The sequence below is a fragment of the Alosa alosa genome, chromosome 23 (assembly GCF_017589495.1).
Source record: "Alosa alosa isolate M-15738 ecotype Scorff River chromosome 23, AALO_Geno_1.1, whole genome shotgun sequence".
NCBI classification, from domain to species: domain Eukaryota; kingdom Metazoa; phylum Chordata; class Actinopteri; order Clupeiformes; family Clupeidae; genus Alosa; species Alosa alosa.
In genome coordinates, this window is record NC_063211.1 from 28,553,520 (window position 1) to 28,620,541 (window position 67,022).

At 43.0% G+C, this 67,022-nt stretch overlaps 3 protein-coding genes across 4 annotated transcripts; 1 reads left to right on the forward strand and 2 right to left on the reverse strand.

Annotated features, from left to right (window-relative positions):
* Positions 1–2,259: 2,259 nt before the first annotated feature.
* On the forward strand, positions 2,260–18,324 carry marchf4l (membrane-associated ring finger (C3HC4) 4, like). Of its 2 annotated transcripts, XM_048235439.1 has the most exons (5): positions 2,260–2,911; positions 3,119–3,494; positions 10,923–11,078; positions 12,064–12,256; positions 16,856–18,322. In XM_048235439.1, the coding sequence occupies exons 2-5, from the start codon at positions 3,159–3,161 to the stop codon at positions 17,305–17,307; spliced, it is 1,137 nt and encodes a 378-aa protein (XP_048091396.1). In that variant the 5' UTR covers positions 2,260–2,911; positions 3,119–3,158; the 3' UTR covers positions 17,308–18,322. The 2 variants fall into 2 exon arrangements, with proteins under 2 accessions (XP_048091396.1, XP_048091395.1); XM_048235438.1 differs by having other exon boundaries at positions 2,260–3,494; positions 16,856–18,324.
* A 459-nt stretch (positions 18,325–18,783) lies between these two features.
* Positions 18,784–53,716, reverse strand: pcca (propionyl-CoA carboxylase subunit alpha). The gene is given in 25 exon segments (XM_048234280.1): positions 18,784–20,188; positions 20,291–20,368; positions 22,778–22,918; positions 27,883–27,936; positions 28,034–28,132; positions 29,354–29,371; positions 29,373–29,457; positions 32,067–32,280; positions 32,927–33,002; positions 33,113–33,181; positions 33,995–34,069; positions 34,871–35,014; positions 36,613–36,763; positions 37,273–37,367; positions 37,520–37,588; positions 37,591–37,624; positions 38,720–38,798; positions 38,936–38,972; positions 42,292–42,423; positions 45,652–45,705; positions 46,135–46,248; positions 47,628–47,696; positions 47,999–48,046; positions 52,647–52,724; positions 53,637–53,716. Coding segments are annotated over 25 exon segments (2,136 nt in total). The 5' UTR covers positions 53,691–53,716; the 3' UTR covers positions 18,784–20,119.
* Positions 53,717–54,741: 1,025 nt separating this feature from the next.
* On the reverse strand, positions 54,742–56,935 carry zic2b (zic family member 2 (odd-paired homolog, Drosophila) b). The gene is made up of 3 exons (XM_048234281.1): positions 55,776–56,935; positions 55,386–55,549; positions 54,742–55,259 (listed from the first exon to the last, which is right to left on the reverse strand). Exons 1-3 carry the CDS (start codon positions 56,683–56,685, stop codon positions 55,089–55,091), a joined length of 1,245 nt encoding a protein of 414 aa, XP_048090238.1. The 5' UTR covers positions 56,686–56,935; the 3' UTR covers positions 54,742–55,088.
* Positions 56,936–67,022: the final 10,087 nt, after the last annotated feature.

The window sequence follows — 67,022 nt, forward strand, 5'->3', positions numbered from 1 at the left end:
TTGTTGTAGGCCATGGGCATTCCTCACAGCATGGATAGACATTCACAAAACTCCCAATGAAATACACCAAACTCTAAATGCCTTATCTTTTTATGTTCATTAAGACTTCATTTTGATATCTCCATACTATAATACTACGGAGTCACTTTGGCAATTTCATGTTGGGCATATACAACAAAATTGTAGTGGCTTTATAAATGCATAAACTTGTTTCTCCACCACAAGTCTGTAAATCTGAGCATCAAAATGTTCCTATATTTAATTAGCTGAGGTGCTCAGAGCGTTCCTCTGCTGTTATTGAGACAAATGACTGAGGGGAGCCTTTATGGGCCTCTTAGGCATCTCATTAGCATTTAGGATGTAATGCAAACAAAATTTGGAGAATAGCTGTTTCATGCCTTAAGGGCTCCATCTCTTAAAACTAATATGGGCAATGGAAATATTCAAGAAGATTTCCATTGTCTTGGGTAAGACCAAGACCACTGTCAACACTTTCTCTGTGATAAGACACAGAGTACAATCAGCTGGTCCTGACAGACACTAATAATTCACTCTGATGTAGACGTTGTGTCTTGAAACATTGTTTGCACCATTAAAGTCTGTAAAAGTTATCTGTGTGCTCCAATCCTTCCCTGGGTTCAGTCATCTGAAGTGGCCCAGGGCCTGCTACTAATAATTACACGTAAGGCCTCCATAGCTGTGAACACATTATTTTGATACAACTTAGAACCAAAGAGCATAATGTTTTATCTTGTTGTGTCAGTATACAGGCCATCTTACCATAGCCCTGCTAGCATAGGAAGTGTGGTAAAAATATATTTGAAGAGGCTGTGGTTGCAAGACTTCACAATGTCCTACCCCTGGATGCTAGATTGGATCCAACATATTTTTAGAGAGCTAACTGCAACTTGCATGCAATTGGCTGTGGCCTCTGAAAACTTCCATCTTCTCACTACTATTTCTCACTTTGTCCATTCTGTTGAGAGAAAAAAGGGAAGAAAATGTGACAATGTGAGAGGAATCCCCAACTGGAAACTATTTTTAGTAGACAAAGCTATATGGGTTCAGTGAGTTCGCCTGGAAGGTGGGGCTAGTATGAACAATTTAGACCAGAGTGTATGGTCGTTGGCTTATGGCACTCACCATGAATTATTCAACACACATCATTTAAGTTCGAAAAGAGAGAAAGCAGAACAAATCCTGCACTCTTGCTGTGAACCATATTGATCGGTGAAGGACAACCATGCATGTTTTTCTTAATTTTATTTATTAATTCATGACTTTTTGATGCAGTGTGGGAAATTGTTGTTTAACATTTAAGGCCTTTCATTGCATATTAACAGCGTGTATTCAAATATTGCCAATTAGACCAGGCTACTACAAGCGAGACAAGAAAAAACGGAAGGATTTTCTGAGATCCATTGTATTGGCTGTGTGCTCGCTCCCATTCGTTTGCATCACTGTAATGTTGGCGGACGGGACCGCGCCTGGGAGCTGTCCCAGGCATCATGGTGCTGAAACCGCAGCAAGCGCAAACATCCTCTGGCTCAGTTACGGGAGCGAACCTCGCTATACTGTATGATTAAGGATCTTGTGCAACTTCAAGCAAGACAGTTGGTCATCGGAGAAGGGCGAGTGTTAGAAAAATTCTTCCGAACGACAGGAGAAAATGTCATGACAAAAAAGCACCGGAGAAAGCGAGAAAGGCAATGTTTTTGTCCGCCGCTTGTGGATATGATGTTTAAGGATTGTGTGCTATCTTTTCTCCCTCATAAGATGCCTGAAAAGCTTCCGGAATTGGGATACTCTATGAGTAAGAAACAACGACTTAGACCACGGAAACAGAGATAAACCACTGTTACGGCTAAAGAATCACGGCACACTTTGGTAGCCTACCTCACTTCACCGTGGTGCACGAGAGCTCCTTTCGCCAAACCTGGAGGGTCATTTTTGTAACCGATAAATTAGCTTCTGACGACTGGATTACAACATGTGCAGTTGTCTATCGAATATTTAGTGTAGGCAAGGCTGCTTGGGATTGAGCCTATTTTCTCTGATGGACACACACCTATAGGCTATTGGACTACAACCAAGTAGCCCGAAAGAGCCCAACAGCCTGTCATCACATAAAAATCGCGGAGCTATGGAGATCAAAGGGGTTTAGGAAACCCCAAATAAAATCTCAGAAGACTATGATCATAGGCTATGTGAGGCAGTGTGTAGGCTAAGGCTAGACGCTGTCTTTTGACACTGGCAGATGTTCTTAATTTCATTGGCTACTCACACGACAGTAGGCTAGGCTAGCCTACTAGTACCGGGAAAGCATCTATTTGCTCGAAATTGCACTGATTTCGGGATATCAAGCGGGACTGTTGAATGTCCATCTGTAGGCTAAATGAGCTATATGTGGGGAATGGGCGGTAGGCTATTACACGAGCCTATAGGCGACCTGTTTGACTATAACCGCGTGTAGTTTTGTCAGAGCCAAAGCAGCCCTGGCAGTCATCAGGCTGTAGAATGAACAGTTCGTCGTGAACGTGACAGTAGCCTATAGGCCTGAAGTGTTTTATTTTAGTCAAATGAAGAAGGAAATCTCGCAGAAAGATTAGGAAATAGTTATCTGCCACGCTGTATGATTTTGTTCTTTGTTATTATCTTGTTATTATCAAATATCGATCCAGCAACCTGAAGGGTCTGACAACCAACGTGGGATTAAAATGTCATAGCCTACAAGGCTTGTTAAACCTGTTGTCTGCATCTGTCCTCTTCCGAACGTGGAACCCACGTCGAATACAAACAAGTAGCCTAACGACAAATAGCCTACATTTGATTGAACTCAAATTTTACTGAGGGTAAAGTTCAGTTGACAGAGATTGCATTCTTCCACGCAAACATTATCTTCACAGAAACCGTAAGTTTGCCATCCTTGTAAGGTTAACCTATACAGATCTAACTTACTCAATTTTCATCATAATTAAGGCGGGCACATGTTGTTGGCTATCAGTGTCATTTTATGGTGCTGGGGATTGTTGAGCCGCAGACCGATGCTGTGCCGCCAGGGCATGCAGAAAGGCCGCTGTTGCGTCTTGTTCAGTGACCTGAAGGTTTTCCTGCTCAGGCCACCGACACCATCGGAACCACCGCCAGCGCTCCCACTCATGAGTACACTAAACACGGAGAGCCATGTGACGGCCGGCACCGTGGAGAGGAACAACTCTTCAGCGGGGGCCACTGAGAGCACCAATGGTTGTTTACATAACCCAGCGGGTTGGACAGAGCCCCCGTCGTCAGGGGAAAATGTAGGGACCAAGGAGGAAATGGGAGGGGAGGAGTGGGAAAGCACAACGATGGAGCTGCCAGGGACTCTGGATTGCGGCAGCTCCTCTGAGGACAATTCCAAAGAGAAGTATGACGAGCGGACATCCCTGAACAGCTGCACAGACAGTGGTGTAAGGTCTCCCTTGTGCCGGATCTGTTTTCAGGGCCCTGAGCAGGTAAATACAGTAAAATAATCTCTGACTGCCTAGCAGCTTTCATGTACTTTACCCTGTTTTCCAATATTGGTAAGTTACTGTCATACCTTGTTTTTAGATGCAATGAGACCTAGAGTAGGCCAGTATTTCACTCTCCTGGGGTTATGCTCAGTATCACTGTAAAGACAGAACACTGACAGTTATCAACCCTGATGGTGACATGATTGTCTGTGTCAGTGAGTGATTTAAGGTGTCCAGTTATTGCCTGAGGAAAAATTGCTCCAGCACATTACGTAAAGGTCACCAATCAAAGCGCCTGCACTTCCATGATGAAAGCCACGAATACTGATAAGGAGGACTCATCCATGCATGGGGGCTATACGCTCTACAAGTGGGAAGGGGGATGCAATCTTGAATTTACATCTTTTGCTCTCTCACAAATCCACTCCAACCACTTGTTTGCCTCAGAAACCCTCCCACCTCCCATGCTGTCACACTCCTGAGTGTGTTCAGACTCCTAGATACTTTAGAGGCTAGTCTCTTGGAGACTTACTTGCTGTGGCATCACTCAGCTGTCACTCTCGAGTAGCACAGAAGTAAAAGGCCAGTTATAGTGTGCTGGGTAATTATGTTTCATCATGGCAGGGGAAAGCCAGTTTCTCTCCTCTACGCTTCATCGATCAGTCAGATGGCCCAGGATCCTCGGCCTTGCGAGCGTGATGGATGGCCCAGTGTCTGTGATGGGAGTGGAACTGAAAACAGATGGCTCTTGTGTGAAGAATCCTCTCTTGGCTCCTGAACTATGCTTCCCCACCCACCCAGCACACACACACACACACACACACACACACACACACACACACACACACAAGCACACACTCATGCAGACTCTGCTTCTGGCCCTATGAACCAGGTTGAGATGACTGACTCAACAGCATCCCTCAAAGCCAAGAGGAGAAGGCTTGTCTTCTCTCAAGCTCTTTGATGAATGTGGTCTGTTCAAAAGGAAAGATGGAGGAGTCTGGTGTATGTATGATAGAGTGTGTGTGTTCATGGATGAGAGAGAAAGTGGGAGAGTGTGTGGGAGAGGTTGTTTGTGTAAGAGCTCAACTCCAGTGATTACTCCTGTGGACACAGTCCACGGAGGAGCAATTACATGCTTGAGGACAAAATAATATTTCCTCTTTTTTACCCTCCTTAGTTTGTCTCGCTTACTTGCTGTCCCCTCTGGCCAATATGCTAAAACATGCCCCACGTGTCTGAAGGACTCTTCTGTGAAGGAGAGAAAATAAAACACAAAAACCAGGCAGTGAATATCCCCCTTCCTTCCTCTCCTATGATGAAGTAAACCACAACAGCAGATCGGCAGAGAAAATTACTGACGGTGGCATGCCGCGTGTTCCATTCTGTGTAAATAAGGTAGCGGGCTTCTTTGTGAGTCAGATGAGTCTGTTTAAAGGTCATGGTGTAATAAGCTGGCTGCACATAAAACAGGGCAGGCACGCAGCACACAGTAGAGCAGCAGAGCGTCAGCGGGAGAGGTTAGCCGTGTGCAGGGCAGTCAGGGCAGGGGGTGAATTGACACGGGAGAATGTGGTGTATTGTGGGATTGAGTTGCCAGGAGGCACAGAAAATGTAGCCTAAGCTTTCAAAGAGAAAAAGAAAAACACACACAAATGTGCACACAAGCACTCTACTTTGGACCTAGGCTAGTTTAGCATCCTTGGAGTCCCCTGTATAATTATTTTCTTTCTCTCTCTCTCGCTTTCACACACACACACACACACACACACACAATAATCACACATTGTTACTGTATTATGAGTAGTACTACATTTCAAGGAAGAAAACTGAAAAAAGGTTTAAATCAGTGGTAATTCGAGGTTTCAGTGTTTTTGCAGTTAAAGTTGTAATATACGAAAATTTGATGCATAGCCTAATATTAAATATGAGGTTCCTTATTAGTGCACACAACACGAATGCATATGTGTGCACATAGTTCTCCTCTTTTCTTTCCTTCATTCTCTTTCTCTCTCTCTCCCTCACTCCCTCTCTCTCTCCCTCCCTCCCTCACTCCCTCTCTTTCTCTTTCCTAAGCTGATAGTAAGGAGTAGAGGGCCGTCAGCCAGCGGTTCTGTTGATGGCTTAGCCTCGGCCTTATTGGAGCGTGAACGGCCTCTTCTCGCACTCAGAATGTCCCATTCGTCATGGATTGCCACTCCGCCTTGTGACTCCAGGTCACTCCAGAGAGATCCACGCCACTTAGTCACTCAACACATGCCAAATCTATAATTTAATATTCCAGATGGGCAGCGGTGAAGGGCTAGATGCTAGGGGGGAGATTGGTCAGTTTGTCTTCTGGCTGTGAGAAATCATTGAGGTGAACCATGAGCTGGGAGATCTTACACACACACTTACGTAAACACACGCAAATCCTCACACACACACCACAAATGCATGTAAGTATACGCACATGCACACACACACACACAAACATGCATATTTACCAATATACACACTCACACAGGCCTGATTTACCCCTTCTGGTGTTATGCCTAGATTGAAACAGAGAGAAAATCTTTGCCTTGTGGGGCCGTGAGTCTTTGAAGCTCCACCAGAAAAGAGTGTTCATCAGGAAGTGTGTGTGCGGCCTCAGCCCAGCAGGGTGTAATCACACACAAAAGCAGCTCTTTTAGGAGGGGAGCGGCTCATCTGCTGAAAAAAATTCACTTGGATTGTCTATCTAAAACAGGACTCTGTTTCAGCTCCCAGCTTGTAAGAGCCTAGGGTTCAAGGCTGGCATAGACTCTATGATGTAGTGGGATCAACCTACATTGTGTTTGAAGCAAATCTGTGTTCAGTAGTCCTCCAGTGTCACCCACAAACCACGCTGTGTCAGCAAGAGCTTTGGCTTGTTGAAATCTAGCAATTCCAGCAGTAAATTAGGTGTCAGATGAAGATGATAGGGATTAGACTAGCTTTTGGGAAAAAGGTGTGGATAATTCTCTGACAGTTTTTGTTTGGACATATGAGAAGACATAGCGCCCCTCTGTCAATCAGGATTTGTTTCATTCATAAGCATTGAGGTATTTGGCAGATCCTTTTTTCCAAAGCGATATACAACATTAGAATAACAAATTTGTAACGGTAGTTAACGTAACAAGAACATTAACTCTTGGAATTTGGAATTTGGTCTCTGCATTTATCCCACCTGTGAATTAGTGAACACACAGAGCACACAGTGAACACACAGTGAGGTGAAGCACACACTAACCCGGAGCAGTGAGCTGCCTTGCTACAGTGGCTCTTGGGGAGTAGTGAGGGGTTAGGTGCCTTGCTCAAGGGCACTTCAGCCTTGGATGTGGGCATGGGAGAGCAGTGCTCAACCACGTCCCCCACCCCCATTTTTCCTGGGTCAGGGATCGATCCAGCAACCCTTCGGTTACAAACCCCGAACCCCTAACCAGTAGGCCACTGCTGTAAATAGCCTACTATGTCCTGAAATCCCAAGGGAGAAGAAAAGAAAAGCAACATCAGCCAAAGGAAGAAGAGTCTTCCTACTCATTCAGTCTTTACCATCTCTCTCTCTCTCTCTCTCTCTCTCTCTCTCTTCCATCTTTCTCATATGCTAATAACAGAAAATTGGAATTGGCTTCATCTGGGCTCAAGGCTGTTTACTGGCATTACACTTTTTTCAAGCTGATTTCCTAAGGAGCCTTCCTTTCTCTCTCTCTCTCTCTCTTTCTCTATCACACACCCTCATAGCCTGGGAGGAGAAATAGACTTCTCCGCATAGTCTGTCTGCCTCTTCACCACCTCCATGTCTTGAACTGTCTGTCCACTAGCCACTTTTTACCACTGTCTTCTGCCTCACTGTTTGCGTGCTATATTAGCACATATGCACAACCCCTCCCTCCATGCCACAGCCGAACTGCGACCACACTTATACCTTCCTTAATATAGTTATATATATATACAAGGATACAAGGAAGTTTATTGTCACATGCATATAGTTACTGGAAGTAAGAAATGCAGTGAAATTATGTCTGGTGTCAGCCTATTTGTGCAAAGTGGGGTAAAAAAGTGCAGTAAAGAGAGGTTTAGTAGATTAAGTGGCAAGGACTGCATAAGAAAGGTGGGGAGGATTGGGATTAGGGGGGGGGGCACCAACAAGGAGCACCCAAGAGCAACAGGGGCAAGGAAAAACAAAAAAGGCTAGGCAATCAATATATATGTATATAGATATATAGACTTTATTCTTTGTTCAGGATCCACACATACTGTAGGGCTAGGCTACTGTTATGTTGTTGACTGCCGTACTATTGAGGACTATTATGAGTTCTGTCCATCATTTGGTGGTAGGTAAAATTACTGCAATAAAATTATGCTTATTAAATGCTTTCCCCAAATCAATTTTCACAATTTTTATCAAGAGTAATATAATCGGGTTATCGTGATGATGTTGGTATCGGGGTACAACAAACCAATAAATATCGGTTATCGTTATCGGCCCTAAAATTCCATATCGGTGCATCTCTAGTTGTGTTTTTTTTATATTATATACTTTTAATTACTTTCTTCTGTTAGTGAATGTGTGTGTGTGTTGTCTGTATGCTACTGTGACCTTGAATTTCCCCTGGGGATCAATAAAGTATCTATCTATCTATCTATCTACCTATCTATCTATCTGTCTATGTCTATTTATCTATCTATCTATCTCATCTTCTCTCTTTTCTGTCTGTCTGTCTATATCTGTCTGCCTGCCTGTCTTTCTTTCTCTCCCCTCCCTCCTGCTGTCTCTGTGGTCTTTGGCTAAACCAAACCGCTTCACAGCAATTCATTGTGTTGTAATGTTACATGGTAACTGGTTTTGCTCTAGGCACTGATGGCCTAATGTCTCTAACAGCAGTGGAGCCATCTCCCTCCAGTGCTTTCACTTGGCCCCCCGCTCTGATGGATTGACCAGGACGTCTTTTACAAAAAGACCACGCAGGTCTAAATAATGCCATGCCACACCCCTGTGTCTGTGAGACAAAACAAAGCTCCAGTTATCTGTACTTAACCCTGTGGTGAACACTCTCATCCTCTTAAGGTCCCAAGCCCTGTATAATTCCCAAAACCGTCTGAGCAGTAGACGTGAAGTGGTCGCTATCTGGGCTGGCTGCGGTGAGCGCAGCGATAGGCTAGTCGGTGGCCACCGTTCTCCTCAGATTCTCTCGGAAGCAGCTGTAATCCGTATGGAACAACGCATGCTTCCTGGGCGATTACGGTCCTAATCCTGTTAAACAAACCCTGAGCTTTTCCTGCAGAGCTGCCGCAGTCTGACAAACTCTCCCTCTCCGGATCACTCTCACTCACATCTTTCCCTTTTATTAGGGTTCCCATCTCTCTTGTCCAGTTTGGTCCTGTGTGTGTGTATGTGTATATGGGTGTGTACTCCGTTGCCATACAGGGTGATACTAGAGTAAATCCATATCAGATGTCAACACAATATCAGATGTGAGATGATGTCATCTGAGGGAATCATCTCACAGAGCCCATACCACTCAAAGTAGAGGTGAAAAGAGGTCGCTGGTATCTTGATCTGGCAAGCCTCCTTCATTCTCAGTAATGGAAATAATGCAATTAGAGTTGACTCCAGTCATCATCAGGCATGCTACTATTTAAGTCACAAATGGAATAATGGTGGCGAGTGGGAGGAACAGAGACAGGAACTGACCAATGAATATAAAAAGCAGAATCAATATGATTGACTCATCTTCACAACTTGTAGTTATGAAACTAGAGGCCAGAAGAGAGGTGGCACTAACAAAGATGTGCACATCCGACAAAAGGTCCTTCATGATTGAAACAATGAAACTGCTCTGGCTGTCATGAATAGTTGCTGGATCTGAAAATTCAATCAACTCGGGATATTATTTTTCTGAATGGAAAAAATGGGGGTTGTGTGTTTGAATGTAGAGTGGATTTGCACTGCCTCAAGGTTTGAGTTCTCTCATCGACATGATGAACAGTGATGAGACCACAGTAGCTAGCCAGGAGCTGAATGGTGTAAAACAAAGCACAGCATTAAAGTAATCAGCTGCTCATATTATGACGTAATTGCCACTGCTTTTAGTCTTGTGTTACCAATATATATGAGATGTATGAGATGTTTACATCTTTACATATTTGCACACACTCCTGTTCTCAGCTCGGATAGGGGCAACAGCTCATGTGTTCTGTAACACCTTTAACACCCAAAATGTTGTTTTTGTAGCTGACAGTCAAACAGAAAGTGACAGTCTTAGAGATAGGCTGTGTCTTTGGCGTATGGACACAGCCTTCTATGAAAAACCAATCAAGTACCAGCCTTCAAATATTTGGCTACATATAGGCTCGTGATTGAGATATTTTGGTAGTATAGGCTACCAGCCTCTGCAGGACTACCTAAGAAAAGGGCCCAGCTAGAAAACCTTTGCTCCATCTTTAAGTAGTAGCCTTGCTGTGCATGGCGCAAACGCTATTGAAGTGTGAGAGAGTGTACAGACGCAGGAAGTGGCCGTGGAGCTCTAATGTAGCGAGTTGAGCCTGCAGACTGTATTCTTTGGAGTCATCTGCTGTGTGAGTGTGACTGTCTGCCTCTCTGTCTGCATTCTCATGTGTGTGTTTACACATGCACGTATATGTGTGTTTAAGCACTTCAAACCAGATTAATTTAAAGGAACCATGAACTTCTCTGCCAGCATCTACTTTGCTGGGTGTCATGTTGTTTCTGGAACGTAAAATCATCATGTAAATTCAACATCTATTTTAGACAGGCATGTGTTCACATCTCCAATACATTTAGTCATTTAGCACATGATACTTTTATCCCAAAAGTGAGAGGCGACTGTGTGTGCTGTATGAGTTGCTGTGTGTGTGTGTGTGTTTGAGATCACATCCTCAGCCACACAAGCAGCCTTCCTCTAGATGAAGCATTCTGGTGAGCTGTGGCTCCAGGAGGCTGAGGGTGTCTGCTCTCAGGCTGTTGTAGCAGATTACTTGCAGTAGGGTGAGCACTCACACACTCCCAGCCCTGGGTGAGATGGGCTGGCACCCCGACCAGATGCTCTCCTATAATCACCGCTTATCGGGGGCAGTGTGTGTGCGTGTGTGTGCGTGCGTGTGTGGTTCCCTCCCTTTGGTTCAACCGTTCTTTTGGTGTTCAGGCTTTCAAAAGTGTCTAGACTAGGAATTAGATTCAGAATGGCACCACACAGAAGTGTTGTCTGGTTTGGTCGTATTGCTTCGGTAGCTCCACTGCTACAACTTTAATGACAGAGGAAACGGGACTTCCGACAGCAAATCATTCTGCCCTAATCTGGTTGTGTGTGTGTGTGTGTATGTGTGTGTCTGTAAGCCTGTGTCTGCTTGTTGCATGTGTGTGTAATGATCTGAGCTGATGTGTGTGCATGGTGTGTCCTTTAGGGGGAGCTGCTGAGCCCATGCCGCTGCAGTGGTTCAGTCCAGTGCACCCACGAGCCGTGCCTCATCAAGTGGATCAGCGAGAGGGGCTCCTGGAGCTGCGAGCTCTGCTCCTACAAGTACCAGGTCATCGGCATCAGCACCAAGAACCCACTGCAGGTGTGTGTGTGTGTGTGTGTCAGGGTGTATGTGAGTGAATAAAGTCATCAAAATCAGCAATTAAAAAGAAACCCTGTGTATGTGTGTGCGTACAAGGTCACTATCAGCAACAGAACCCTCTGGTGTGTGTGTGTGTGTGTGTCAGTGTGTCTCTGTGTGTGTACAAGGTTATCACGATCAGCATTTAGAGCCAAATGAAGTGTGTGTGCAAGAGAGAGAGAGAGTGTGTGTGTTTATCACTGTCAGCACAAAGTTACGAGGCTACCTCACTCTTTGTTGTGTGTGTGTGTGTGTTGTGTTTGAGAGAGAGAGAGAGAGATACAGTTGATATGCAGTGTGTGTGTGTCTGTGTGCCTTCGTCTTAAGGTTACAATCCCCACAATGAGCTGTCCACATGCCTATTCTATGTGTAGTGTCTGTAAGTGTGCCAGAGTGAGTGGGTCATCAGTGTGAGTAAAGCAAAGAGCCCAATACATGTCTGTGTTTCTGTGTGTAACAGGGCATTGCCTTCAGCACAAGGGCCTACTTGTCATACTGGGCGGCATCTTTTATCTCTATCTGAATAAGAATGGATTTTTCATGGTTCTTCATGTTTTAAATGTAATCTGTGTGTTGTATTGTGCAAATATTCTATTTGTTGAGGATGTCTTTGTTGTCTGTGTGTGTAGTTTGGTACAGGTATTTGTCTGTGAAAGGCTGTCAGACTGTGGGAGAGGGTGCTGATGAACAAAAGTAATCTTTGTGTGTGTGTGTGTGTGTGTGTGTGTGTGTGTGTGCATGGAGGAGGTAGATGAATGTATGTTCTTGTGTGTAAATGTATGTTCTTGTTTGTCTGTGCACATGTTTGTGTGCATATTTCCTTTTCCTTGTGACAAGCCTTGAAAGTATATATGTAATGTATCATGTATGCATATGAGTACGTATGCATTTGTATGTGTTACATGTTTTTGTGTATGTGTGTGTGTGTGTGTGTGTGCATGATCAGTGGCAGACCATCTCTCTGACGGTGATTGAGAAGGTGCAGATTGCGGCGGCTGTGCTGGGCACGCTCTTCCTGATGGCCAGCATCTCCTGGCTGGTGTGGTCCTCCCTCAGTCCCTCGGCCAAGTGGCAGCGGCAGGACCTGCTCTTCCAGATCTGCTACGCCATGTACGGCTTCATGGACCTGGTGTGCATCGGTGAGGCTCACTACTAGTAGACATTAGTGTGTATGTGTGTGTGTGTGTGTGTGTGTGTGTGTGTGTGTTGTACTTCATGGGCCTGTTGTTCATTGAGCATTTGTATGCATGTCTGATCTGTGCAATGCAATTTATTTTTCCTTCAGGGGCTGAATAACAGAAGGTAGCTCAAAGGAATAGAGAGGTCTAACTTTATACTGGTGTGTGTGTGTGTGTGTGTGTGTGTGTGAGTGTGGTTTTGTGACTGTACATGTGCATATGTGTGTGTGGTAGAGAGATGGGCGATAGAGATTGAGAAGAGAGGAATGGCTTTAAGGGTAATTGTTTCCCTCATAAGTGTATCTCATCTCTTATCAATTTTCTCTGATGAGGAGGCTACATTGTTAGCAGGCGGAGGGAAATCAAAAAGGCCAGATTCATGTCCTCATTCTCATGGTATTATCTTATATTATTATATTATATTATATTATATTATTATTATACTCCCCTCCATGCTCGTGCCAGTGTGTGTGTGTATGTGTGTGTGTGTGTGTGTGTGTGTGTGTGTGTGTGTGTGTGTGTGTGTGTGTGTGTGAGTTCTCAGACGAAAGACCAGAGTGACCTAATCATGACTGCTTGAGGTGCTTAAGCCTGATAATCCAGCTAATATCTTTTTATGACACACACACACACACACTTTAATAGATACATACATATTTGTAATCCCACTTACTTCTCTCTCCCTCTCACTCTCTCTCTCACTAACACACACACACACACACACACCTTTGCACACACAACCCTTGCCTTATCGTGTATCCATAATGGAGAGGGTGAATGAGAAGCTCTCCCAGAAGATAGGGAAGAGGAAAAAGCAGCCCCAAATTAAATGATAAAACTAAGTCTCAAATGGGGGGAGGACAGAGATACACAGATGCATATTTCTGTGACAAAAGCTTACTGCTGAGAAGATGAGAGAGAACAAGAGAGAGAGAGAGAGAGAGAGAGAGAACAGAAGGCTAGGAGGAAAGTGGAAGCATGCAGAATGATAAGTCTCATTGAAAGCGGGTCTTGAACTCTTAATGTCATTGCTTGCAATGAAAGGCAAATACACTTGCAATTACAAATACACAAATACTTGCATTTTGAAGCAAAAACATTTATAGCATAGACACTAACTGGTAAAATCATAGTTGTGAGTTTGAATAGAGGGTTTTGCTGGGTGTTAGATGAATAACTGTGCTCATAAAGCCTGCGATTTCCTGGGCTTTTCACTTTGTTATTATTTGTTGCTGCAGTTGCTCAGTCTTGCTCCACAGGAAAGTCATTTGTCTGAACAAATAGGATTGGCAGAGCAATCCCTCCAGCCGAACTGCCTTAACAGTTTATTGCTTGGGACCACGGGAGGAAATGTATGCCTGTGTGTGTATGAAACTGAGTGCTTGTGTCCATGAGTGTGTGCATGTGTGTGTGTGTGTGTGTGTGTGTGTGTGTGAATGAGAGAGAGATAGAGAGAAAGAGAAAGAAAGAGGGAGACGGAGAGACTCACTGAGAGGATGACTGAGTGTATATGGAAATGTGTGTGTATGTCTGCACATATACGTGGTATAGATGTGTGTGTGTGTGTGAATGGCTCTGTTGGTGCATGCACACAGAGAAAAATCAATGGGTGGGTCCTTCAGAGTCTCTGGGTGATGCATCACTCTGTCTGCTTTAGCATTTAGATGGAGTGGATGAATGAACCTCCCCTCAGAGAATAGACAGGAAGGGAGAGAGAGCGTGAGAGAGAGAGAGAGAGAGAGAGAGAGAGAGAAATGAAAGAAATGGTGGAAGGGAGGGAGGGATGAGTGGAAAGTGCTCTTAGAGAGCAAGAGATTGAGGGAAATGAGGAGAGAAGAGGAAGAACATGGATGGGAAACGGAGAGGGTTGTGATTAGTGTTCAAAGCATCATGCACAGCTTGTTATTTATTTACTTTTCTGAAGAGCACTATATAGATACACACAGGAGGTCGGTGATGGCAATACTTGGATTTCCCGCCCTACACCACAAAGACAGACCGGACATGTCCCATTTACCACATTTGGCCACTGTGTATGTGCACTTGTGCACTTAGCTAAGTATGTAGGTGTGTCTTATTCCTCTTATGAGACCCAGCCCAGATCGCTTGCTGTGTGTAGACCATCTTCCCACTCCACTCCACACCCTGCATACTGCTAGTTATATAATCCATATAATCAGTTGCACTTAGCCAAGTGTGGAGGAAAAGTGTTTCTTATTCGTCTTGCTCAGAGCTGTCGCATTATATTCAGTTATGCAATAGATACCTTCATCTAGTGCAAAGGAGAAGGTAGTGACACATTGTAGCAAATTAGCCTGGCTAGTGCCACCACTTCTCAATGAGACGTGGTCTGGGAACCAAACGTTCATTTTCTCATATTTGAAAAAAATGCCCAGATCCGTTTATTGGGTGCCACGGATGTCTATCAAATGTGTCTGTACATAGCTCATCATCGTCTTGCTTTCCCACCTGTTCTGTGATTGGTTCCCTATCTCAGGCGAAAATTTGCTCCATGGTCTCCAGGCTGCCTTAGCAGCGTGAATCAAATCGCGCGCAAGGCAGCATGGGAACACCCAGGCTAGTAGCAAATTAGATTGCGGGAAGATTATAGTTATGTTCACATCAAAGGATGTGTGTTCATAGAGCCCATCAATCAGCTGTAGCCTAGTGTAAAAGCTGTCTTGTAAGCCAAGAGCTCGCTAGGCTAAGCAAGGTTCCCATAAGGATTCTCTGTCCAAAGGCAATTTTGTGCCTCAACTGAATATACCATAGCATAGACCATAGAATAAACCACTCACACAACCACTGTGGTTTGCATATCAGTCAGCAGGCCCCTCCATTTCAAAGCAGGCAGCCCAGTTTAGCTAAAGCGTGGGCCAGATACAATGTAGACAGTCAAAAGTTTAGCTTGTGAAAACTGGGCCATGCTTGTCTGGTTCATGTTAGACAGATATTATCATTTAATAGCAGAAACTCCATGCAGTCTGATTCATGCATTCAGGTTTAGGAGGGAAACTTCAGGTGCAGGAGGGAAACTGGCCCAGCTCCTTGTGGAATCGGAATCAGACACTGGGCATCCAGTAGCATACATGCATCTGTTGAATTTCTTCATTTCATGCAAGTGAAATGATCATCTCTATGTTCCTGGGAAGGACCCCATAACTGACTTTTAAGCAGGGACATGAGTTTTCTTTTCACCTCTCCTCTGACAGATGTAGCTGTTGAGGGTGTGATAAATAAGCCATTATAATTAGGCTAGAAGACAGTAATAGCCAGTCCCAGAGACCAGGAGGGAGAAAAAGAAAGAGGGAGATAAAATATGGATTATGAATCTATTCAGGTAAGCTGCTGAGACAGCGGGTTTGGGTCTGGGTCTGCACACGGCCCACACTCGTAATTGCGACCGAAATTAGCACTTCCCTTCCCAGCTGCCAGCAGGGACGCCTGGGGGGATAGAGGAGGAGAGGAGGAGAGGAAGAGAGAGAAGAGGGGATGAAAATCCCTAATTAGAATTTTGGGAGTAGGGTGCAGAAAAGGGGGGGAAAAACACTGGGCATGTCTCCAACATTCTAAAATCGGAGGCTGCTCAGGGAGGTTCGTTGCTTCCAGTCGGATCAGTGTGGAGAGATGAGGAGAGAGAGAGAATAAAAAGAGTTAATGTGACAAAAAAATATCTTAGCCTCATAGAAATGCTGAGCATTCCTCCACCGAGTTGCCTTCAGAATGATTTCTCCCCCCCCAAAGAAAATGGTTTGAAAGTGGTCTGAAAGTGGCTTACTGTAGATTTCTGTCGATCCATGTCTTACACCCACCCAGACACCCGCCCCCCACACACATACACACACACTTAAGCAGTGACCAGGTTTTGTCGTGTTTACCAGACGATGGGATGGGGCCTGAGCACGGTTCACAGACTCACACTATTCATCTGGTTGGCTCAGTTCACACCCAGCATGCCGTGGGACTGATTTACATGCTGCAACTCAACAAGTTCACACAGGATGCACTCACTTCACACGACTCCCGTGATTCAGTTCATGCTGTGCTCGCTGGTGCACTCATCTTCGCCTGCAAACCTCTCTTCCCTCGTTAGAGGAATTTAATTTCTCTTGTTGGCAGCCGACACAGATCTAACCACCAAAAATAGAGCAAAGGCTCATCTCAACTGGCTCAACAGATTGGAGAATGGAGGAAAGCATGTAGTTGGAACACACTCTCACAGATACACACACAGACACCATGCATAACATTCTGTGCCTCAAGAGAATACAGTTATAAACACAAGTCCCCACTTACTCATGAGCTGAGAATGTGTCAAGGACCTACCCAGAGCAAACTGTGTTTCAGCATAGTTTGCATGTGTGTGTATCCAAGAGTGTATTTGCAGACTGACTAGTTCACAAATCTGATTTATTTAAACCTGAAAGTTGCTTTCAGTGCTTGTTGATTCCTGATTTTCCTTACCTCCAGGCCTGGACTTTGAAGAGATGCGAGTGTGGATGAGACTCTGTGCATGTGGGTGTGTGTGTTTAATTAGCTCATTTCTCTCTCTGTTCTCAGCTCTGATAGTCCATGAGGGACCGTCTGTGTTCCGTATTTTTAACCGCTGGCAGGCGGTCAACCAACAGTGGAAGGTACTCAACTATGACAAGATGAAGGACACGGACGAGCACCAGAAAGCAGGGGCCAGCCTGCGGACCTTATCCTTCCCTGGCCCCCGCGGTTCTGGGCCAGTTCCGCCCAATGGTCACCCCGGCTCGGCTGAGGGCTCCCCGTCCCTCTCCTCCCTTATGGCTGCCACGGAGACGCCCACAGCGGTGCCCCTGGACAGCAACGACGGGGGGTTGGCGGTTGAGCCCGAGGTGCAGGACTCGTCAGAGCCAAGCGGAGGCGGCACCAATCACTGTGCGTACAGCATCCTGCAGCGGCTCAGCCTACAGCTCCGGACGCCGCCGCCCCGAGAGCAACCAGGCAGCAACCGCGAGCTGGTCATGAGAGTGACCACAGTCTGAGGAGCGCAGCCGAGGCCTTAACCCAACATGCCACTTCTCCCCCACAGGGGACCCACCTCGCCCGTCTCAACTCCTCGTCTTTTATATGAAGGGATCAGTTTTACATGAATGCAGAAAAACAGAATAAAAAAAAATAAAAAACTTGACTGCCGTTTTCCCAGGTTTGAAAAATGCTTGGGACACCTTGGGTATCTTGGTTAGGTGTGTAGTTGGGGGAAAGGGGGTGATTGAGCCTGAAAAGGGTGTTTTTTGATTTTTTATAATAGGCCTGGAACTATTGGTGTGGTCAGGTGATGTGTGAGAAGGAATTTTGTACATTTCAGATGTGATGGGAGGTTGAATAGCACACATCTGTAGAGACACCTGAGATAGAAACCTCTCTGCGCTCATCCTGCCAGTGACTGCTGTTGCCACAGCGACTCCTGCAGGACAAAGATTCATGCTCGGTCTGTCCATCAGCAGCTCAAGCACAAAACTACAGGACAATCCAGGTACAACAAACACAGACACACCAACATGTCAGAGGTCCTGTCTTTATCTGTTAAACCCAGTACTGCTCAGGGTGCCAAGTGAAGGGTTCAAATGAGTTTCTGAAGCGACAAATTCATGCACACAATTTCAGGCATGTAGCCCTCCCAGCAACCTACTGAACTAATAACTAAACAGGCTCCCTGAAAAAAGAATCTATCTTTAATGGCACATGTATTGTTTGTTGTCTTTAATGGTTGATTTGTACTTGAATGAAAAAAAAAGTATATGTCCTTGTGTAGGCCAAAGACATTCTAGTGACCTTGATTGTTGCAGCTGGTTGTTGTGGGTTGTTGCAGGGGGATCATGAGTGGTGGCCTTTAGAATGTTTTTTTTTTCAGGCCAAGTTGCCATCAAAGTAACAAAATGTGATATCACACTCCTGTCGGGCCAAAAGCACAGAATCGGGACTCACATCTGGGACTTCTTTTGGTTTTCTTCTTCTTTTGTAATATACGTGTATAAATGTAAAAAAAAAAAAAAAAAATGCTACATTAAATTGGGTTCATGATACAACGGTGTAGCACTGAATTACCTGATCTGTTCTGAAATCCAGAAGTGATAGATGAAGACTCAAATGGTTGCATCACACCATCTTCTTGTCTGGTGGAAACTCTCCACAAGTTGGGCTGTAGGACTAGCTTCTGAGGTTACATTGCTTACCCCTCCCTTCATCCTAAACATCGACCAATGAAGGCCCAGTTCAGTAACAGCATTTTTTTTTTAACTTATTTTAACCTCAAACAATGTTGAATTTTGTGACCATACAATCCAGAAGAATTGCCAAAAAGCATATGATAATATGGTAGAATACATAAGTGTTAGATCAGTGCCTCCACATCCACTGGAGTCGAAAGTCACCGGACCGGCACAATAGTCCAGTGGTTGCTGAACTGAAAGAACGGACCCAAACTGACTAGGGAGATCCATGTCAAATCAACTACAAGATTAGAATCATATTTGTTTATTTTTTTCCCAAGTGGGAAAACATTCATTCCCCCAAAATAGTTTTTACAAAAACCTTTTTCAGAAAACAATTTACAAACGAATCAGACTCGAGGCATGTTGGAGCAAAAAATGCTGGGGAGCCAGGGGTCGGCAGGTTAAAGGTGAAGGGTCACACTTCTGGGCTTGACTGCCACAGCACTAGAGAAGCTACTGCCAGAGATCATGGCAATCCATCTTACATCAATGCGCTCTGTACACCAAACTCAATTAACCCATTCTAAATACATCTGAGAAATAGATGTCTACCATATACACACACACACACACACACACACACCCACCCACACAGACACGTGCACACGTGCTCACACAGACCCCTAAACAGGCTACTACAGATCCTAAACAAAAGGGTAATTCTTTTATCATACTTTGATTCCCCCTGGTATCATGTCCAACTTCACAGCCAGGGTACATCACATCTTGAGCTTTTGTTTAGGGCCGCTGTGTAGGTTTCCATTTTGGGGGAGGAATAAAAGAAGACCTCGTGCATTTCCTCACAACCTTCAGTAATCTCCTCCACTTGTGTTGCACACGCATAAAACAAACAACAGACTAGAAATATCAACATATTCTATTTCAAACATTCTAACTAGTCACTCCTGAAGGATCATGATTTTCTTCCTATAACTAGGGGGTGACAGAGAAAGGGTGAGGAGTTTACAGTCCAGAAACAGAGATGTTCTACTAGAACAAAACACATGGTGGGAGAGCGTAAGCTCCCCAAGACCTAGTAAGAACATTTTCTTTCCATAAGGCAGACAACAGGACACCCAGAGGTGAAGCTGATAGTTAGTGGAATGACAGTTATGTCATGTGATGTGACCAACCCATGTGCGTGTGGGCAGGAGTAATTCTGACATGTGTGGATGAATGAGATAGAGCTGCTTGTCCAAGAAGGTTGTGATAAACCTGGAAGGCACAAGTGTATACATGAAGGATGCATTTACATTTCTACCCCCTGTGAGCTAGGGGGTGGTAGACTGCAAGAGAACAACGAGAGAAGCACCAAGTGGCGATCCAGTAGAAGAGGTTTACATGTGGCCACATAGCTAAGGAGAACAAACGAGAAGGGAAACATAGATGACAGTCGTCCCTATTGGAGCACTGAGGAAGGGAATGTTAAGTGAATTCTATTGAGTGGATTCTGGGGTACTCCGTTAGTGTGTATGTGGGGTATCTGAGCTGTGGTGAGGCAGGTCCAGGGTCAAAGGGGGCAGGTTCTAGTGGCAGTCTGGGAGGGTGTGGGGTTGGGTGGGTAGATAAGGTCCGCTCCAGCTTACTCCAGTTCCACCAGAAGATCGCCTTCACCAACAGTCTCCCCAGCTTTACAGTGGACACTCTTCACCTGTTCAACACACACAGTCACCAAAAAGGTGAGGTGAACAAATCAGTGGACTGGTAGAGTGGCAAGTGCATTTCACTGGCAAGAGTGGTCATATGTACTGACCTTGGCTGTCTTTGCTGCAGTCATGCTGTTTTGCATCTTCATGGCTTCAATGACACAGATCTCCTGGCCTTCAGCCACCTGTATGACACACATTAATCCTGTTCAACACACAACTTAACACTTCTTTCAAATTCTGCATTATCAAGTTCTCTGCCTTTTTACCATTTCCCAAACCTAGTTCTAGAACCCCTCTTCCTCCCATCCTGGCCAACACAGTTATACCGCAAATTTGCTGCACATCTCCCTTACAGGTACCAGTAGATACAAGGATACAAGGATACAAGGAAGTTTATTGTCACATGCATATAGTTACTGGAAGTGAGAAATGCAGTGAAATTATGTCTGGTGTCATGGGGCATTTATGGGGGTAAAAGTGCTGTAGAAGAGGGGTTTAGTAAATTAAGTGGCAAGGGCTGCATAAGAAAGGTGGGAGAGGATTGGGATTAGGGGGGGCACCAACAAGGAGCACCCAAGAGCAACAGGGGCAAGGAAAAAACTCCCTTACCAAGGAAGAAACCTTGGGCAGATCCACAGCTCAAGGGGCTAACCCAACTGCCAGGGGTCTTGGTGTGTGTGTTGGGGGATGACAGGGGAGATGGGATAGTGTGCTGTGTATGTGGGGAGAGGGCAGTGTGCAATATGTGTGTTGGGGAAGCTTCCTCATGAGACAATGTGCTGCTGTGTATTGGGGGTGCAGTGTGCTGTAAGTATGGTGAAGGGACTTACTATTGCAAGCAGAGTACTGTATGTATGATGTATGTGAGTGATGACAGTGAAGATGTGTGTGTGGGCGGAAGGGGAGTGGAGCAGTGACTGTGTGTGTGTGTGTGTGTGTGTGTGTGTGTGTGTGTAGTGTGTATATGGGTCGGTGGGGGCAGTGTGCTGTAAGTATGTAGAGGATGTGTGTTGGAGAAGATCCTGAAGACAATGTGCTGTGTATGTGGGGGGGGGGGGCAGTGTGCAGCAAGTATGTAGAGGAGGCTTACTGTAGCAAGCAGTGTGCTGTATGTATGTGAGGTGATGACAGTGATGATGTAAGTGTGTGTGTTTTTTGTGTGTGTGTTGGGGATGAGGGGTGGGGGGGGATGGGGGCAGAAAGGCTAGGCAATCAAGGACATGGGTAGATAGATGGAGGAGAAATCAAAAATAATTTTAAAAAAAAGTAATATGGAGATGTGCAAAAGTTGGAGAAAGTCAGATGTGTGTGTGTGTGTGTGTGTGTGTGTGTGTGTGTGTGTGTGTGTGTGATGAAATAAGAAAATAAATAAAAGGTCTGTAGCATAGGGAGAGGGATGTAAAAGTGCTAAAAGTCTTGTAGGTGTGGGTGTGTGTGTGTGTGTGGGGGGGGGGGGGGGGTCATGAGTGCTGAGGAGTGAATGAGTGCAAAGTCAGTATAGTGTGAGTTCAGAGTTAGGAAATGTTTGAGAGTGCTGAGGAGTGAATGTGTGCAAAGTCAGTATAGTGTGAGTTCAGAGTTCGGATGGCCTGGGGATAAAAACTTCTCCTGAGTCTCTCAGTTCTGGCTTTGTGACTACATAGGCGTCTTCTTGATTTCAGCGGTAGGAATAATCCATTGTTAGGATGAGAAGAGTCCTTCAGAATCTTTTGGGCTCTTAGGAGATACCTCCGGCATTCACCGTACATAACCTCAGACGAGTCTGCTAGCTCCCATTCATCAGTGAGGGGTTCCATTAAACAAGCTGGCTTTATAAAAATATGTATGAGTATGAATGGATTAAGTCTGAGCCTGAGCAGAGTTATGGGCGCATCAATGGCCCTTCAGGAGATTAATGTGTGTTAATTAGGAGGAAGCCACTCCATATCCGCATGATATCCTGATCAAAAGGCGCTAAAAGCCTGACTTACTGGAAACACAGAGTGAGAGACAGAAAGAGAGATAGAATCTGAAGAAGAATGAGAGAGTGAGAGGCAAGCAGACATAAGCTGAGGAAGAAGGTGGAAAGAGAGAGAGAAGGAAGTGAGGCAAGCAGATTAAAAGCATAAGGGGGAGAGTGAGAAAGAGAGAGAGAGATGGACAGAGCATCCTGGAGAAGGACCAGAGCGCAGACGTGGCAGTGTTGGCTGGAGCCAGCCGTCTGGTGTATAATGCATGAGGCATTAGTGCTCTGGCCTGGGCCATGACATCACCCGCCATCAGCTGACAACCATGACACGTGTGTGTGTGTGTGTGTGTGTGTGTGTGTGTGTGTGTGTGTCAGCTTCACTCATCACATATCCCACACATCCCACCATACAGCAAGCACCTAATAGCACACATCATGTCATCATGCCTATTTGCTTTACGTCTCTAGTTTTATTTACATAGGCATTGACTGGGAGAACATGGATATGAATGTATTTAAAAAGTTGTTGTCTGAGTGGTGACACGCAAGTGGGTCAATCTGTCTGATATGGCTTGGTTAGTGAGTGTGTGTCTGTTATGGAGTGTCTGGTGTGTGTGTGTGTGTGTGTGTGTGTGTGTGTTACCGTGTCTCCAGGCTTGACGGACACTGCCACCACGGTCCCAGGCATGGGTGAGCGCAGGATGCTGCTGGTGTCTTCTGGAACCTTCTCAGGCATATGCTTGCTGAGTGTTGCTGCCAGCTTACTTAACACACGCAGCTTAAACTGCAGGGGTGAGAGGGGCAGGGTTCAGGGTTCAGTCAATAAAGTCAGCTTAAAACTGCAGTGGAGAGGGTGTACTGTCAACTGAGATGTGGAAGTCCAACATACACACACATACACATCTTGGCAGTTAACCCAAGACAGACAGACAGACGCCGCATTAACTTTTAAAGCTATGTTCATACACACATACCACCTTAGTTATCAGCATCACACAAGCACTCAAGCTCACCACCAGCTCATACAAACACACACACACAGTGTCTCACTCAATCCTCATCCTAATCACCTTAAGAACTTCTTAAGAAGAGCACAGCATTCTAGAAGACCCCGGAGATCCACCATGTCCATTAGACAGGGAGAGAGAGAGAGAGAGAGAGAGAGAGAGAGAGAGAGAGAGAGAGAGAGAGAGAGAGAGACTTCTCCCCTCACTATAAACCCACAGGCCTCTGCATAACCTAAGAAACTTCTCATGCTCACATACAATGCATCTTTATATTCATGTCTACTAAGGCTACACACCAGCAAACATTTCAGCTTCATCTTTACTAGACTCTGGATTAAGATTCTTTACACTCTGCTTTTTGTTCCACTATTTGCCTTTTTCTATGTGTATGTTTGTTTCATCTGTCTGCAATATGTGAAGTGTTGAGTAACACTATCCTAAGTAGTATGCCGAGACAGCAGCCTCTTCAATGGAGTTTAATGCACTAAGCCTTAGCAATGATGCACCCCTATTCTGCAATGTTATGTGGATCGGAAAACAAAGACGACCTTGGTTGACTATTTGGCAAGGGGTGCAGACTTGGTCTTTACCCCCAACGGACAGAAGAGGGCAGTAAAGGGCAGCATCTTAAATCTCCCAGAAAGCCAACTTCACCTGCACACTGTAACTGCAGCGGCTGGAGGAGATCTCTGAAATGGAAAAATCCAATCAAGTGCACAATATAGCAGCCGTAGCTTTGTGTTGATTCTTCTCCAGCCAGTTTAATGGCTTTATATTACTCAATTATCAGCAGCTAATGGCAAAATAAAGGAGGAAAAGGAGAAATGAGCAGAAACAAAAATCCTGTTTTTTTATGGACACAAACTTGAGATCTAGAGGGAGAAAAAAAAAATAAACAGAAATCAATCGTTCCTGCTCTAGGCCTTTTTGTTTTTGTTCCCTCTCCGCCTCATGTTAAGCCAGCGGGGGGTCCCTGTCCTTGACAAAGCCCTGTCCAGAATCGCCACCTTGAGAGATCACAGTGCCTCTCCCTACGGTGGCCTGTAGGGTAAATTTAGCACCAGGGGAAACAGGAAAAAGTCAGTAGGGACAAAAGAGTGAAGTGAGGCACAGACCGTTAATCATGGATGTGGGGCAGCCCAGCGGACGTTTGGGAAGGAAAAGGGCATTCTTTCTAAGAATCTCTCCCTGGAGTGCTGCCATCATCCTGGTTACATCAGGTCACACAACTAGGGCAGAGGGGTCACAACCTCCCAACAGGCCAGGTGTAGGGGACAACAAGGTCTCTCTCACACACACAGACACACACACAGACACACACACAGAGACTGTAAAGTCATTATGCCCTCACACACAGTTTAAAGTGCATGGCTTCTAACAAATCTGATGTTACTGCACATTTCTGTTCTACTACTTTATTTGTAGGCACCAATATTAAACAGGAACCTTGAACCCAAATACATTTTACAGTACATACTGAGACCATTGGGAGGACTGTTGAGAAAACCTACTCTTGGATCTTATGTTTGATCATTCAAGATTTTCCAGTGCAGTGTCAATGTTCTTACAGTGTGGGGTAAGAGGAAGCCAAATACATCCCACTTCAGTAACCTCACCACACACGCCAAGCAGAGGACTAGAGGAGCTCACACTGCAAACTACTCAGCTGGAAAAAACTGCAGCATTTGGTCTACTGCGTTGTGTGGACCGTTACGGTCACTTCCCCAAAGTTCCAATATTTCAGCCCTCTACCACCTTAATACCAGTGGTGGGTAGAGTAATGAAAATCTATACTCAAGTAAAAGTACAATTACTCCCTTCAAAAATGACTTGAGTAAAAGTAAAAAAAGTATTTTACTCAAGTAAAATGACTCTTTAAAAGGTACAAAGTGTCCTTTATGCCTGTTTGCTTTTCTCTTCCTCTGTAGGCTAATCATATAGGCAACCATATTTTTACAGCCAAATTCAAATATTTTATTTAATATTATTTGGCACACTAATGTAGGCTATCTTGTTATAGCCAGAATACGCATTAAGTGGCTACGGATTGAAAAGCAGTCACTTCCAATCCATTGCCAGCTGATTCTTCTGCTTTGCATTGCTAGAAGTCTGATTATAACTTCACCATACAGACAATGTAACCTAAAAACGATGGTTATATTATTGGTATTGCATTCTGAAGCCCTGTTTCTTTTCTCCCACGCCGTTGTGCACCGATGGGAGTGGTGCGCTTTTCTCCCTCAAGATACTTAGGTCTACTGCTCCGATAATAAACTTGTACTCATAACGAAAGGCAATTGAAAATGTAGCGGAGTAAAGAGTAGATTAATGTCTCAAAAATCTACTTGAGTAAGAGCAGAAGTACAGTTTTGAAAAAGGAATATGGAAAGTTGCCGTTCCTCAAAAGAAATACTTTTTTACTCATGTGCGTTACTTGTAACACGTTGCTACCCACCCCTACTTAATACTACCTACTAAACACTCTACATTGGGCCGCAGGACCCTGTGAGTGCATCTCTTGGACCCAGAGAGACGGAGTTTAACGTGCATGACTCCTGGCCTGTGCCTGTGCCTGTGCTGTGCGTCAGGAGAGGCCTTTCCAGAGGGGGCCAGAGGGGTGGTCCCAGAAGCGGTCAGCACCCTGCAGGGGCTTCAGCACAAACAGCAGGTCAACAGGACACAGATGGATGAGAGTGAGCACGCAAGCCTCTCCACTCCTGCCCTGATACCCCCCAAACACACATGCACGTACGCAAGCGTGCACACGCCACACACACACACACACACACACACACACACACACACACACACACACAGGTAAATGTGCGGAAAAGTCACCACACCAACACTTTGAAACCCTGAGAGCTGAGAGCGAGCCTACTGGGGATGAGTGGTGTGGGTGGGAGTGTGAGGCTCGGGAGGGGAGGTTTGTGAGACGGGGGGGGTCTTTGATCAGCATCCACCCTGCAGGGCTAGAGCGTGTCTCTCTGCTAAACACATCACTTCCTGTTTCCTGCTTCATGGTTATCCTGTGCTGTCTGTTTGTATAAAAGGAGGAGAGAAAAGAGTAGAGGGGCTGTACAGTATTTATGGGACAGTAGTGTTGCACGCTGCACCCATACTACAAAAGAATCGCCATACCCTGAAATTAACAATGTCACAATACCTCATTTTATTAGTATCGATATGGCTGTGTTATTTTGAAGAAACATGTGTGCACAAGGCATGCTTCTAGTGCCTCCCCTAGCCTGAGTGTCTTTTCTCCCCACACAAACATAGCTGTCGCGTCATAAACAGCAAGACATGGCTGCTGGTTTAAGTGATGCTGTGGCTGCACAGCAGCAACACATAACAATAGTCTAATATCAAGTTCAAGAGATTTGCTCACATACATCTCAAGTTTGTGTTACTGCTAATCTACCTAGGTTGTGGAATTTAGGTCATTTAGCCTTACTGTAGGGTTTAATATCAGCAATAGGCTATGCAATCTTGGCAAACTTTTACATCTGGAGAGAGGAGAAATGAACATTGCAACTGACACTCATCTCTTCTATGATCCCAGAAAGTATTCAAATGACTAAACATGGTGAAGCAGCTTTTAGCTGCTATGCGGCTCAGCTGTGGAACCAACTTTCGGATGACATTAAAAAGGCCCCAACTGTAGCCAGTTTTAAATCTAGACTTAAGACCAAACTGTTCTCAGACGCTTTCTGCTAACTGTGCCGAGTTACAAATTCTGAATCTGCCTCGATAATTATTCTACTTTGTCTTTTATTACTTTTTTTACTACTTTTGCCTTTGTTTTTGCTTACTAATTATTCTTTATTTTTAAATGATTTTACCTTTAGTGTTTTATGTTTTTCTTTTTTTTTTTTTTTTTACCTTTTAACTATTCTTTGACTATATTGCCCTTCTATGCTTTTATTTGTTATTATCGTTTGGTTTTGTTTATGTAAAGCACATTGAATGACCTCTGTGTATGAAATGTGCTATATAAATAAACTTGACTTGACTTGACTAAATATATTTAGCTACTAGTAATTATGCAGATTATAAAATACTAAACATTATTAACAGAATATATACACTTATATATGAATTCCAAAATATATTAAATGGAAACATATGACATAAGCCATCATTTTCCGTGTGTGTTTATGTGTGTGTGTGTGGGGAGGGTCAAGCAGAATCTAGGATGGCCACTGGTGTGAATGATCACACTATATTCAATATTACTGATGACAAGGTGGTGGGGGCCCCCAAATCAAATCAAAGTTTTAAAAAGTAGCTAAATCGCAATTCTTGACTTGGTATCGATATCGAAACAATAATTTTGGTATCGTGACAACACTATGGAACAGTAGAAAACGGCTGTCTTTACAGCAAGGTTGTTAACCTATGGCACATCATATACTGTGTGTGTGTGTGTGTGTGTGCGTGTGCGTGTGCGCGTGCGTGTGTTCAAACAGCTCTTAAACAGCGCAGCAAAAAGCATGTTAAGAAACAGGACACCGCCAAAGATACATGGACCACCGCCAAAGACAATACAGCATCCATCACACGGCATGGGGTACGTGGATCCACTCACACAAATACCCTACACACACACACACAAAAGGCATGGCAGCTGGAGGCTAGCTAGATTGTGAAACAGGTTTTCCTGTTGACATGTATGAGCAGTAGAGAAGTGGCTGCACATGAGCAGGAGCAGTGGTGAGGCCATGAGCAGCGGGAGACTCACCGTGGTGCCCAGATACTGCAGACTGATGTCCCCAGCAGCACTACGGGAGAGGCACTGAGGAGGAAGAGGAGGAGGAGGAGGAGACAGGAGTGAGCTAGTGGAGCAGATGGCCATTTTCAACTGGATTATGATCTAGTGCAGAACTGCATACCTGTAAGGTCCTGTGTGTGCCGTTCACTGTGACGTTCAGGAGAACTGAGGCGAGATTCCAGTCTCCACACACCTCTACTTTCTTACCATCCACCTCCACCTGCAAATAAAACACACACCAGCTCGGTTAGGACACGGTCATCCACAGTACTGCCCAGTGGAGGGGCGCTTTGGAGAAGTGCTAGTCAGAGAGAGAGAGAGAGAAAGAAAGAGAGACAAAGTGATTCAAAAATAATAAAAACACTTTGCGTCGAGGGACCACAGGTGTCCAAACACCTGGCAGAGACGACAGACAGACGTGCATACTGACAGAAAGAAATGAGCGCGAGAGGGAAAGGAATTGTGGAGGAAGGGGGGAGGGCTGAAACTTCAACTAAAAATGAAAAATTAAAGGGTCTTTGGGGTTATGATTATTTTGCCACACACATACACACAGACTTCAGCATTCTGTGGTCAAACAGACAGCAGTAGGATGTTGTGTGTGTGTGTGTGTGTGTGTGTGTGTGTTTAAAGGAACCATATGTAAGATTGTGGCCAAAACTGGTACTGCAATCACTTTCAAAGTACTGTAGAGCGGTGTATCCCCTCCCCCCTGACTCGAGGTTGCCAACTCGGATGGCGAAACACTACTGTCTTTGTGATTAGTAGATAGGGTGGAGGGTGGCGCATCAGGCCAAAACACAACATGACATGACAAAACACAACATCATCATCATCAGTTGAGGGCTGCAACTTCACTTTTTAAATGACAATATCCTGGCCGGACTACTGTTGTCAGTGATACTGTGATATAAGTATTTGAAATGAACATGATTTCTTAATGTCTAGTGACATTTCAGGGCCATTTTATGATTAATTGAAATACATTTCTTACATACGGTTCCTTTAAGTATAAGTATAAGTATATATACTCTTTCAATCCCGTGAGGGAAATTTGGTCTCTGCATTTATCCCAATCCGTGAATTAGTGAAACACACTCAGCACACAGTGAACACACAGTGAAGTGAAGCACACACTAATCCCAGGGCAGTGAGCTGCCTGCAACAACAGCGGTGCTCGGGGAGCAGTGAGGGGTTAGGTGCCTTGCTCAAGGGCACTTCAGCCGTTCCTACTGGTCGGGGTTCGAACCGGCAACCCGCCGGTTACAAGTCGGAACCACGGCTACCCCTTAAAATGTTTGTATGTATGTAAGCAATGTGAAGACAACTGCAATTTTAATTGGGGAGTACAGAACCACAGTTGTTAAATATGTGTGTGTGTGTGTGTGTGTGTGTGTGTGTGTGTGTGTGTGTGTGTGTGTGCGCGCGTGTGGACACTCACTGTGTAAGTGGACCCCGAAGCGAGACACACCGAGCATGTGCGGGGCCTTGTCCAACTCCACACAAAGCTCCCAGCTCCTCCGCTCCTGTTGGGTGTTGGACACCCTGAAACAACACACACACACAAAATTAGAAACATTCAGCTAACTTAGGACAACAGGACATCCATTCAAACAAGAAACCTTCTTGGATTAAGCCATTTATAAACACACATACACACACACATACAAATGAACAGATAAAACACACAGGTACCTCAGTGTCACATGATAGAACAATCAAACTACCATGTCATGGTGTTCAATTTGAAATAAACTCTAAAGTGACATCTGACTACGGTGACTAAAAAAAGCTACACGTTAAGTCAATTTTCCTGAACTCTTCTGATGGCATTATGAGCCAGAGTGTCAACAACATTACGTGTAGACAACAGAGATTCAGTTAGCCATTTAGTTCACATGATACCTCCTGGTAAATGGAGCCATTACATGATATTTTTGCCCCTAACACCTCACCCCAAAGCAGGTCTGAGAACTAGATGGGGGCAATTGTGTGAAAAGGGGAGGAATAGCGGAGTGTTTGGACAGATGGCGGATGATCTTGAGGCACTGAGTGAAAGCTACTGCACTGAGGATCTCTCACACAGGAGAATCCTCAGAGTCTCATCTCACACACACACACACACACACACACACACACACCACAAGGAGCTCATCCTCTGCTCACATAACACAAATTCAAGCAAGGCTTTTCAAAATGATAAGTCGGAGGAATGCAACTCACTAAAGAGGAAGCAATGGAAAGGGAGGCGGAGAACAAGAGCAAGTGACCAAAATACCGCCTGAGTAGGAACAGGACAAGGGGATGGGCAGACTCTCTGAAATCCCATTCAATCCTAAATTCTTCAGCCGTTCTCACAAAGGTCCAATCCAGGAGCATTAACAGCAGTGCGTGGCTTCCATTGAATGTTCAGATACTCTCATGTTTTACAAGGTCAAAATGAAATTCTAAAATGTTGTTATAGATGCAGGCACACTGATCCACTTGTCCAGTGGGTGTCAGTAAAGGATCAAAGCATCTGCCTCCTACTGACGACAGGCAAGAGGGAACACCACACAAGAATAAAGTGCAAAAAAACAGTAGGAGAAACGGACAAATGAGTCCAGTCACACAAACACACCCACAGCACAGCTGCCATAACAAACAAGGATGTTTACAGAGCAACTGAAAGAGAGACAGCCAATCCCTTAGTGCTGCTGTGGTAACTCAAAATGGTAGTCAGGCTTTGGGTACTGGATCTGGTTGCCAATGTGTTAATAAAAATGCCCCAATTACTTTTTGCCAACATGACGCTCCTGCAAACCTTTTGAAACTTTTGGACTGTTCTTGAGTTATGGTTATGGTTACGCTTTTGTCCAAAGCGACATACAAATACAAAACAATATAATACTTAAATCTAACAGGGAACAAAGTAAGATATTGGTCAAACTATAATAAGGAGAATAGCAATAATAAACAACAATGTCAATGCAATCAATAGCCTAATCAAATAAACAATGAAAATGGGGGGAAATAGCAATAATAAACAATAATGTCCATTCAATCAATAATAATATAATAACAAGGTAAGACTACAGTAAGGAGAACATCAATAATAAACAACAATGTCAAATTAATCAACAGCCTAATGAAAATAAAACAATACTATACTATACAAACCATAACGCATAAAAAGTGCTTAATGAACTAAGTGCATGTTGAACAGGTCTTTAGACCCCTCTTAAAAGACCCAAAACTATCACAGGAACGGAGAGCACTGGGCAACTCATTCCACCAACATGGAATCACTGAGGAAAAGAGTCTATAGTTTATAACTGGTCGATAGTTATAGCGTTTATAACTGGTCGACACAACAGATCAGAAGACAGCAGTGGGCGGTTGGGGATGTATATCTTGATCATTGAATCAAAATAACAAGGTGCAGATCCAGTCAGTGTCCTATAGGCCAAAGTGAGAGATTTAGATTTAATTTTGGCTACTATAGGGAGCCAGTGGAGATTAACTAGGAGAGGAGTTACACGTGTCCTCTTTGGCTGATTGAAGACCAGGCGTGCTACAGCATTCTGAATCAGCTGTAACGTTCACAGCAGGTAAGCCAGCTAATAGTGAATTACAATAGTCCAGCTTGGAGATAAGTATAAGTATAGGACATCCAGTATATATACTCTTTTGATCCTGTGAGGGAAATTCGGTCTCCGCATTTATCCCAATCTGTGAATTAGTGAAACACAGTGAACACACAGTGAGGTGAAGCACACACTAATCCCGACGCAGTGAGCTGCCTGCTACAACAGCGGCGCTCGGGGAGCAGTGAGGGGTTAGGTGCCTTGCTCAAGGGCACTTCAGCCGTTCCTACTGGTCGGGGTTCGAACCGGCAACCCTCCGGTTACAAGCCTGAACCATGACCATGGCCTGAAGTTGTGTGGAATCTTGTGTCAGATAAGGTCTGATCTTCCTAATGTCGCAAAGGGTGAACCGACATGCAATTGAAGCTACATGCTCAGATAAGTTAAGTCGGTCATCAATTACAACATCATGTGCTGATCTAGTTGGGGTCAGTGAAGATGAAGTTGACTGAGGATACCATTATTGAATATAATATGGCAAGTTGCAGAGGTATAAAAAATGTATTTGTAGCTGCATCCATGGCTCACCTGAGATGTCCTAGGAACTTCTGTGAGCGGATCTGCGCAGCCACGAAGAGCGCGGCGGCTGTGGCCAGGAGTTCTCGCCGCTCGGAGGCAGTCAGCAGGTGACCTTTGAACCCCTCAGGGTACACATCTGGCAGGAACGCGGTGCTGATGTCGCCGGAGATGAAGCGCGGGTGAACGATGATCTCCCGCAGGAGTGGAATGTTATGGGTCACACCTGGAAAAAAAAAAACAGACAGAATGCCAGAAAAAGAAAGATGAATGCAGTTAAAACAACAGAAGAGATGCAGAAAGTGTGATAAGAAAAAAAGATATGACAGCTCTAGCCATCCCAAGAAATGTCAAAATCCCCTATATTTGGGGTCTTAACCACAGGTGGTCTTCTTAAAAGAGGGCTAGTGCAATAGCGCATAGCAAAATATTCTTCTGTTATCTCAAAACGGAATACCTGAGAAATATATAGCTAGCTGCACATTGCGATGTAACATCAGCTTATGCCCATGCTTTTAACATAAAACATTCTACCACTGTATTTAAGACTGAATTGACTTCATATTCGCAACCTGCAGTATAACCGTTGACTTTCCAGAAAGTGGCTATTGCTTCGCTTACCACATCATAACTTCGCTACCTTCACGGCTGCTTCACATTCTTTTCAGGCTCTTGGGGAAAGTTCTACTGAAAGACGTGGTCAACAGTTCCTTTTGCTTCAGAATGACATGATTACTTACGTTTATAGTTTAGTGACAACTAAAGTAACAGAAACAAAAATGCAAAACGAGCTGGGAAGACCACTGCCCTTTATGATATGATTATTTTTTGTGTGAATGGATGTGCATTGTTGTGAGAATCCTTGAGCATACCTCTGATGACATAATTATCCAGAGCGTCCTCCATTTTCTTCAAGGCCTCTTCTCGTGTTTTTCCATAGGTCACAAGCTGAGGAGAGGATGGGAGACATTGAGGACATGTAGCCGCACATGTAACAAAATACCAAACTCTCCATTACCACATGGCTTTTAACAATGAAAACTGAGACACAAGCAAACCTTTGAGATCATGGGGTCATAGTAGATGCTGATGTCACTTCCTTCTTGGATGCCACTGTCAACACGAACCTGTACAGAAGATCAGGAGAACTCTGATTCAGAACTCTAAATTCTAAATACCATCCTGGAGGACACATCTTGGAGGGCGCATGAGTTCTGCAAACCATCCACCATTCATACTATTGGGCTGAAAGCTGAACATATTATGATTATGAAATGAGGGTTAGGTGCATATGATGTGTCAAGGTTGAACAACTACCCTGAATATGAACAGTTGTTCTCCAGCACCAGACCAGTACTGCAGATGAGCCTCTCAGTGTGCCATGTTTTTTTTCTAGTCTGTATGTTTCTAGATTTCTCCCTGGAGCTCTCTAATGCTGACACAAAAGCATTTTTATTTATTGAAAAAAAACAACTGCACACAAGTGCCGGATTAAAAGTATACCGCTTGCCAAACAATTACACAGGATTGCTATGTTATTACTATCGAATGCTCTCATTGTGTGTCGTTTGGACATATAAAGCTGGAGCTTTTGTGTATGTGTGTGTGTGTGTGTGTGTGTGTGTGGCTGATAGAGCTGCCTGTGGATTTAGTGGGAATCGAGTAAGTGACTGTACTTCCTCTACAGAACCACAATGTCGTCACCATCACTTATGGCTGTCAGAGACACACACACAGACAGACATATGTACAAACACAAACACACACACATACTCAATGACTTGAAGCTGTAGTGCACGTATATACAGATCCACTATCATACTATCATAATTTGGCCAATACTGACCAATGAGGGTGCACAGATTCTGATGCAACTGTGTGTGTGTGTGTGTGTGTGTGTGTGTGTGTGTGTGTAGGAAGAACACGAGAAGAAGACTCACATTGGGCAGGTTCACAGGCTCCTGATATTGAGAGAGTCGCCCAATAGAGGGCAGCCCAAATGACTTGTATGGGTCCTGTGGAGGGACAAAAGACAGGAAACATTAATCCACATATAAAAGCCCACAGGAAACAGAGGTCAGGGCAACCTTGCTGCCCCTGGCACTCACCTAATTACTCCCCCAGGTTAACGAGGGACCCCATCCCCTCTTTTCACCCCAATACCTCTATTCACCAACTCCTTCCTCTCTCCTCAACAGCTAGTAAAGACAAATGCCTTTATCTTCCCTGATATATTCAATAACATATGAATAGAGCTAAAATGTAGATGTCCAGTGACTGGACACTGACTGTTCACATGCACTTCAGTATCCTGGTTATGGTTGGGATTTTGAAGCATCATGGTTTTGTGTTTGTACATGTAAACATTATATCCTGATTTCAGAACCCCGGATAAGGTCTCTGGTTATGCTAGCTGGAGTTCTCCTAAAGAAACTGTTCCATGTATACAGTATATTCCCAATAAGATTGTAACCGGAGTAAGCCTCATAACCGGGATACTTAAGTCCGTGTCAACGCAGTCATCGAGTTCTGATGTAGTATGTGTTATGAGTGTATGGTGCTGTGTTAGGCACCATAGCAGCTTACTGGGTGTGCATAAACCATGTATTTAAGTGTGTGCAGTAACTCAATCAATAACTCTGCATTATCAACTCAAAATGGTTCAAATACTGCTGGGTACATCCTCACAGACAGCAAACAAACATGTTATGTTCTGTATGTTTACCCAGTGTATTTCATTCAGTGCATATATATATATATATATATATATATATATATATATATATATATATATATATATATATAGTGCTCAGTACCTCAGCATAGACTCTGCTCTCAATGGCCCAGCCGTTAATAGGGATGTCCTCCTGCTTGTGCTTCAGTGGGTAACCCTTAGCGACCCGGATCATCTGTTGTACCAGGTCCACACCCGTGATGCACTCTGTGATGGGGTGCTCAACCTAAGCAGGACGGGGAGAGAGACAGAACAACTTGGACCACCTCTTTCTGTCTAGTGCATGCATTGATAAGGACTCCCTCCTACCCCTAAGCCAGCTTGCAACAGTGTCTAATACAGGCATCTACAACTCATGGATGAAAATGTATACCACAATATATTTCTTTCTCCAGTATCCTCATGCATACTTTACTGACCAATGCAGGCTCGTCAACACCCTAAATAGCTAGATCATAAATGCTAACATGTAGTCAGTCTGCTCTGAAAGCTAGTGAGTCATTTTTACCCCTCAGTCTCAGCTGTCAATGTTCTCAACTAGTTTAGCTGTCCAATAAGCCAGGCTGCGTTTGAAGACCTGCCCAGCCTCTTGCTACCGACCTCCACTGTGTTTACCTCCATAAACAGCCCCCTGAGTAGTCTGCTCCTGTGGCAGGGTGGTTCCCGTGAGCGGAAGCCCCTGAAGCATGCTGTCTTTGGGCCTGGCTTGCTCCCTCTCCCTCCTGCTGCACTCTGGGAGGTCTGTCCTAATGAGCCCCAGTGCTGGGCTCCTTTCATCTCTGCAGTTGACTGGCTCTTCTAGCCCAGCTGTCTCCTCTATTTTACTTCTCTCTCTCTCATCCAGCCCACCTCTTTCTTTTCCTCCCTTCTTTCTTCTCATACTCTCGCTTATCCCTCTCTGTACCAGTGTCATCAAGGCTTTTTTAAGTGCTTGTTGAACGGCTGCCTCCGACTATGCCACAGCCTGTGTGTTGTCTGCCTGTCTCTCCTGCTTCATGTCTCTCTTGTCTGTTATGGCCTATGCAGATTACACGCCTTCTCGCTGTGGGTTGTCATAGTCTGTCAACACGGGAGTCATGGGAGATTCCCCCAAAATTCTGACATGCTAGACTTTTGGTCGTGGAGTCGTGGAACTTTGCAGACAATTAATCGCGAGTTGTTGAATGTCACATCACAAAACGTTTCCTCCCTCGGCGTCGTTCCTGACTTTTCATATTTGGGCACAACACTGGAAATTTGTCGGCTACGACAAAAACGGGGCAAATTCGGGCTGAAATCGTGACATCTGCATAGGGCATTAGGTGTGTCTGTTATTTCTGCAGGTCTCCAGTTATTTCTGTGCCCCATGTCTAGCACTTCTCCACTGTCCAATAAACTGTATGTCTGCTGCCACTGAAGTATTGACTATTCAGTTCAGATCTCACTGTCTCTTTTGTATGTCCATCCTGTTTTTCTATCCTATGAGCCAATAACCAGCATGAGCCTTTCCCATTTCAACTTATCACTGTAAGTGGCATAGCATATGCTACTCAACTCAACCAATAGGAGCACAAAGATTGGAACCACAGACGCATTGAGACAGACAATGATCATCTCTACCTTCAACAGATAACTGTTCTGAAGCAAATATTGTAAACTGCAATACTGTATTGGAAACTAAGGAGTGGCCTTTAACAAAGCTTGCCTTGATCATATGCTAAACCCTGTTATTACAACATCTCTCACCTGAAAGAGAAGCACACACTGTTCACTTTTTTGCTTTATTGCTCTGGAGATTTGGGATAAAAATAATATGTTCATTAGATGATCTAGAGTTTCACACACCTGCAGGCGAGTGTTCATCTCGAGGAAGTAGAAGTTCTTCTTTGAGTCCACGAGGAACTCCACAGTGCCAGCTGAGGAGTACTTGACCGCCTTGGCTAGAGCCACGGCCTGTTCCCCCATGGCCCGCCGCGTCTCAGGGTCCAGAAATGTGCTGTCAAATAGATTTTAAAAACGGTTTTAAAATCTGACTCAATGACATAGCATCTCTATGCTCTAGTATCTTTTTTAGGGTTAAAGACACAATGTTTGTAATGCTCCTGTACATGACATATGCTCCTGTACATTGTGAGGAGTAATTGTCTGAAGGACTGTTTTGGTCATCTTAGTACAGCAATCCTTCAGTTTCAAATCTAGCACCAATGGAAATGGAGAGCAGGAAGGACAAAGGAAAGAGGAACAGGAGCAGGAGGAAGGGTATATGAGGGGGAGCAGGAGGAAGGGTATATGAGAGGGGGGAGCAGGAGGAAGGGTATATGAGAGGGAGCAGGAGGAAGGGTATATGAGAGGGAGCAGGAGGAATGGTATATGAGGGGGAGCAGGAGGAAGGGTATATGAGAGGGAGCAGGAGGAAGGGTATATGAGAGGGGGAGCAGGAGGAAGGGTATATTGGGGGGAGAGCAGGAGAATGCGAGAGGCTAAACAGAGCGGAGGTGTTCAGACCTGGGCGCCTCCTCCACCACCTTCTGGTTCCTCCTCTGGATGGAGCACTCCCTCTCATTCAGCCATAGTGCATTCCCCTGCTTATCTGCTAGAACCTGCCAATCAGCAGCCAAACAAAGACACATTAAATCATTAAAACCAGTCAATCCTGACAGTATATACAGTATGTACAGTGGCCAAAAGCTTTGCACAGAGTGGACATTCCCACTGGCTGTGTGGTGACACTAGTGGGAGTCTGGCATCTCACCTGGATCTCAATATGTCTTGGGTTATCAATAAACTTCTCAATGAGGAGACGGTCGTCCCCAAAGCTCGACACGCAGCCTCCTGTGAGGAAAACCGAAAGCCTTCCCTGTGGGAGAGGAGATAAGATAGTGAGACAGAATGAAGACAAACAGGGTCAAAAACAGGACACGTATAAACAAAACTTAACATTCAACTGAACTGAGAAACATGACTAACAGTTTCAATGTCATTTTCATGACATTTCAATGTCTGGTGAAAATGTAAAGATCATCAATCATGAGGTCTCCAATTCCTCTTGAAATTCAGCTTATAATAGATAATCAGATTAACAACAAACACTGTAACCCTGACCTTTATCTCCAGACACTTTGAAGTGGCATGCATGTCAGATGAGAGCTCAAAGCCCAATCACACACACACAAAACTACAGTGCCATCACCGTTTGGCTAGGAGTGAGTATGAAGGCAAACCCCCTCCTTGGCAATTTCTCTTTCTGAATCTTCCCCTGGGCTCATTAGCCTTTGTGTGATAAATCCAATTAGTTGATAAACAAAAAGAGCATCTTGGCTGAGGAGATAAGGCTGATTATCAGCCTGCACTTTACCCACAATCCTCTCTGATCACAGGGTATCTGAGAAAGATACAGAGGAGAGGCAAGAACTCAGAAGAGAGGATAGAGTCAAGACCAAACGGGGCTTGTTAAGGTGATTGCTGAGGACACACAGGTTTGAAACACAAGCTGTTGTCTAAGCGGAGACTCTGTACTGGACAGATTACACAAAATCCCTTGTCCACACGTCTCAAGTACTGTACTCTTCTTCTTTACAACCTCTTTGGCTTTCTTCCCTCACTTCTCTCAACATCTTCATCCCCACCCCCTTTCCATGATCCTGTTTTGGCTCCACATTTCCATATGATTCTTCCCACCCCCTGCCCCTCTGTGATGCTGCAGAGTAAACACTTCCCACAGGGCTGGTCCTGCCATCAGACAGGACCACCCCAGATTAAACTCAGGGCAAATATTCACCCCCAATGCCCACCCAGTAGTGACCAGACCCACATCACCATATGGCATTTCAATTGCTTTCTAGTGCATGAAACTGATATAAATCTGATGGTGACTCTCGACTGTATGAACATATGCTGTAGAATATGTTTATTGACCAGGTACCCCCACACTGTCTCTATTTCACTGCCTCACCTAGTCTCATCATCATTCCAGGAGATCCTCATGCCTTTGCCTCCTCCTCCTGCTGAGGCTTTGATCATTACAGGATACCCTATGACAGAGAGAGGCCAAGTTAAAACACACACACACACACACAATCAAGGCCTAAACGAGGACACACAGAACTCCCTTATTTTACTGCTGGTAGATATGGAGGTATATCATAAGTGCAGCCAAAACAGCTCCTACCGATTTGATTAGCGATCTTCACAGCCTCCTCAGCATCCTACAGTGAGAACAGACAAGAGAAAGCAAACATGTCATCAACATCAGTGCCCTTCAAAAAACAGACAACAACGGACACTGAAGTCTTAGCCATACAATATATAGCAATGATACTGCTAATGGTTCTGCCAGTTGGCCAACAGGGGGCAGAGTTTGTACTGGTAGTCTGAGTTAAAATGGTCATTACTATGGACCAACAAATGACCATGGAGTGTTGCATTATTCACACACAAAATTGATCATTTCAAGACATAGGGTATTGATGGTGTAAGAAAACCAAGATCATACGGTTGTGCTCATAAGTTTAAAAACCCTGGTAGAATTCTGCATGACTATTATTTTATTCAGGGGTGGTGGTCCGGTGAACCATTTATTACACAATTGAGTGTGTCCTTTTTAAATAACAATGATAACTGAAATCACCTAAGTGGTCCTAATAGAAAGTTTACATAATGAAATTTGATGGCAAGTTGAATGCAGCATGTTATCAGAAAGTATTTGCACTCATCAGGCTGAAAGCTGCACATGTGACGCACTAGGACTTCCCAACATGACGATGACCAAAGCACAAGGCCAGGTTTACCCTTCAGTGGCTACAGCAGAAAAAAAGAGAAGGTTCTGGAGTGGCCATCACAGTCTCCGGATCTCAATAGCATTGAGACACAAAATCTCAAACCTGCAGTCAATGCAAAATAATTAACAAACCAATAATTAACAGGACCTAGAGGCTTTTCATCAAGAATGGGCATCTCCTTCTTCTGAGAAGGTACTCATCCACAAATATCACAAAAGGCGGCAAGCCATCATTGATACTAAAGGGGTCAATACATAGTATTAAGGGAATGTAAACTTTTGAATGGGGATCATCTCATTATTTTTCTATATTGCTATGTTTTCTTTAATAATTGCACTATTCTGTACACCTTATGGTTTCATTTGAATCCCATTTGGACTTTTGCCTGATCATTCCTGTTGTACATTTTAAAAATTCTGCTAGGATATGTAAACATATGAGCACAATTGTATACAGTGCTTTAGCAGTTGAAATGACACACTCCTTAATAGTTCTGTCATTAAAAATACATGAACATTTGAAGGTGCCAATCGCCACAACAAAAACATCTCTCCCCGTATTCACACATCAGTGGTGAGTTTGCTTTTGCAGCTGTGGGGTGTCAGGGCCGCCCCTCGCGAGTGTGAGAGATAACACCGCAGGGACGGGCTGAGATAGCGCTGGATGACGGGGTGTCACCTAAGCAAAAGTTCACGACTCCTAACATGTGTGTGAAGAGCATCGGTGTATGTGGTCATCATGTCATACCGTGCCACTCAGAAACCGAGCCACTCAGAAAACGTCACCCGCACCAGAGAGGGCTTATTTCATTGGTTAATTTGATCGGTATAAAAAAGCATGACAAATGGTACCAGCCATGTCGGACCTTACAGTTCTAGAGTGCTTCTCTCCATTATCTCCATCCTCTGCTCCAGTGATAACTTGGACCTCAATGGCACAAGAAGCCTTCCAATGGAAACATCCACCATGGAGAATGCAGATGCATTAACATATATATTCTACCCACTGACAACTGAAATGTCTAAATCACGTGCCAAATCTTAATTGTTCAGGGCTTACAAAAAATATGGCTAACACTTGTTGACAGACGCTCTTGGGGAGGTTCTTTCCAGACCTGTCTTGCATGTGTGTGTGACTTCAGTGATAACATCAGTGGCCTGAGATGGCTGGGGTCTCTAACAGTGTCCCCGCCAATGGCCACATGTGACCGCCTCCAGCATGGGAGAGCAGCAGGATATCAATGAACACCTCTGAGGAATTTCTCTACAATGGCTGATTAGGACCATTAAAAAATCCCAGTGTTGAGATAATGACTGGACCAGCAATGGCTGCCAGCACACAAGTACTAAATCCCAACTAATTCAGCCGAGTCATCCATTTCTCTTCAACAAATGCAAGACCTTAAGACTGACGAGAAGTGAAATATGTGGCACTCCAATGGATACAAGGGAAACAACACACTCACTCTAGAGTAATTTCGTTAACAAATTCATACGTAATTAAATTAATGTGCTTCCAGCTGAACCTTTAAGGTTAAAAGGGATCACATTTACAACTAAGCAACAAAAAAATTGAAGGCATATTGCTTTGATACTAATAAAAACCATAGCTGAAAGTTGACAAGTCCATCACCATGGTGACACTAAAAATTTACTCCATCACTCAAACACAGAAACACACACACACAACAGGGCTGTGGTTTGCTTTTGCAGCCCTGGGGTCTGTTTCACACCAGCGTGTGAGGTGTGAGATAACATCAGCAGGGCCCAAGATGAGGATGGCGATGGCGGCCTTCCCCCCCCCCATCTACTCCCCTCCCCAATAACTGGCCCTCTCAGATGCAAACGCAGCCCAACGGCCAGCCCTTTCAGAGTCTCCCTTTGTGCCACCTTCATTTTTACGAGGCCCATCAGCGCAGGAAGTGTTAAAACGGCCAAACGTGGGACAATTAAAGTCCACTGCAGCAGCAGGCGGAGAGGGCAGGGGGGAGAGGTGCTGACGCTGCGGCCCTGCAGCGCTTCTATCAGCTTGCTTTGGTTAGGACACAAGATCAGCACCAGCGTGTGGAAACAACTCACTTCCACTCTGGCTCTTTTTTCCCTCTCTCTCGCCCTCTCTCTTGCTCTCTGCTTTGATGCCTTGTACGCTAAATTCCTGAAATTAGGTTGTTTGGAATCATTGCAACATTGCAAGGCTGTTTGGAATCACGTTCATAACAGCATAACTGTTTAGGTGTGAGCAAGAATAGCATAAAATGGAAGCGCCACTTGGAGAGACAAAGACGAAAACAGACTGAAAGACAAAGACAACTTAACACAGTACAAGGGCATACACAGGCCCTTGTACCATCCAGTTGGTAAATAAGGTGAATGTTGAAACTTCATAGATTACCAATAAGAGATCTTCTATCTTTCCTGACTTGGCAATGCTTTTGCAGTTTATTCCTTACTGCGGAGTTTAAGCACTATTAGTATTATCACCATTTCATTCCTTATTCTCTGCTCACTGCCTCTGACCAACACATTTGGATTTCTTTGCTGATCACATGTGCATCTTCATGGTTCATTGATGATGTTAATAGTCTATGCTATCTAAACAATTCTATCCATCTTGTGGTGTTGAAATTACCACCAAAAGAGGATAAGAGAAGCAAAAACCCAATAAAGGGAATCAAATGCACTTCTTGTATAGATTATGTAATACATTGGATGTATGACATGCTTCTCCATATTAATTCTTTGGTCACCTTGACAACTCCATCAAATCCAGGGATGGTGTTGACTTTGGCTGCCTTGGCAATGAGCTTGCTCTCGATTTTGTCACCCATGGCCTGAATGGCGTGCGTGTCAGGTCCAATGAAGGTCACCCCCTCAGCTGCCTGCAGAGAAAGAACAGACCATGAGACATATCCACAAGCACACCCACCTCAGTTATTCACACATATTCATGGATAACTTTGCAATATATGCTTTTTTTTTTCCAACATTAATAGCTTGGTTACTGTTATATTATGCACTAGGTATTTCATCTTCATGAACAAACTATTTGAAATCATAAAATTGCCTTTCATTAATCAGAAATGACACAAAAAGCTTTACATCTATATAAGATTTCACGCCGATTCTAAATCAAACGAGCTGGGTTATGTATGGGGATTCCCTCCTATTGGAGTGAGTGGGCATGGGGCTAATTCTCCCATGAGATAACCACGGGCCAGTACCCCCTGTGGGTATTCACACCAGGGTACATAGATGGACACCCTCGGGCACAGCCTGCAGATACGCAGAGCCTCATTGACACCATCAGAAAGGACGGGAAAGAGTGATCCCTCTCTTTCTGTCCATCTCTTTGTAGGGCCCAAGCATCAGGTAGGACTTACTTCCTGGGCCCGAGGCCTTGCGCATTACTAGAGTGGGCCCCTTAATTACTATTGAAATTCAGCTGCAGGATTCCTCAGAAAGTTCCATTACAGTGAATGGAAACTCCAAATAATAGTACACAAAGCATCATGGATGTAGTGGATAATTAGGAGGAAACAGTAACCATGTTCAATAAATTGATATTCCTCTACTTGTTATGTGATTAAAACCTGGCCTGGGCTATTCTAAACATACCTTTCTCTATATAAGAGGACTACTAGAAGCACTTTATGTGTAGATGGACATGTCTTTTTTTAATGACAAAATATTTTATGATCAACTTAAGCACCTTAAAAGATGTGTGTTCAAACTACTGTCCAAACCAGAGAGTGTGAGCAAGTTAGTGTGTTCATGTCACTAGGTTAGATACACATTCCTGGGGTGACGCTCCATAAGGAGCTGTGAAATTTCTCAAATTAAATCCAATACAATTGTGTGAGTCTTTTCAGCCACACACCCACACTACTCTGATGTGTCTGTGTCTGAGTGTGTGTGTAAACAAGTCATCACCTTCAAATATAGAAGCGTGTGAGTGGCCCAAAAAGGCAAGACCGTTGTGTGGACGTGTCAATAGCTTGTGTGGCAAGCACATTTGTGTGGGTGAGTGTTTATGTCCTTGTCTGTGTGTGTGTGTGTGTGTCCAAATAATTACAACATTTTACAATAGAATGGCTGTAAGGAAGCACTATCCATACACTCCTCCTACACACACACACACACACACACACACACAAACACACACACACAAAACCATCTCCTCCAATTCAATTCCCATTCATCCTCCAGCTCTTTTAAGATGTTAAAAAGGCCATTTGGGGCTTAAGCCTCACAGATCTCTTTCTGAGGACCCTTCAACGAGCCCCTGAGCCATGCGGCTCGTTTGCGCTGCATAAAACTGTACTAACTGTCGAGGGGGGGGGGGAGAGGGGGAGGCAATTCACCTCTCATTCAAGTCACGGAGGAGGGGGCAGAGGGCTCCCCATTCAGCTGCTAATGTAATGACATCTTCATTCACACACACACACACACACACACACACACACACACACACACACACACACAGAAGGCAGAGGACGCCCCCTCAGCTGCCCAAGTACGTGTTTGGTGACGGGGGATGGCGTGGATGTAAGAATGCAAGATAGAGTCGTAAAATATAGAAAATAAAAAATGAGATATGGTTGTATAAGTCATCAAGTAGCTAATTAGCAAAAGCTATTATCTACCGTAATTTCCCAACTATTAACCACGGCTTAGACGGCTTAGACACATTGATTTTGCTCAATTTCTTCAGCTATGAAGTTAATACACGGGAGCAGTTAATATGGTATTAATATGCTTTTGTTTTTTTAACTTGCCTAAAACACTGTCCTGCAGTTTATACACAATGCGGCTAATACACAGGAAATGACTGTACACCAAATGCTGTGCCACACACAAGAGATTTGGACTCAATATTTATGCTGACGACAGTGACACAGGTGTCACAGAGGTACTTACAACTCTGACAAAAAGCAGATTAATATTTAAAGCTGGACACAACTGGTACCTAATGGCTAACTTTCTTGAACCTAGTGGGTGCCCTCTTGAGCTCTAAACTTAAAGCCTAACAGTGTTTCATTATGAAGTTCTACATGGTCCATTTTGTTGACAACCCTGTAACTAGGTTGCCACAGTTGTCATGGCAAGCTCATCAGACTGATTTATGTTAGTTCCTCCTGCACGGACATAAAAAAAAAAGTCCACCACACACGGCCGGCGATGCGACAGTCAAACACGAAGGCAGAATTGTGTTAATCACTTTACTACACACACTACTGGCGATCTACTACATGATCACCCATCGGTTCAGTGGAGACACACTGACGAGACAGCTGGTTTCTATTATGAAGTATCAAAATGGGCCTGAAAATAGAAAGGGGCTGATAAGAGCGGTGCGATGGCGACGCTTGCCCTGCGCTCCACTGGCTGAGTGTGTTTGCCCATTCACTTCAACAGGCTCTATTCCATGCTGCCGCTCGCCTGCCAGAAATCACCGCTGCATCGCCGGCCGTTTGTGTAGGCCTTTACCCACAGGTAAACAATAGGTTCCCTCTGCTGTAAAGTCAACTCCAAGCATCATTACAAGGGAATTGTCTATAGGTCACCTGTAGTGTGTGTTAGTACCTATGTGATGACTACTAAATGGCCTGTGATTTGGTGTGTAGGGCAGGGGACCAGGAAGACCACGGAGCACAAGAAAATATCTGGTCTTTAGATGTCTGAATGACAACAGCCTGTTTCATTGAAAAACATTGCTTAGTCACAGCAGACCACCATGGTCAAAAAAGCTGGACTTGGCTACTATATAATTTTATGGGAAAATCTGAGACAAGCTATGCCAGATGGATGTCCTGATATTTGCATGACTGGACGAGAACCACCGCTGTCCTTGCAAGACTGGATCTCATGTCCATGTGCTTGATCATACTGAAATGGAGAATATAGACATGACGACTTTCCACACTGCCTGCATCATGCTGCTCACAAACTGGTGTATTATGAACACAAGGAACACAAACACTGTTGTGTTTTTGCCCAATCATCCAGCATAGCTGTGTGCTTCTGATGTTGCAGCGTAATCCGTTTCAGTCTCAGACGTTAAAGTTCTCCTGAGCTGTTTGTGTATATCATTTAGTGCTGGAACTTACCAGCCTCCTGGCAAACTCTTTATTTTCAGACAGAAATCCATATCCTGGGTGAACCTTTAAAGAAAACAAACACAACACATAAACCCCTTGAATACATACACTATAGAAGCTCAAAACTCTCCCTCATCTATTAGTCATCAGCCCTTCTCCATCCTTCTCCTTCTCCTCCACACACAGGGCTGAGGACAAGCTAAATGCAGGCATTCCAGGTACACATTCCTCCTTCATCTTTCCTCCCTTATGTCTATGTACATCTTGCTCTAGATACATTATCGATGTCATGGTATAGAATAAGAGGTAAGTGAGCATAATTTGATAGTAATACTATCACACACCACAGGAACACTGAATTATAGGTTTAACAGAACCAAAAAGCCTATCACAACAGATTAGATTTTCATGTGGCCAACTCTTCAAATGTCTCCTTGGACCTGAGACACAAATGACTTCAAAACTGTGTCCCTCTGTCTCTCTGTGACTCACGGCCTGTGCTCCGGTCTGCCTGACAGCATCCATGATGGCGTCCATGTTGAGGTAACTTTGGTTGGTGGGGGCGGGACCAACACACACTGCCTCGTCAGCCATCTTTACGTGCACCTGGAGGAGTTTGGATAAGACAAACAATCAATCTATCAGATTTGGAAAATAATTACCTGACTTCATGTTCTTCAAACAAGAGCGCATGTCATTATAATTACACATACAAAACTTTCCTCACTGTTTTTCTCTGCCTCACAGACAGACTCTCACACTCACTCATACACAGACGTGTTGACAGACCAATCAATTAAGGATGAGGCAGCACAGTGCTGAGGTGTTAAGGTCACCAACTGGATCAACATGAGGTGAATGAGTGTGTGTCTAGGCATAGGAGGCATTTAAGGATAATCAATGTTTTCTTACACTAGCCCTCCATCTCACATATGTGTCAAGAGACTGAGGGTTTTTTTAACACACTTTAAATAATGTCAACACACTCCTAATGAACACCCAAACTCATATAATCATCAAGATCTACTATTGAATTTTAAATAATATTTAGCTGAAATGGAAGAATCTGCCAATATGCAGCAACAGAGAGTCTGACAAAAAAGACCTAAAACCATTGTGTTGGTAGGCATTACCAAGCTGGAGCTGGCAGCCCTATACTGCAACCAAGAGAGACATTCCAAAAATGGAAAGACACAGACACATTGTCTACCAATGTAGCCAAGCGTCTTTAGGAGAGCTTTTAAAATAATAATGAGGCCCCACTGTCAAGAGCACTGCTCCAGATCTTCACACCATTTGTCACACGAGACCAATAAACCCAGTCATCTGTCACATTGTCACAGCAGACGGACAACCTTCCCACTAAACTTTGGAAAGCCAGGGGAGAATCAACTCCATCTGCAATGACCTGTCATTAAGACACTCTAAAGCACATATTGTTCATGTAACATATTTACAGTTATAAATCTGTCATCTGTAATGTATACAGTATTACTGTCTGACTGTACTGTCTGATGTATGACTCACGGTATGATAGTAACATCAATCAACTACAATTAACCGATTGAGGTTTATTCAGGTATGAATTAAAAGGAAGTTTTAAATATATATGTAAACATGACTTCAAAAGATGAATAGCATTAACAGAAGCTTTGAGGGTAAGAAAAGAATTAGGAGAATTAAGTGATTGGTGTGGGGGTTGGCAAGAAGGCCATTTCAGCAGACCACCCCCACAAACCTCCTCTCCTCCTCCTACCTACCTCCCCCATCTTTCCATGCCTAAGCTGGCCAGGGCCCAGCACAGCAGGGCTACCTAACTAACCCCCTCTGGACCACAACCCCCCTGCAGAGAGAGGGAATGAGGGGAAAGGGGATGGATGGATGGGGGATAACGGCACAGAGAAAAAAGAAGTACAAAGAAAAAGCAGGAATGAAAACTCCATTAAAAAGGTGAGGAAGGCTTAAGCGAGGCAGAAGGGGCTCACCGCACTGGAGTCCACGTCGCTGTGCACCGCCACTGTCTTAATGCCCATTAGTTTGCAGGTCTTCATCACCTAAGCAGAACACACAGGCCATCATCAACACTGATAAATCATCATGCCCTCATCAACACTGATAAAATACCACATGATAACATAGTCAAACAATATCATAGATCATTTCAAACAGTAGCGGTCACTTGTGGAACAGCTATTTATATTTTTCTTTAAATAGACATTATAATATTTCATTAGTCCAAAAAAAGATGCAGCATACATTACATTAACTCATTGAGTGGGTATTTTGTCCTATTTAGTTTCACCTACGTGCACACATTCTCCTTGAAGTGAAGACATGGTCCCATTCACACACTTACCCTGCAGGCAATCTCCCCTCTGTTTGCAATGAGGATCTTATCAAAGGTCTGAGCAAAAGGAAATGGAAAAGGAGAGTTAGAATTTTGTTTTGTCAACAGGTAAGGGGCTTTTGTTTTTCAGGGATGTGTTCTGTGTGCTTGTATTGGTGAGCATACACAGAACGCTTTCACTGACTCACAGGCCTTGATAGCATCTTTATATGCAAGCAGGAAAACACTTGTCTATCTAAAACTTAAGCAACTTAATTTTCATATCACGTTTCTAGGGTCTGCAGCTTCCCTCAGATAATCTCAGAGGAACAACAGCCTGTATGAAGTGTATAAATAAAAACTTTGAACTGGTTCATGGAACAAAAATGAAAACCAGGAACCAGGACAGGTACAAAAACAAAACCAGAAACTTACGGTTACAGAAACAGGTTAATATTGTTATTTTTCTTTTGTTATTTTATAATTACAATGATTAAAATATTTCTGCTTGATAACTGGTTTGTGCATGTCTGGATGGTGGACTTGCTGGCTGCAGACATAGACTCAAACATGAATTCAATTCTATCATGTAACTACAGCTAATGTTGAAAATCGCTAGCTAGCTCCATGCTCTATTATGCTATTGTAGGCTGTTAAATGTTTGTTGTTCATTGACAATTAAAATAACCAATGTCTTTATTCATGTATACAGAAAAAGCCTAAATGTATAAAAGAATGAGTTTAAATAAGGACAGATTGGATACTCCATGTGACATTTGCAAAGTAATGAAGTAAAACATCTAGGCCTATTAGGCTAGACATGTTTATGCCATCCGAATACTGTCATGTCACATAGCCCTACATGGAATGTTATTGACCATTTTTTTTTTTTTTTTGGTTCTAACCGGTTCGGGAACAGTAATGTGGAAAGCAAAACCGGAAACGTTAAAATACTGATTCTGCTCGGAACAAACCGTATGAAAATCTGGTTTGAAGCCCTAAAAAATACATCATAATACATAATACTGAAACCCAAACCAGTAGCCTAGTAGTGATCAGAGGTGGGCCTACAAGACATCTCACTGAATTTAAAGTCCCTTTGAATAGATGGCAATCTGTACTCTGACGGTACATAATCTCTTCCTTAAAATTCACTCAACAGAAAATAGTGCAAAGACAAACAACGGAAGACTGTGTTTAAAGTCTAAAATTATGAAAGCTCAGGGAATGGAGCCAAAACCTCAGGTGACGCTTTTGGAAATCTTCACTTGATCCCTGTCGTTAGTGTCAAGAACATTACATCGGCCTTAGGGGGATCACTGGCACTACAGCACAACACATCAGCATAGTGTTTTTCAGAGGCAATCATACCTGAAGAAGGGGTTTAAAGGTACAGTCAGGGATTTCAAAGGAATTTGTGTTTGTTTACATTTATTAGCAGATGCTTTTCTGCAAGAACACGTACATTCTATTTTAACCAAGGACCAAACTAAACACGCCAAAGAGGTAGCTCATCCCTACCTTAAGAGAACAAGAGAACAGTTTTTTTTACAGTGTACTCTGATTGATGTTGATGTAGCCGGAATGGGCAGCTAGCGGTCATGAGGAGCTGATTGCTGAATATGACAAAAAAATGTTATGGGCTTGAAAATGCATAAAATCCCTGACTGCACCTTTAAGTGGACCACCCCTCCTTGACAGCCCACTACTGTAGGTCAGTGACAGATAAGGGTTGGTAAGATGAGAAAATTAAAAATATCTTTAAACTTTTTTAAAACAAAACATGCCTGAGGTTTGCTAAAGTGTATACTTTGTATTTCTGTTGTATTCATATTATTTAATATGACATGTATGCTATTTTTTAACAAAAGATAGAACTAACAGCCTGTTCAATTGTCAAATGGTGTAACCACAAAAATGACAAATATCTAATATTTCACACCTCCTAGAGTTCATGCAATTGCTCTCATGAAATTATTAGTTTATTTTGTAATATCCTATGAGAATATGTTTTATTATATTTATTTCTAAATTTAAATTATATGGGTTTTTCATTGTACTGAGCAAGACCATATGCTGTAAACATCTTGTTTTCTGTCTATTCTTTGACCATTTGAGTAAAAATGGTTTAAACAACCATTATTACAGTAGAGTATTAAATCATTATCCATATTATTTTTTTTGTACATTATTAGTATTTTAGACAAAATACTGGTTACACCAATTGACATAAATCGGTTACACCAATTGACCATAAAACGTTTATAGCAATAGGACAAGAAATTGACACAGAAAATAGGCATCAAGGTAAACTGAATGGGCTATTTTGATATGTATTTATGTCATTCATCATATTCCATCTCAAATATCATTTCATAACATCAATGAAGAAACTTGTGTTCTATTTGAACCCATTATTTTCAAAGAGAGTGAGATAAAGGGCCCTATTTTCGCGATGCAAAACCTGGCGCAAAGCGTATTATTATTCTGACGCAAAGTTTTTTCCTATCTTACACTTCACTTTTATTAAATAATGCGCCCAGAGGTGTGGCAATTACCGACATAAGGTGTGGTCTGGCACATGATCTAAAAATCGCTATCTTATACCGTCTAAAAAGCATTATGCCACTGACCAAGAAAAGCCTGGTCTATAGCGAAAGGCGCATATGAAACACGTCACTGTCACGAGATGTACAGTAAGCAGCAATTCCTCTGCAGAATAAATGTCCTTAGGTTATTTATTCAGTCATTCAACATTATAGGGGAAGTTTTGCTTTTTCAGGCTATGTTTTGCTGGTAACCCATTGTCAGTCAATATTGAAAGTAATTAACTGTGTATAACTGTTTTGTCGTTGACTATGACACCACAGTGAAGTTAGTTTCACTTTGCCTATATTTTCAATTAATAGACAAGTGCAGATGTGTGTAGCCTATACTCTACTCGGTTTTAGTAAAGAATTTCTTAGTGGAATACCTGTTCCATACGGTCTTGCGTACAAGCAGATTCCTTCAAATACACCGCTGACTATCAAAATACTGATGCGCTGTTTTAAGTTGCCCTGCATGCTGTTAAAGGGGATGACAGATGTCCTCCTCATTGGTTTAAAGGATGTTAAGCCCAAAACACACCCATGACTGATTAAGAAACATAAGAGCCACCTTTTTGCGCCAGGCACCTGACGTTTGATCACAAAACCACCCCGAATGTGGACTGGACAAACCCCTAAATGTATTTACGCTATTTGCTAGTGACCATACATTTTATATTGCTAAATTAGGGCCCAAAGTGTGTGTGAGTGTGTGAAAGAGTGGGTATGATGATTTCTTAATAACCAACCAACAGCAGGATCTGCGTTCACATGCACTCTGTGGAGAGACCAGTATTTCTTGCTTGTAAGTGGCATCCATTGGGGGACAAGAGGCACATTTTATATATAATAAATGTATTTATATTATTTATTTATAATTTGAACATACTGTTTACATACATCATAATAAAATATTAAAAAAGAATTATGGAAGTTTAAATTTAAAATGAAAAGCTTTGACATTTCAAAAATCGCTTAAATTGCAATCTAATTAAATCCTTTTAAAGCTATTGTTCATGCTAAACAGTTAGTCACTATTTAAATTATAAAAATAATATAATTAGCACCTAAAATTACATGCTCTTGGCCCTGAATCTGATCAAACTGGTCTCAAACAGAAAAGAGTCAAATGGTGTAACCGGTTACACCATTTGACATTTTTATTTAAAAGCAAAATTTGCAGGCATTATTATGGACAGCTATGTACACACTTCACCTTTATGTGAATATTCAAACACAGTTTTTACATTAAATTGAATATTGTATGATTATTTTGATTTATCAACATTTTTAATGTCATACCATTTGACATGTAACCTAAGCTTGCCTGGCCATGGCCTAAAAACACTATTATGTTACTTTTATGTTGCTAACCTTGACTCATAGCAGTTGGGGTCTTGAAGGGTCCTTCTCTATGACATAATTTCCTGTCACATGATTCTCTGACATAATACATACAAAATTGCTCCTTAAATGGTGGTTACACCACTTGACATTTTAAGTGGTTGATGTGACAGACACGATTCCCCATATTAATTCAAACATTCAGAACAATGGGGTTTCCTTACTTGTATTAAATATAGAAAAGTTCTTGTGCAAGATCATGCCAGATTATTTTAGAAGGGATTTTGGAGAGAATTTCACATTTTTTTCAGCAAGTGTAATTATTTGGTTCATGTTTTTGTGGTTACACCGTGTTGACAATTTTACCCAAATTCAGTGAATACTTGAATTCAGTGAATAGATTAGGGTTTGATGAAAATGTTATTTGAAAATAATTTGTCAAATTATTTTCAAATTTTAACAATTTTAAATGTATGTAACCCATATGTACACAAAAAAATGAGCCCGTCACTGACCCAGATATTCCTCTACAAACTGTGGGCTACTATATACTGTATTTCAAGGACATATGAGAAAGGGAAATAAACACTCTGAAGAACAAGTAGCCAGAGAGGTGATTCAGTGGTTTGGGACCACACACTGCATATTTGGAAGTCAAGTTGAGACAGCATGGCAGCTTCTGAGAGAAAAGTTTGTAGGTACAGCAGATTATATATAACTCATAAACAGAATCACTGTGACCTTACCTTCTCATTGTGGTCAAAGGCAGTGGAGTACTGAACCCGACTGAGAAGGACACAGCAGCGCGAATGGAAGGATGCATGCTAAAACCACAACAGAAATCTCAGTGGAAACTTGCAAATGTGATGGTGGCAATACAATCATATCCATTTACTAATAATGAAGTGTAGATGGAAATGAAGTGAACTGAGGTGAACTGTGAACCTTACCTATACACTTCACTATAATAATAGTAATAATATCTTAATACAAACATTACGTTTTTCACTGCGGCCATGTAATCTATTAGAATGTCTGTCTCTAAAGCAGTGTGTTGTGGGAGCGATATTTTCTCACCCATTTCTATCATAGAGCTCATTTATCTACTTCTGTGTTTGAATTAGAGTATACATGGCTTTGTAACTATCTGTTATCATATAACGTTGTTGTCAGTTGTGAGACCGTACGTCGAGCAAAAACACTCCACCAAATGACTCAAAATGTTAGGATTGAGCGTGCACAAATTGATACAGACTGTAACTGATGGATGTCTAGCAAAAAAACACAAACTAATGTTAGCAAGAAAAGTTATAGCTAGCATTATAGATTCAGTGTTATGCGTTGTAACGTTGCTGCTACGTCTCGACAACCGATTGTACGTTGACATTGACAACAACTTCTCATATACTGGAAAGAAGACAATATGGTATGTTATACTAAATGGTCAGAGAACAGTTATCACAAACGTTGTAAAGGCGACAGACGCCCTTTAACACATCACCAAAGGACACTTAACCAGTTAGTCCTTCTCGACTGCGCTGTTTAGCTAGCATAATTTGGCCAGCTATCGAAGCTATCAGTTATGAATAGGCTACCCGTACTGCAACGTTACAACTCTTCCAAAATAACACCTAAACTCACAAGGAAGGTGCCGTACTGAGGTGTTCTTAAAGTTAAAGTTTTATGCCAGCTTTGACAGTCAAAACATATTCTCCCTGTCATGATACACTGCTCACCTTAACAGCGTGCAACACTCTTTGCAGAGCTGGAGTGACTCTGTAGGCCGCCATGACAGTCGGAGAGTAAGGGTACGCGCTTGCGTATTACGTTTTGTGCAGAAAAGGGGGAGTATGCTCGGTCCTCCAATCATATCTCTGTGCGTCGGCTGAGAGCAGGCAAATGCACATTTGAAGGATAGGTAGCCTAATCATTACGCAAATAGATACTGTCTGAGATCCAGTATTATAAACTGTAAAATAAAAATACAAATAGGAACACAACATTCATTGTTCACTAATGTACACCTAGCTTTATTTGTTTGTTTGTTTATTTGTTTGTTTGCTTGTTTGAACTAGGCTATAATGTAGCTTGCAGCTATATGGTATGGGTCGTCACTTACCTATCCAATATAACCCCATCTTACCCTAAAAGTGCATAGTCTGAGTTTTCCATTTCAGTTCTAGGCTTGCAGGTTGATGTAGCCTAGCCTACTTTTTAGCTTTTTTAAACATGATTTCTTAAAAGGCTTATCTCATGCTAGCAATATGAGATTGATGAGTAAAGTAGCCATGGTTTACAGGCGTTCACCATTATTTTTTTTGTTTGTTGTGGGTTCAATTCCTTATATAAATACCCATGGGGGGGTATATTCTATCAATTGCATATGGCTATTTTCATTACAGTAAGATCCTTTGGGTGTTTGCAATCTATTAGTTTTCTTTCTTGACATTTTGGTTTGGACATTTTAAGGCAAAGAAAAAATCTGTACCTTCTGAACGCCCCATGCTGCCAGTTTAGGAGCAATTCACCAGTTGTCTAAAATTAGGCCTATTCATTAGCCTTCAGGTAACTATAATGATGCCTGCCTTTTTCCTTCACCTTTTAATAGTTTAAAGTCACGTAGGTATTCTCCATTAAATAGAAAGAAAGAAACAGTGTAATTTAAACTTCTAATAAAGTGCAACAGTTCATTGCAACACAGTTTGCAAAGTGGCCTAGCCCATTGGGCTATCTTATTAATTATCATCAAGACATAAAGCTGGAAAGAAAAAACAACACAAAGATTCATTTTATAAATATGTTTAATCTGTATCATATTAAATTACAAAACAAATAGGGGCATGATTTATTCTTACAGTTCTGCAGTATCATGGCATTATAGCTGCAGGCCATTACCATTAGCATTCAAAAATATACATTCATGAGATAAAACTCTTTAACTTTGGTCTGGTCACACAATCAAATATGCATGACAACAGTTATGAACAGACTTGAGACAGAGACACAGAGATATCCACCTAAGATCCACTGTACAGCAAAGCTGATGACTCAGAAAAGTCTCAGTGTTAAAGACAAGCCATTAACAGAGGCATCCATCTTATATTTGGTCCATAACCAGCCTACATTTCTCTGTATAAAAAAAGAGAAATTGGGTCCATCTTAGTGTTGCCAATGTGAAAAGAACAGGCTCAGAGTGGGACGTACCACTCGCTAAAGTTGCTTTGACCACTGAGGATAACAGAATCAGGCGACATGTTGCCATGCGAGGATGGGGACACCAAACTTGAGGGTGTGGATGAGTCGTAACCGGAGCTCTCGGTTGGGGATGCATCTGGTGCTGAGGACGAGGACTCATGGACCTGAGGATGAGATTAAATCGTTGAGCATAGTCAGAAATCAGAGCTTCATACATCCACCATGTTATGTTGTACAGAGTCGCATTTCCCTCGCGTAGGTTATTTTTTAAATATCAACCACATATTCACCTTCATGTGTTTCCTGAGGGAGCTGGGGTGAGTGTATGATTTGTCGCACAGTTTGCACAGATATGGCTTGTCAGATGTGTGAACGTGCATGTGCTTCTTGCGGTCACTGCTGTTGGCAAAGCGGCGATCACAACCGTCAAATTCACACATGAACGGCTTCTCTCCTGGAATTGCAAATGGGATCATTAGAACTCATACTAGTTATACTCTAATTTGTCATGCATTTTTTTCCAGCGAGGTGGATCAGATGGTAATATGTTATAGATTAGGCCTAATAACCATTTAGCCACTCTTATGACAGAAAACCTGAAACATTCAGCCATGTCATACTTATATAGAAATACAAGACACAAAAAGAATGAACTAGCCTACACAAATAGAAAAAAGTACCTGTATGTGTGCGTTTGTGGATCTTCAGGTTTTCTGATCGTGCAAACACTTTGCCACAGCCCGGGAATGGACAAGGGAAAGGCTTCTCCCCCGTGTGCACGCGAATGTGGTTCACCAATTTGTATTTGGCTTTGAATGGCTTGCTCTCCCGTGGACAGTCATCCCAGTAACACACGTGGTTACACTGCTCTGGGCCGCCAACGTGTTCTACGCTGACGTGCGTAACCAGCTCGTGCATGGTGCTGAACGTTTGGCAACAACCTTTCTTGCGGTCTGTGTGTTTGTCCGGGTCGATCCATTTGCAGACGAGCTCTTGTTTAATGCCCTGACGCATGTAACGGAAAAACGCGCCCGGGTGATGGTGCGGCGCCATGTTCATGCTTATGTTCAGTCCCATTGACCCGTACTGGTTGTAGTGATCGGCCCGGGGATTGGACACCTGGTGGTACTGGTCAGCCCTGCTGAACACTTCCCCCAACCCAAGTCGACCGTTCAGCATGTTTGGAGAGCTGTGGTGCGCTCCGTGTTGGTCGTGTATCCCTGGGAATAGTAGATGTCCCTGATTCTCTGCGTGAGAGTGATGGATCGAGTTCGCCGTTGGGTTGAAGATGGGGTGCTGCTGACCGCTGTTCTGGCTGGTATCTCCAAACCCTCGGCTTCGCAGGATGAAATCCCTGGAACTGAACGACGAATTGGCGTAAGATGCTGCGTGAGCGAGCGCAGCAGCGGAGTATCCTGGCGCCTGGGAGGCGAATGCCGCACTCTGGCTCGGCGAAAGATCGTGGCTCAGCTTGAACGCACCCATGTGTGCAGACTCCATGAAGCTTAAGTCTCTTTCTTGGCTTTCGTGATGCCTGGCGAATGTACCAACACCTAAACTAGATAGTTGGTGGCCTGCATCCAGTAACATCACTGCGAATACTCTACGATCCCACGGCGCGTAAAAGGGACTTCAGTTGCGCACAGCAGAAACACTATACGATGTCGAAAACGGCCTAAGCAAAGCTTTTGGAATTCAAAACAGACTCCTTGAAAACATATTCGAAACTTTGTCTGTAAAAAACTTAGAGTTGCTCCATACCTTGGGAAAAACTTAGTTTTGTATGAATAAATGTTGAGTCTTTGGATTCCAATGAATTTCACCGGTGATAGTCCACTAACCTCAGTTGTTCAACTCAAAGTAACAATCAATGGGGTCTCCATCTACGTTTATGTGTGGGTGCTTCACACCCCCTTTACAACCGCTGTCCCACGATTTACACACGGCAATTTCATTGGCTACAGCATCTCACCAATTCACCCTATTGGTCCAGTCACACGAGCGCTTCTAATGGCTTTTGAATGTCCCATGCAGGCCACTCAAGGGATAGATTTTACAGGGAGGGAATATTGTCTTTAACTATGAACTCTTGTTGTATTTCAAGCAAACCAAAACGCGCATTTTTCTGTTTGTCTAAATTCGTTAATTGGCGAGCTGGCAATCAGTCTGACTGCCCTTTTCTGGTTCACAAAATATTATTGTTGTTTTATCAAGATTCATTTAATTAAAACGTAGCCAATAAATCTTCCAATACCTTCCCATAATGAAAATAGGAAATTGTCGGTTTATATAGGCCTAAGTGGCTGTTGCGGAAAAAAAAATCACAAATAGGTATACTCTCGACTAAAGGACCGACCATTTTGCATATCTGCAATATATGTATTGGACACAAGCAGACAACTTACACAATTTAAAGTAGATGCCGTTTCTACGAAAATATAACAACTTCTTGTCAGTGCTCAATTTTGAATAAAGTAGGCAGTAGTAGGCCTACTAGTAGTACTAGCTATGCGTCATAGGCCCATTTTACAAATGAATATAAAATGGCAAAGCGGCAACGAAAAAAACATTGATAAAAACGTTTCCTTTCCCTTCACATATGGATCGAAATACGTTGTTCTACCTAACTAGGAGGTCCAAGGCCTAACCACGGGCACACAAACATAACTTTGGCATACTTTTCTACTTGTTGCTGAGGACGCTTTATGGGAGAATAATTGCACTTCAGCGACATCGATGGTACAGGCTTTCGATGATTTAATCTTGTCGATTAAACCTTGTTTGAAAATGTCTGGTTTTGTTATGTTATACCTCATCTTTCCCCTATATTTAGCATGTTTATTAATTTATTTCTACAATGCAATTAATTGTATATTTACAGACTGCAAAAATTTAAAAATAAGGCTTAGCCTACATGCAGCCGGCAACAAATGTATGCAACATTTTAGTCTTATTATGTATACATTGACACATTTCAGGTGTGTTTCCTATTTTGTTCACACCTCTGATTTGCTGTTAACAATGGTCAATCGACAAGGTTTGATTTTCCGAGTAGGATATGTTTTGTGAAACACAATGACGCACAGTAACGGGCGCTAGTCTAACTTGCCTAACAAATGTTCATCATTGGGTATAATAACTCATAACTGTCCCATAATAACAAGTCCTCATAACTGATTCTGAAAAAAAGCACAGGTTGGTTGTCCATTTAAAAACAGTTGTTCCAAGGAAATCTACAGCCTACATCTGAATTAAATTCTCACAAATGGATATTTTCCCAACCAAAATTTACTGAGCACAAAACAACAAAAATCACGGCACATATCGCTCTTAAACCAGCTGTTTGCAGTTCCGTGGCTTGAATGACATCAGAGGGAGAGCAAATGTCTTTTAACAATGTACTAGCTTACTGTAACCTACTAATTCTCCATTTACCTGAGTTAGGGGGGAAATGCCTGTTGACTTATTCTTCACCTTGAGCATGATAAATGTTCGACTAAACAAGCATAGGACATGAACAAATGTGGCATTTGTAACCATATGTGACCGTTTCATTATGCAAAACGTTTTTTTATCAAATGCTAAATCTTTTTCCATTCACATTTCCTGAAGTCACACATCTACAGCTATATCCTTCATCTAAAAATCACCGATATGCTATTAAGAAAATATATAGCCTAGATGAAACTTTTGAGACTAGGCCCATACTTGTCTTATTCCTAAAAGGTCAAGACACCTTGCCTCAAAATTAATTAAGGAGTGAATGCTTCTGAAGTTGCGTGTCAGTGGAAATTAGGGCTTTTTTTTTCTTTTGTCACCACAATAATATAAAGATAGCCGTTAAATTATGTATGTCCATGCCCTAACTATGCAAGCCTCGATGTTTATATTCTCCCTTCATTTCAGGCAAGGCCTATCTTTCCTTTTATTTTATTTGCGTTTTCCCTTGTATTTTCTAGGAAACCATTGTTAATCTGTTTATCAAAATTGAATGTTGACAAAATCCCTGAATTTCACATAGGCTACTGTCAGACTGCTATGGTTATCTTAGTTCGTAGTTAGTATCTAGGTTCTCTTAGCACAATTCGACCTGAACAACAGAAACAGAAATTCCCAGTTATAGGTTATCTACAGTTATAACGTGGAAGCACACAAACGTGCATGCTCCAGGGATACATCTTAAGCTTTTCAAAGGAGAGTAAAGTTCAAGGAAAACGTGTATAAGAGAGTTCAGAGGCACGTTATTGTGAACGAATAAGATAATATAGAAGAGAAATATTTTAAAAATCGACTGTGGGCCAAGAAGTTCATACTGTATACCCTATATTCAATTACTATTAGTTTTGTCTATAAATAATTTATCATAGCTTTAACATGTATTAAGACAGCCCCATTGTTATTGTGGAATTTCCCCAGTGGTCCACCAGATTTATCTCTCCTGTTGGGAAGACACTGCCATGGTAACCAAAAAAGAGAAGAGCTTTGGTCTCTCATAGCCTGCGCATGCATACCTGGGAATAGGTAACATGCAACAGAAAAATGAAATAATATGTCAAACAGCTAGCATTTGGAACAGCCACATCTTTGGGAAAGAGTCCAGCCCATCCATTCTGCTCTTTTCACATGCATGGCCCATACCAACACAGCCCATCGGTGTTATCTGCCTCCCAGATAGGCCAACAATTCACACTGGACACCATCTTTCCCTGATCTATCAGGTTTGAATCAGCGACCGGCTTGATTCATTCAGGAGTCAGATCCTGCATGTGGGCTATTACTGTAAAAAAGTCTGTGTAGCACTCCTGTGGTGCCAAGAACCTTCTTCAGTTTAGATAATCCTCCCTTTGGTGAGCATTTCTCTGCATGGAAAAGATTCTTATGATTCCAGTCTTAGTGGCACATGCATTTTGTTAGTGTACTTGAAACACGACTTGATTCAAATCCACACAACAGAAACATAAAAACGACAACAGCTGTTAACCCTTACCTGGGCTGCATCCCTGTGTGTATGTGTGTGTGTGTGTGAGAGAGAGAGTGTGTGTGCATGTGTGCGTGTGCCTGTGTGTACCTGTGTGTGTGTGCATGTGTGTGTGCCTGTGTGTACCTGTGTGTGTGTGCATGTGTGTGTGCCTGTGTGCATGTGTGCGTGTGTGTGTGTATGTTTGTGTGTATGTTTCAAGAGAGAGAGAGGTTAATGAGTGGCTGGTATGTTTGAAGATGATTGCTCCCTGGGTCCATCTGTTTGAGTAGGAACGGGTCAAAGTTTGCACAAAAGCAGGAGGAAAACTCTTCTTGTTTTACAGTCAAAATTAAAACCAAAAGCCTCATACCAAATTACCCCTATCCTGGGGCAAAATAATAATGGCACATCATATAATTAGGGGTAAAAGTGTTGCAACAGAACTATGAATAACATGTATATTTACCAAATGGCCCTATCAATAGCATGGAAATGCTGCATTCATGAGATGGAAATACCTGCTCATAGAGAACAGGCTGTGAAAATAAAGAGTGGGGTTGGGGGGTTGGAGAAGTAAACCAGCTTCAATTAAAGCTCTCAGCTGGAGAGGGAGGGGGGAGGGAGGGATGAAATGTTTCCGGATAGCTGAAGAGATCATTTCACAGTGGGGGTCAGTGGAGGTGGAGGGAAAATGTGTGTGTGTGTGTGTGTGTGTGTGTTAATGGGGGATAGTGGTGGGTAGATAAAACATTGAAAGGGGGTTTTCTGGTCGAAAACCTTTCTGAGTTATTTCATAACTGTATGCATGAAGATGCAGACAGTTTCTCTGTCATATGCATGTACGGTATTCTGTAGCCTGGAAGCCAACATCCAAATGTACCCTGCCAGACTATGTGTTCTGCACTCTGGGCCAGAAATGACAAATCATACCAACAAGTAATTGCACATAAACTGTTGATTAACCTTTGCAGTGTGAGTCTGATAGTACTTTAATACTGCTTATTTTCACTTTTTCCCAGTGCTGTATTTCTTCAGTGATTACAGGATTAAAATGAAGGATCGTCATTTCATTTCTAGAGGGGCGCCATTCTGATTGTGAGAGAGCAGAAAAGGGCCCCAGGCATGTCCTAAATATGGAGACTTAAAAGAAAAAGGTTTTGTTCACTTGATACATATTTGAGTAAAGTCCCTACCAACCCTGCATGGGGCATCCATTCAGAGCAAGTGAAGGTCTACTTCTGTGGGACACACTTACAAGTGTCCAGTGCGAGAGCACGGCCAGAGGCTGCTGGTGAGAATGTCAGTGTTGTGTCTCGTTATACACCAATAAGCTTCATTGGTCCAGGAAGAGAGAGATGGCTCCAGACAAAAGAAAGAAGAGCAGGAAAGAATGGAGGAGGGAAACAAGACAAAAGCCACAACAAGCAGAGCCATCTTTTAGTGACAGTTCATCCATGACTCTCTCTCCCTCTCTCTCTATCTTTCACTCAATCCTTCTCCTTCTCTAATGTGACGATAAAGAGGGAGGGAATAAAGGGTAAGGCAAAAGAGGGGGAGAGAATGAGTGTGGGAGAAAAGGAGAGGGAGTGGAAGAGGAATTTATGACTTTAAGCCCCGGAGGGGTTCATTAATCCCACAATCCTCCACCGAGGATCGGCTCTCGCACACTGCAGCTACAGTGCAGAAACAAATCTGGAATGATGTATCAAATGGGCCAAGATGCTCTCACTTTTCCGTGCCTTGACTCTCAGGATGGGATGGTGTGTGTGTATGTGTGTGTGTATGCTGTTTGGATGGTGTCGAGCTCTGAGGTGGTGTTAGAGGTTAGCTAAGCAGCTACTACCATCACCACCTCAGCAACATAGAAAATAGAGTGAGGAAAGAGAGCACCTCCATCTCTGGCAAATGAAGGAGCTCCTGTTAATAGGTTCCATATATTACCCATAAAACAGCACTGAGCAGACCGGAGGTAGAGGTAAAGTGTGCGTGCATGCACACTCTCTCTCACACACACACACACACACACACACACACACACACACACACACACACACACACACCCTTCTGAGGAGCCCATAAGGCCTTCATGTCTTATTATTCCAGCCATAAAAAGCCTCCAAACAATAAGAGCTTGATTATGAGCCTTCCTGTTTGTGCAGAGGCTTTGATCCATGCTAATATTGGGGAAAAGGAAACATAGACCCCCCAGAACACACACACACACACACACACACACACACGCATCTCGCACACACACACACACACACACACACACACACACACACACACACACACACACACACACACACACACACACACACACACACACACACACACACACACACACACACACACACACACACACACACACACACACACACACACACACACACACACACACACACACACACCTCTGTGGTAGCCACACACACACACACACACACACACGCACACTTGTCAACACTTTCATACACCCACACACTCAGCCCCATCTGTGATGCGTACAATCACATACAAGTGTGCACTGGTAATGCCCCCCCACACACACACACAAACACACACACACAATTCTGGTAATGCCCCCTCTCACCTTTGTGAAGTTTGTATCTCTTGTAGCTACCAACTCAACCCACATAGAAGAGGGACAGTGTAACCAAATGTGGTGTGTCACAGTGATTTTAATAGTATTAATAGCAGGTTTAATTCAATTCCCACTATTAAACAAATTACATTTTCACAGTAACTACATTCCTCAGGTATCCACATTTTCAAAATGTGACAAACAAACAGGCAGCTGCTAGTTGCCACAGTGATATGTGGGTCAAGAGGAGCGTTTAAAGAGTGTTAGGAGATTTATAACGGCTGGTAATCAGCCCCATCTGAGCTCTCCCCTTAGCTCCCGAGCTGTGCGCGTTAATGTGTGTCAGGGCCCTGCTATTTGGGGATAATGGCAAAGTAAAGGCTGCATTGGAGACCCCATTGTGGCCTGGCATGATCACCTGTTGTCCACAGACGCCTGTGAGATGCAGGTTTTGATGGTCACCCAGACCAGCACCCAGGGGCCAATGTGCCGTCCATCTCAGGGCTCGACCTCCGCATCCCCAGGCTTTGTTTCATGACCCCTGAACCCCCTGTCCCCCCTCCTTGGAAACTTCTTTATTCCCATCCCTTCTTTATCACACACACACACACACACACACACAATCAGAGGTTATGAGAAGGATGTCATGTGGAGTCCTGCTGTTTGGCCTTAATGACTAGGTTGCTTTGCTGCTATACAGTGAAAAATGGGATTCCTCAAATATTATACATACTTCAAAGCTGAGGGTTAGTGGAACTGATGACAGACACTGTCTGTTATGGAGAGTGGCTGTCACTGGTGTCTATATTGTCAAACATTTCACTTTAAACACGATTCATCATTAGCGAATCAGTTAAGCAAGACCTACTCTGTGACATTAAAGAATACAATGGGTATTGAATTCCTAAGAGGTGAAAGTCTGTTAAAACCACAAATGAAGTGACCTCTCTCTTTCTCTTGTCTTTGTTCTTTTCTCCCCTCTTTCTTTCTTTCTTTCTTTCTTTCTTTTTTCACACTGCTTGTCTTCCTCTCTTTTAGTCTTTTGTTTTTGTGTTCCCACAAAGGGAGCTGCAGCCTCAGTAACGGGCTCCAGTCTCCTCAGGCCCAGAGGCACTACATGGCCTGCAGGCAGACACTGCTGTGCTAACGCTGGCTCATGTAATGGAGCATCTCCATTAAAAAGACACTGAGAATGAGAATTAAGAACTGACTAACATAGGGACTGATGATAACAATCAGCTAACTGTAGCGCCAGGATGAAGATCAGCTGTTGTTTAATATGTCACAAAAAAGTGTTCAAATGCCGATACACCATTGTGTACAAAACAAAAGAGATGACTAAGAGATGAGGATGATTACATAAAATATAGATTAGTAAATTAAAATAGAATGGTGGAAGTAAAGTTGCAATGAGATTTAATTACAGAACACATATTTATTTCAAACTCCAAACATCCATAAATACAAAATGTCCTGTCATTTAGCACCATTCTGAACATTAGCACTAGAATCTCAGGTAAGCCCAGTACTTTTGTATGAAACTCTCAAACATGGATAGAGTGAGAATGAGAGGAAGAGGAGGAAGAAGAGAAGACAAGGGGGGAAGAACCATTGTAAATGTGGGTTGCATGGGAGAAATAGCACCTTTTGTATTGCCATTAGTCGGTAAGGAGTTCTCTATGACCATCCTCTATAATACAGCACACATACAGTGCCTGCCTGCTTCTTCTGCAAACAATGGAAGAGGTATATAGACTTTGAGATGGGGTCAGTCCACGGTTGACACAGACTATGATCATTTCCAAGTCAGCTAGGAATAAAATTGCTTAGATCAAACCACCAAAGCATTATAAATGTCTATAAATGCAAAAACATAATAAAAAAAGGGTGTTTTTTATGTCAAAACAGTTTACTTAACCATCATACGACTGAGTAGGCAAAGCACCAACTAGCACTGAAATAAATGAAAACACTTGTAGATTTTGTTTTCTCTGTGTGCAGGGCATAGCAGTTTTGTCAAACATGTAGTACCATAAACATGCAGGTAATGTGATAATTATTTAAATACAAATGACAAAAATATTCCTTTTAGCTAGAAATCAATAGGCTAGATTTTAGGCTAGTGTTCTAGATCTGAGTGTGATATTTCATCCACATCACAGGCAATGTTGTGCTGGGCATCATGGAATCTCCTGGTCCTTGACATTTTCCTCCTCCTGGTTGTTCACCTCCTCTTACTTATGGTATTCATCTCCTGGTCCTGGGCATATATATATATATATATATATATATATATATATATATATATATAAAGATATATATATATATATATATATCTGTGTATTGTTGCTGATTTGAAAGAGTAATGTATGTGTGTGTATCATTTTGTAACAAGAATGCCATTTTGGAAACAAATTGTGATTTTCACTTTCAAAGAGATGTGAGTTTGTTTATCTCTAAGGGTGGTGTTTTATTTGTGTACTCCATTTGACAAAACAAACCAAATTCTGTAAAAGGTATTTTTAAATACCTTTTACAGAATTTGGTTTGTAAACAATCGTTTAAATAGTAGTAAACCAAGTGATATTGAGAAGAGGAAGACTCCTAAAGAATAGAGCAGTAGAGCATTCAGATGGTCATTATTCAGATGGAATGAGAAATCCAAAAACAAGTTGTTAGGTAATAAAATGATTATATTGACTCGGTTTTGGTGTTGCTAATTTCCTTTTCTTTAAACCCTTCAGTCTGTTCTTCTTGTGGCATTGTACATTAAAAGTCATGAACTAAAGATCACGTTGAAAGAAGATGAGATCCACATGAATAGCCAGCATAGTATGACCTCCCCACAGCATGAATCAGAGCTGAAGAATCGCTTCACTCAGACACTGAAGCCAACAGCTGGCATCCTATAGTTATTTGTATGGGAGGAAAAACCCACTGCAGGTGGAAGACTACTAACTGGCACATTTGGAATTTATTTAAAATGAATTTAAATGTATTAGATCATCTTTTTGTTTTACACATACTTCTGTTCTCTTGCCATAGTTAATTAATTATGACTAGTTTGGATCAGCACAGCATACAGATTTACAGATTTAAACACCAAAACGACTAATATTGTCAAAAAACAACAATGAACGTTCTTAAATGAATAGCATTTTGCTGCACACTGTGAGATGCTGTTCAACTACGGAGTTAACTTCCACCGTAATGGTTGTTTTGTAATCTAATAAGAGGATAGCTAAGCATACCCTCTTTACTTCTTTATTGAGAAGTTGTTGATAAGCTGTTCAGCTGCAAGTCCTTTTACATCACAAACAACACTCACCAGACTGTATGACAGGTTTTAGAAACCAACCCTGGACCATCGTTATATCAGATTATACCTCTTTAATCCACACAATAAGATTAAGGCACTCTCCACGATTTACTTTAATCCCATTCAAATGAGTTTCTCCACTAGTGTCCTGTATGACTGACTCACACCTAAAGCACAGAGCAAACACTCAAACACTTCACACTGTTTACACAGTTAGAGAGCCAAACACTTCAAGGTCTCCTCTGCATCTGCGTCCATATGGTCTGGGTCAGTTCTGTTTACAAAATGTCTTTGCCACTGTTCACTGCCCAGTTTTGTGCCAAATTCATATTAAAATCCAATTACAATCACATCTCCATACCTCCAGCACAAAACTGCGGTGTCTTCATGCAAGCCAGGTGAAAATGGATGAATGGAGAGAATTCACTGTCAGTTAATTACCCCGCCTCCATGGATAATGTCATTTTGCGAGGAAAAAAATCCTTTGTGAAACACAAAAGGGCCCCAGCAAGACTCCAGAGCTCCCCAGGCTGTGCTGCAGAAGGGCAAGAATGCATGACTCCAGTTCTGGCCCCTGCATATGTCTAAAGTAGAAGGCTACAATGTGTAATATTATTTGAGTTACACAATGTTTAATTTGATGCTCAAATCAGAAATGATAACAAAATAAGTTTCCCAATCTGATGATTATATATTTGCATTTGCATAATGATTTATTCTTCCCTATGTCCCTCTGTTGCCATGTAGAATAACAGAGAGGAGTATCATAAGTTAGTCAATATAGACCAGCCAGGAGCAGAAAATCCACACAAACACACACAGAAATACAGACACACACACACACAGATGTGACAGTCTCAAGACTCCTGGTCAATCGGTAACCAAACTGCATCTGTGATTGAGTGAGAAGGAGTAAACAGCGACAAAAGGAAGGAGGAGAAACAAGTGTAAGGGAGGGGCGGGGGTGGTTTTGGGGAGGCGCAAGAGGTCACCTTTTCAAAAACAGAAAAAAAGAAAAACTCCCAGCGTTTTTATTGACTCCCCGAAAGCCAAATAAGCAGCCTGCG

Excerpts from the sequence above, each read along its gene's own strand:
- zic2b (XM_048234281.1), bottom strand. The coding sequence starts at position 56,685 with ATGTTACTGGATGCAGGCCACCAACTATCTAGTTTAGGTGTTGGTACA. Across the intron at positions 55,550-55,775 it reads CCACAAACGCACACATACAG|GAGAGAAGCCGTTCATGTGT; the intron begins GTACTTTTTTCT and ends TTGCAATTCCAG. Across the intron at positions 55,260-55,385 it reads CCCTCAGGAAACACATGAAG|GTCCATGAGTCCTCGTCCTC; the intron begins GTGAATATGTGG and ends TCTCATCCTCAG.
- marchf4l (XM_048235438.1), top strand. The coding sequence starts at position 2,988 with ATGTTGTTGGCTATCAGTGTCATTTTATGGTGCTGGGGATTGTTGAGC. Across the intron at positions 3,495-10,922 it reads GTTTTCAGGGCCCTGAGCAG|GGGGAGCTGCTGAGCCCATG; the intron begins GTAAATACAGTA and ends TGTGTCCTTTAG. Across the intron at positions 12,257-16,855 it reads CATGGACCTGGTGTGCATCG|CTCTGATAGTCCATGAGGGA; the intron begins GTGAGGCTCACT and ends CTCTGTTCTCAG.